General features: G+C 37.7%; 6 protein-coding genes and 2 pseudogenes across 7 annotated transcripts; 4 read left to right on the top strand and 4 right to left on the bottom strand.

Annotated features, from left to right (window-relative positions):
* Window positions 1-6,121: 6,121 nt before the first annotated feature.
* LOC143599145 (2-methylene-furan-3-one reductase-like) lies at window positions 6,122-8,558 on the bottom strand. Its single transcript, XM_077077173.1, has 5 exons — window positions 8,329-8,558; window positions 7,146-7,233; window positions 6,753-6,988; window positions 6,506-6,665; window positions 6,122-6,291 (listed from the first exon to the last, which is right to left on the bottom strand). Exons 1-5 carry the CDS (start codon window positions 8,500-8,502, stop codon window positions 6,122-6,124), a joined length of 828 nt encoding a protein of 275 aa, XP_076933288.1. The 5' UTR covers window positions 8,503-8,558.
* Window positions 8,559-13,983: 5,425 nt separating this feature from the next.
* LOC143599152 (2-methylene-furan-3-one reductase-like) lies at window positions 13,984-16,780 on the bottom strand (annotated as a pseudogene). Its single transcript, XR_013147244.1, has 4 exons — window positions 16,534-16,780; window positions 15,170-15,487; window positions 14,924-15,083; window positions 13,984-14,393 (listed from the first exon to the last, which is right to left on the bottom strand). The product of XR_013147244.1 is annotated as a 2-methylene-furan-3-one reductase-like (transcript).
* A 2,320-nt stretch (window positions 16,781-19,100) lies between these two features.
* LOC143599151 (secreted RxLR effector protein 161 pseudogene) lies at window positions 19,101-19,457 on the bottom strand (annotated as a pseudogene).
* A 6,898-nt stretch (window positions 19,458-26,355) lies between these two features.
* LOC143599146 (uncharacterized) lies at window positions 26,356-29,256 on the top strand. Its single transcript, XM_077077174.1, has 5 exons — window positions 26,356-27,058; window positions 27,089-27,243; window positions 28,062-28,241; window positions 28,391-28,482; window positions 28,559-29,256. The coding sequence occupies exons 1-5, from the start codon at window positions 26,476-26,478 to the stop codon at window positions 29,181-29,183; spliced, it is 1,635 nt and encodes a 544-aa protein (XP_076933289.1). The 5' UTR covers window positions 26,356-26,475; the 3' UTR covers window positions 29,184-29,256.
* Window positions 29,257-39,093: 9,837 nt separating this feature from the next.
* LOC143599147 (protection of telomeres protein 1b-like) lies at window positions 39,094-41,587 on the top strand. The gene is made up of 8 exons (XM_077077175.1): window positions 39,094-39,514; window positions 39,976-40,055; window positions 40,241-40,329; window positions 40,428-40,712; window positions 40,810-40,886; window positions 40,975-41,033; window positions 41,140-41,292; window positions 41,375-41,587. The coding sequence occupies exons 2-8, from the start codon at window positions 40,023-40,025 to the stop codon at window positions 41,585-41,587; spliced, it is 909 nt and encodes a 302-aa protein (XP_076933290.1). The 5' UTR covers window positions 39,094-39,514; window positions 39,976-40,022.
* Window positions 41,588-41,783: 196 nt separating this feature from the next.
* Window positions 41,784-44,203, bottom strand: LOC143599153 (equilibrative nucleotide transporter 1-like). The gene is made up of 2 exons (XM_077077178.1): window positions 43,666-44,203; window positions 41,784-42,618 (listed from the first exon to the last, which is right to left on the bottom strand). The coding sequence occupies exons 1-2, from the start codon at window positions 44,174-44,176 to the stop codon at window positions 41,888-41,890; spliced, it is 1,242 nt and encodes a 413-aa protein (XP_076933293.1). The 5' UTR covers window positions 44,177-44,203; the 3' UTR covers window positions 41,784-41,887.
* Window positions 44,204-48,299: 4,096 nt separating this feature from the next.
* On the top strand, window positions 48,300-50,870 carry LOC143599148 (putative serine/threonine-protein kinase PBL21). The gene is made up of 4 exons (XM_077077176.1): window positions 48,300-49,371; window positions 49,753-50,087; window positions 50,165-50,425; window positions 50,500-50,870. The coding sequence occupies exons 1-4, from the start codon at window positions 49,188-49,190 to the stop codon at window positions 50,728-50,730; spliced, it is 1,011 nt and encodes a 336-aa protein (XP_076933291.1). The 5' UTR covers window positions 48,300-49,187; the 3' UTR covers window positions 50,731-50,870.
* A 2,534-nt stretch (window positions 50,871-53,404) lies between these two features.
* Window positions 53,405-56,476, top strand: LOC143599154 (spermidine synthase 1-like). The gene is made up of 9 exons (XM_077077180.1): window positions 53,405-53,567; window positions 54,727-54,803; window positions 54,885-55,007; window positions 55,143-55,247; window positions 55,370-55,442; window positions 55,664-55,735; window positions 55,804-55,999; window positions 56,077-56,206; window positions 56,270-56,476. Exons 1-9 carry the CDS (start codon window positions 53,450-53,452, stop codon window positions 56,336-56,338), a joined length of 963 nt encoding a protein of 320 aa, XP_076933295.1. The 5' UTR covers window positions 53,405-53,449; the 3' UTR covers window positions 56,339-56,476.
* Window positions 56,477-71,080: the final 14,604 nt, after the last annotated feature.

A 71,080-nucleotide genomic window follows, 5' to 3' on the forward strand; every position in this document is an offset into this window, starting at 1 on the left:
CGGAATGGTTTGCGAAGATATCCCGGGTCCAATCTCCGGTTTACCGGTTTGCGGAGTCCGGGATGGTGATGCTGGGGATGAGCCGGGTATGGAAGGAGGCGTCTCAGGTTCCCATCCTTCTCGATTACGGTTTGAACTCTACTCCTTATGGTATGTCTTGTCTTTCTTGCTGATATGAGTTTGTCTTCTAACTGTTTCTTTTCTTTCAGAGGGAACAATTTGGAGTCGCTCCTGTACCCGCGGGAAGCTGACGATCCCGTGCGGGGTGGGTACTCGTGCTCTTGACGAGAACGAGTTGCCCATCCTGGAGCAAACAGCGGATCGGTTTGTGGAGGTCTATCCGCTGGGCCACGAGATCCTGAGCCACCGGCGGCCAGGTAAGGCGTTATTCTCTCCTCCACCCCTCAGTGCTGTACCCGCTGCTGGAATTCCTGACATCCTGTCTTCTTCTGAGGAATCCGCAGATGGTCCTCCGTTAGTGCGGAAGAAGAGGGCTGCTGGCGGGAAAGGGAAGGAGAAGGCGGCCTCCACAGCCGATCCAGTGCTCCTATCTGACACTGAGTCGAATAGTGAAGAGTTGGCGGGGAACCCCGGTGGTGAGAAGACCACTGTTCCGGAGGCTACGACTGTTACCTCCGGAGAACCAATGACGACGACGGTGACCGGCATCAAGAGACCGGCTCCATCGGGTTCGTCCCCGCCCGTCCGTACGTTCAAGCTCAAGAAAACCCGTAAGTACAACTCTTGGCTTTTATCTTCGTAGTTTAATATCATTTAACACTTATCTTCTTGTGCAGGCGTGGATGTTGACGCATTCCAGGGTGGAGCGCAGAGGAGTACCTCTCCGCCAATGACGGTAGGCTCGGTCAGCCTACCTGAGGCGACGACCCAGGCGCCTGCTGCCTGTTTCCGCTGGATCAGTTGCTCAGTCCCTTGAGCCGACTGTTCCAGCCGAGATGACGTCACCGCCGGTGGTAAGTGCGATTTTTACAGCCTCTTTCACCGAGCCGGCGGTTACGATCGCTGCGGATTCTGCGGCAGCGACTGCGGCGGCTGCCACCATGCCCCCGCCAGCGGGCACCGACGGCCGGCCCATCAGGTACGCATGGGAGTACTCGCCAATCTTTGCCACCTTCCCATCTGCCTGACCTTTTGGATGGGTTTCCTTTGGGTTCAGGTGATGGGTTCGGTGGCTATCGGCCTGTTATAGACCCTACAGGTGCGTAGGGTTCCTTTGGCCCTTTTTCACTTTTATTTTTTATCATCTTTCCTAACTGCTTTTTTGTTTTTTGCAGTGTCGGATTCCAATGAAGTGTATGTTCCGCGATGGAACATACGCCGAGGAACAACCCTTCGACCCCTGTGGAGTGCGTGGAATGGGCTCGCCACGCTGCTCCCCATGGTGCGTTGGGGGAAGCCATGGCTAGCTACCAGGAGGGTAGGCTAACCAATGAGCTTCGGGTTCTCCAGGCCGGATGCAGGCCGCGCGTCGAGCGCTTTGTCGTGAAAACGACAAGTTAAAAGCAGCTCGCGCCAAGGAAGTATCTCAAGCGCGGGCTCTTCGGGAGGAGAACCAAAAGTTGGCCGCAGCTGCTGCGGAGAAGGAGAAGGCCTTCAAGGCCCTCGAGGTTGAGGTTCAAGCGCGACTCGAGGCCCGCTCCAAGGCTGCCCAAGCTGTTAACGAACAGCTTCGGCTGGCTAAGGAGACTGCGAGGAACGCAACCGAGAGGGCCACCAAGGCTGAAGCCGTTGCTGAGCCTTTACGCGTGGAGAACGAGGAGCTCAAGGCCAAATTGGAGGCTCCAACGTGCTCATGATGCCTTGGCGATGGAGGATGCCAAGAAACTTCAAGAGATCCTGGACCAGAGGGGCGTGCTTGATCACACCGAGCGGAAGCTTAAGGGCGTTGAAGAGGCTGCTGCAAAGGAAGTGCTACTTGCCAACCTTAACAAAAGCGAAGCCCAACGCGCCGCACCCAAGCTCAAGCCGCCCTCCAAGAGCTCTGGTTGCCAAGGAATGGCTCTTTCGAGAAGCGTTGCCTCAGGTATGTTTGGCTTTACGTCTTCACGCTTTCCTTTGTACTTAGAAAAGGGGTTTTGACACTTGTACCTTTTCTTATGTAGGTTGTGCATCGGGTATTCTCAGAGACATCCTACGACGATGCTATGAGCGCAGCCCTCAACGCTTCTCACGAGGATGGGGAACGGGTCGGCTTCCTGCTTGGTCTAGGGTTTGTTGAGAAAGGCATCCCGCCATCCAACTTCCCTTTGTACAATGTTGATACTGAAGCCATATATGACCAAGCAGTAATCAATACGCCGCCTTCCCGCATCCAGTGGTGGAGAAGGTGAACCAAGTAGCTGCTGCTGATGATGGGTTAGCTATCCTTAAAGCCTTCCTCGAACCGCCCTGTTCTTCTGATGGAGCGGGTCCAAGTGGAAGCGGCCCTGAAGCTTGATCCTGAAGATCCCTTCCCATTGCTAGGATAGTCTTATACAGATGTATTTATTTTCTTTTCGTAGGCGGGTAGTTACCCGGCCATTCTTGTAATAATTCGTTTGTGAAATATTAATCTTTTTGCGTATAAGATTGTTATTTCCTTCTTTGGGTTTCTTGCTTTATAAACTTATGACTTGCATACTTAGTTTAAATTAGCAATTTTCCAAGTGTAGAATAAGTTAACCTGTTGAACGTGGTTGATAATGGGTTAAAGTTTTGCTTCCTCTTTCGTGATTGTGCGGGTAGAACCGTCACTTGCACTTAGTAGGATGACTAAACTTTAACCTTCATCTGACCTGCGTGTAGGTTTTCCTCATCTTTTGAGGATAAGTTAACCTTTGAACGTGGTTGATAATAGGTGTGAAGTTTTGCTTCCTCTTTCGTGATTGTGCGGGTAGTACCGTCACTTGCACTTAGTAGGATGGCAAAACTTTACCGTTATCTGACCTGCGTGTAGGTTTTCCTCATCTTTTGAGGATAAGTTAACCTTTGAACGTGGTTGATAATAGGTGTGAAGTTTTGCTTCCTCTTTCGTGATTGTGCGGGTGGAACCGTCACTTGCACTTAGTAGGATGGCAAAACTTTACCGTTATCTGACCTGCGTGTAGGTTTTCCTCATCCTTTTAAGAATTTTGTTTTGAACCGTTCGACGCGCGGTTGTCGATAGGTTAGTGTTCAGTTTCCTCTCATGATTCATGCGGATAGACCGGCACTTTCATTTAATGGGATAATTGAACTCTTCCCCTTCAACTGACCTGCGTGAAGGTTTGTCACGTTATTGGGTTTGTGCGGGTAGGACCGCCTTCCCACGCAACGACTTCACGTAATTATGCGGTGAAAGCCGGCATATTAGTGTTCAGAAAAGTAAAATCATCAGCTTCAATGTTCTAAAGAGAATCATTTCCATTAGAAGTGGCTCTTGGCCTTTTCTTTACAAATTGGAATTGATTTACATGCAAATTGTGTAAATGAGCTCCCTTCCATGTTGGGATGGGAGTGCCATCGAGCCGATACGCACCTGGTTCGGGATCTCGTTCTTTACGCAGCATGTAGTCTCGACATTGAAGCTGGAACTTTTATTCGTGTTTTCCCCAGCTGAGGTTCTACACGCACCCGCCTGCTCAGCCTTTATTGCGCCACGAGGTGCGCGAGCGTCCCATCTCTGACAAATGCTTCGACCATGTCTTTTACGTCTATGCATTCTTCAGTGTTGTGGCCTTTTGTCTTGTGAAAGTCACAGTATTTGTTCCGATCAGCATCATGACGATGTCGGATTATTGGAGGCTTTGGCCACGGGAGCTCTTCAGTAGCGAATATCTCAGTGACGCTCTTGGTGAGTGGCGTCCATCTGGAGTTCCGGTGCGGATGTACATTATCCCTTCCGCCCAATCGATGTTGCAAGCCGGATGAGGTGTCAAAGTTTACCCTTGACTGCCAAATGCCTAGCTTCCGCTTTTTATTTAATCGGGCGGTGAGGACGTTGTCTTCTCTCGTCTTCTGAGTGTAGAGGTTTGTGCTCTGGGGGAGATCTCTACTCAGTTGCTTCTCCGTTTCCGCATAGCGTTTTGCTGCTGTCATGATGGCATCCCATGTGGATGGCATGCCATCTTTACCCGTTAGGGTGCGGATGAGCTCTGGGTCATGCGCGCCCTGGATGAAGGCAGCGCGAACAAGATCTTCGCTGATATTGCCCAAACTTAGCTTCTTTGAGTTGAAGCGAGTGATGAAGTTTGGCAGAGATTCATCTTCTTCTCGTATGCATTTGAGGATTGTCCATTGCTCCTCGGTATACTTCCGTTGCTGGCTGAAGTGTTGGCTAAACTTCTGCTGGAAGTCTGCCCAGTCGTAGATGTGGTTGACCGGTAGACGATCAAACCAAGCTCTAGCAGCCACAACAAGCGTCATTTGGAACATGTAGCACCACGTGGGTTCCGTCCAATTGCTGACGGTTGCCCCCGCTATGAACCTGTTCAAATGATCGTCTGGATCAGATATACCGTCATATGTGCCTATGTTAGGCATTTGTTTGGCACTCTTTGGGGCGATTGCTTCCGCAATGTCCCTTGCAAACTTGGACGTTCCTGCATTTGCAATGTTTGGTCTGAACGTTTTGGAGAAGTCTCGTGGACTTCCCCCTGTGCTTTTTGGTTTGAAGGCTTGTCCAAAATGCCTTTTCGGTTGGGATTCCATTTCCTTACGCTTCCCTTTTGCCCTATGGCGAGGGTTCGCGTCGGAGTCGGATTCCTCCGAGTCATCCTCCCAGTATTCGAATTCGTCGGCCTGTTGTACGGAACGCAAGCGTTCGTTCAACTCGGCCTGGAATTCCTTTTGTCGTGCCTCCGCCCATGCCTTGACTTCATCGAGAGTTTGGCGGGGGAGTCTTCGTTTCTCAAACTGGGTATCAGTGGATCCCAGTAGCGGTCATTTACTGCACTTGCCCCAGCTTGAGTAACTGGGGTAGTGTTCGTAAAATTTACTTCACTTGCCCCGGCTTGGATAACCGGGGTAGTGTTTGTAAAAACTGTGTTGCCGGTATTTCCCCCAGTGGCTGGGGTTGTGGTTACCGGAATTTCTCTAACCATCTTTATAAAAGTTTGAAAAACTGGAGAAAAATGTAGTTCTAGCTTTATGCACGGAAGGCGCCAATGAAGAAACACTAACCGGACCCCGGACAGATTACTGGTAACCTGGGGGTTAGATAGATGTTTCCCATGAAGGGTTAGACCCTTGGAAGATGGTTCTTCTGATAACCTGCAAAACAGACACCGTGAGCTCGTCACTGAGAAGGGGGGGGTTCCTCCTTGTGACCACCCTCCGGCGTGAGAATTAGACTAGATTGCTCTTTAAATATAAAAGTATATTAAGAGATTGCTAGAGCAGATATCAGGTATAATATGATGATACAAGATAAGATTGAGATGGTCATACCATTTGTGGTATTTATAGCCGAAGGTAGGTTTCCAAGGAGGTATGGCCGGCTGCAACAGTGTTCCTGTTCCACCAACAGTAGCCTACGCACGTGTCCTGCTGGTAGTTGGTGGGTAGGTAGCGGCTGATAGCGACCAGGCCTGCTGTATACTATTCCTTTTCCACCAACTGACGGCTACGCACGTGGTATGGCAGTAGTTGGTGAGTAGGCAGCGGCTAATAGTGACATACAGTGCAGGAGCATGCTGCTCGCCATACTGTTGTCCATAAGCTGTCGTATCTTTAGTCAGATCTTTTTCCCATACCTCGTCAGGTACAGTACAGAAGATCTTCCCGTATCGTACGGACTGGCTTATTTGGGCGGGAGTATTCCCCCTCCCGCCCTTGTGCGGGATTGTTCCCGGCTTCGCTCATTCCTTCAGGTGACACTGAGTGATTGAGAGCTAAGTGCCTTGTGCGTGTAGCCTTGCTGCGCGGGTGGCCTTCCCTGATGGCTTGTATCCGAGGCTGCGGGGACAGGCGGAGTCCTTCACCATCCGGAGGCATTTCCTGCGGGACCAGCTTGCGTACTGCGCGTAAGGACGTCACGTCTCTGAGCATGGTTGGTCCTGCGGATCCAGTTGGTTTCTGCGCAGACGTCCCTCTTCAAGGTGAGTCTTGCGGGTTCAACTGGGCTCTGCTGGGACCTACCTCTTCAGTCAACTATCACTTTGATCTTTCCACTTTCAAGATAAGGGTTTAGTTTTGTCAAAATGGATCCATCAGATGTGAGAACAAAGCCGAACCCTGGTGGTGGAATTGGGCCGGTTATAGACACCGCGACACCAGTTTCATTAACTGCCTTCACTGCTTTCTCCGGTAGTCCTACAACATTGTATCATCCTTGTAAGTGAAGAAGCAAAAGTATGTTCTTAAAAAGTATGTTCTTAGGGTTGAAAAAATGGATTTAAATTTTAGAATATTGATAATAATCCCATTTTTTTCTAACATGTTTATTATAAACTAAAGCACAAGCCGAATATACCATAAGTAATAGAGTCAAAACTGTCGACGTGCCTAATAATATTCTTATTCTTACCAATTGCATCATACACGTCGTCATATTTATCTGGTAGATCTTCAAAATTTTCTTTTTTGTAGTCGATTGCTACATCGGCACCTAGACTCTTCAGCAACTCGATTTTTCCAGTACTAGATGTGGCTGCTACTTTCGAAGCACCATACACATGTTTTGCAAGCTGTATTAACAACTTATAGCTATGATTAGCAACCAACTTATGCATTACTCTTAATATAATATACACAATCTTAACGGATTAAAATACCAGAATTACGAAAGATCCAACTCCACCAGCACCATTCAACACAAGGATTGTTTTGCCTTCACTAAACTTGGCCCTTTCTAGACCTTCATAAGCGGACTCAACTGCGACAGGCAAAGCGGCAGCTTGTACAAAATCTAGATTCTTGGGTTTTAATGCTAATAATTTTTCTTTAACAGCTGTGTACTCAGCTAATGTTCCAAGTTGGTCGGGTCCATCAAGAGCCTTCTCATTTATATCTCCATGCACTTCATGAGCGGTCTCAATTGTGACAGGCAAAGTGGCAGCTTGTACAAAATCCAGATTCTTGGGTTTTAATGCTAATAGTTTTTCTTTAACAGCTGTGTACTCAGCTAATGTTCCAAGTTGGTTGGGTCCATCAAAAGCCATCTCATTATCCATATACTTCATCTCCTTCTTTTAGTGTTTTTACTTGGCTTCCAACCTTTACAACGACGCCCGAGACGTCGTGTCCTGGGGTTATCTGTCACAATAAATATATATTTAAGAGAACTACAAATGAAACTTAATCAAATTATATCTTCTAATTATGTCAGAGAACTAGTCAACTAGAGATAATTACAATTGATTAGAAAGTTCACCTAATAAAAAAAACAATTATCATAATTACAAAGGTTTCATAAATTTTTTTTTTTTTGAACGGCACAAAGGTTTCATAATTAACTGGTATCTTCTAATCATGGTAGATAATATATTATAACTAAGTTATTGATACTGATTATGTAATGCATAGATCCTGATCCTGATTCCAAGTCAAATTCAATGTACTTTGTAAATGCAATTTGGTTTTCATCATCATCATCATCATCATCATCATCATCATCATCATCATCATCATCATCATCAAAATAATAATAATGAAAATAATAATAATAATAATAATAATAATAATAATAATAATAATAATAATCAGCAATTGGCGATTGAAAGAATGGTTGTAAATGAAAAAGACATGAATAGATTTTAAATTGTCTATTTGACCATTTATTCATAAAATGTTCACACTAATGTCTATTTAATTTTCAGCTAATTTATTTTCACCTAGTGACTAAAAAAATGTGGGGGTCGATAAGATTAAGGATGAACACGGTAGAAAAAAGCTAGTCATATGGACATTATTTTGGTATTTTTCTTTTTCTCATATAAATCTTAGAAAAATTTAATGTTAATAATTCAAACTATTATCAAGTAGCCAATAATAAATTATACTCATAGGTTAACCAATGATAATTATAATTTTCACTTTTGTTGCCAAGAGTAATCTCGGTAACATAATCATCATAGATTATACACTTATTATCATTTGATTTATTCTTGATTTAACTTCTATGTTTCTCCATTTTGTTCATAACTATTATTATGGAAAAAATCAAGTGAAAAAATCAAATACAAGTTTGAGATGAAATTGTTCTTGTCAACAAAAGAGAAAGTTTAAACTATCATTGACAAAATGTGAGTATGAATTATTATCGGGCTATAAGCCGTAGTCAGGACTATTAAAATCCGATATTCTTTTTTCTTACGATATTTACAAGCAAATCGTCACTGGAAAGCTTACCGGCAAAGGCGCATCGATAAAGTGTCCAAGCCTTCTTTTGAAATCAACCGGGTTAAGAGCAGCAGCAACAACCTTAACCAAGACTTGTTCATCATTAATATCCGGAACCGCAACATCGGTAGCCAACTTTAGTACATCACCACTACCATATTCATGATATTGCCATGCCTTCATCTTCAAAGATAAAATTCAGAATACTTTTCTAGAAAAAAAAAGTAGTGGATGTAATGGATTTTGCATATGGTTTGTGATTGGCGAGTAGTATTTATAATGTGACAAAACTACTTCACTCCCCATAAATGAGTAGATTGACAAACAAGTCATATAAATAAGTAGTATTTATGTGGTTCAAGGAAAAGATACACAAGGGAATATACTAAGAAAGAGAAACTCATTTAAGAAAACACATATATCTCCGAATATCTTTTCCTCCTTTACAAATCCACCAACTAAATACTCTTCTATTAAAAAGGTTGATTAAAAAATAATTTTTTTTTTTTGTTAAACCAATTAGGGGTGTTCTTCGGGTTTTTCGGGTCGGGTTGTTCGGGTTTCAAAGTTTTAAATGTTGACCCGAAACCCAACCTAAATCTCTCACGGGTTTTTCGGGTTCGGGTAATTCGGGTTCGGGTTTTTTCGGGTTGGGTTAATCGGGTTTCGAGTATCCGAGAAAACAAAACAAAAAACAAAAATAAAATAAAAAAACTATAATGCTAAAATTAAAACAACAATTATTCTTTGCTCGTAAACAAATAATCAAATAAAAAACCAACATAACTTGATAAAGCAATCCAAAAGAAGAGTAAAATTAACGGGAACCATAATCGTCTTCAATCGGGCGTGATTTGGTTGCTATCAATAATAAACGGAAAACATAAATTAACAATAAACAATCGATCTTTAATAGTTGTAATGATAATAATCGATTAGGACCAAATTCTGATAATGTTAGTGGCTAAGACTAAGCCAATTATACCTAAGAATATATTTAATTTCAAAACTAAAAGTTTATTCGGGTTATTCGGGTTGACCCGAAACTTATAAATCAAACCCGAGAACCAACCCGAATTACTTCGGTTCGGGTTCGGGTTAGCCTTTTCTCGGGTTCGGGTTTTTCGGGTTGGGTTAGTTCGGGTTCGGGTACGTGTTTTTTCGGGTTGGTTTCGGGTTTCGGGTAAAAGTGACAGCCCTAAAACCAATACTATTCATATGAGAGCTTAGTTAGTTACCCCCCATTGTATACGTGGTAGTGACCTGGCGACACATTTCGTTAACTAACCCCTTCTACGATACTTAGATTCACGTTTACACAGTAAAAACCATTATTACATCTTTATATTTATAAGTTTAATTAAATGAATGGAGTTGCGGGCTGTGAAGTTAAAAGTGCATATGACAAAATATAAAATACAAAATTAGGTTTGTCTTTTTAGCAACGTTATGCAATTTGAAGAGCAATTGAATCTAAGATTGGTTGTTGGTGGTTTTAATGAGCTCGAACGAACAAGGTTTGTCTTTTTAGCAACGTTATGCAATTTGAAGAGCAATTGAATCTAAGATTGGTTGTTGGTGGTTTTAATGAGCTCGAACGAACAAGAACAAGATCACAGTGATTGACTCAGCACGGTCTATATTTATATATAATTATTGTACATAAAACAAGATAAAAAACTGAAGTTGAAAATAGACTATAGCTTTAATTAATATATCAAATAATCTTTAAAAACAATGTGACATGAAGTGGACAAGGACATTGACTACCAAATAATCTTAAAAACAGACATAAAGTGGGTAAACATGAACGTGCCGGAGCATTTGTATCATGTTCCTCGTTGCATTTATGTGAACCATACATACATCCTATATTAAAATCATATAAAACTCTAGAAGCCATGATTTCATCCGCACCTCATAACAAAAAATTATTTTGAATGTAAATAAGAATAATATTATGAAAAACTAAGTTAGAACCTAAAAGTTTATAAATATAAACATATAATGTACATAACTTAGTCCGCTTAAATACATTATAAGCATTAAATATAAATAATTAAGCTTGTAAGTAAGTAAGCAAAAAACAAAACAAAAAAACTAAGCTCAAATAAAAGTATTAATTTTCGATTGCTGGATTTAAAGGTTGAAGAAGTGAGGATTTAAAGCACATTTTTAACTTAAAACTGTATAAGTCCCATGAAATTTATAATTTAATAACATAAACAAAAAAAAATGGTATTCACCCCCAAACAGTCGTTCGCTTTCCCCAACCTGAACTCAAAGTCCATTGCTGCCTTCCGGCTTCTGCCCTCGACCCTCGTCGTCGATCGTCTGGCGTCCATTGTCGCCATCACCTAAAACTAAATAAACATATTCACTCGCCCGTCAGCTACTGCATTCAACCCCAATCCAAGCAACCTGAATTTTTGTCGTTTTTTTCCTTAAAATTTTCCTAAAAACTATACTTTAATATTTGATCATTTGCTTAATAGTTGACAAAATTTGATTATGTTAGTTATTATTTGCTTAATTATGTGGTTATTTTCATGATTATTTTGTAGATTTTGAATATCATTGTTGTCACGCTCCAACTTAAGGCATAAATGTTGGGGCGTGAGCTGATTGCTCACATCACTCAAAATACTATCATGAAATAATTAAATATGAAAATGTTTATTTAATTTAATTTAATATTCAAATAAATTCAAATAACAAAGTACAACTCATTACACAAAACAATAAATACAAATCTAAGTCTTGATTATATGTCTTCTAGCATAGCAATCCGAAATTCTTCAACAAGTCCTGATATCAATTCACACGATAATCTGCATATGCGTATAAAATAGAAATAGTTTTGTCAACAACACATATTGAGTAAGTAAAACACCAGTTAATTTGCATACAATATAATAATATATAAAAGAAAACACAAACTGTTCCTGTGAGATGACAATCAAGGCATATCACGTACACAATTCAAACATATAATAAAGAATGGGCGCAACCTTTGCCATGCGAATCGGGCATTGGTTACCAAAAATGAGTTGTCGGTGAAACCATTGTCATGTGATTGGACATCGGTCATTACGACGATCGTATGATCATACTAAAATATGTTGGACCTCTCCGAATACGTTCAAATAAGCAAATAAGCACATAGCAAGTTAGGCGTTAAACTGATATACACACAAAGATTAAACAGTTGCAACTGTGGATACTAGATAATATGTAAATATCGTAAATACATATATGTCCCCAAAAGGTTTAAAATAAGTAAAAAGGGGAGTGATTACTTACCTTAACGGATGAACAAAGGATTAAGTGATAAAGTGAGAAAATAAACAGTTAAACCTTTTCGGGATGCACCGACAAGGATTGCTAGTTAAATATAATAATATAAATTAATTATAAAAGATATAACACGAATAGTGGATTTAAGATTTCGATGTGAATTGAATTATGTTGTGATTATAGTGGTTATTGATTGATCGATTGATTTCTGTAGTGATTATTATTTCAAAGATTATTGATTATCATTTTAAAGAATTATTACCTTTATTATTTTATAGAATCACAATTACTTGATAAAAATCATATAGTTAGACTTGTAAATACATAATTTAAATAAATAATTTTAATACGTAATATACTTATAATTATTTGAATAAATAAAACAAAAATATATAAATATTTATATAAATAATTATAATATGTAAGTATACATATAATAATATTTATATAAATATTTAATTTGAAATGTAACAAATATATTTAATACGTTTCATTAAAATTGGATTGGTTATAGACTTTATATAAAACAAGTACATAAACCTTTATATATTATATAAATAATATATATACATAAAACACATTCATAAAAAGTTTGCAAGGAGAATTAACGACAAGAATACGTTAGTTTAGGAGTGTCGATGTTTATTATAAATTATAGTTTAATTGAAATTACAAAAAATAAATCAAGATTTAAAAATAAAAAGCCAAAACGGCCAGCCCTAACTCGAACCTGCGCTTGGTGGCCGGCTCTCAAGACTTGAACACAAACACACCACTAGTTGAGCTGGGGTGTTAGTTGAATAGTGTATGGAAACAAAATATTATATGCAATAACTGGTTTATCCCCAATTCCCTAAGAACCCTAGATTTACCAATTCGTCAATCCGTTAAATTATAGGTTAACTAATGTTAGGGTTATTGATTGATGACTAACAACAATCATAATACATATAATAATTACCAGAATCATTGCGAAATTGATAGCGAACGACGAGAAACCCAACCACGGCCGAAACACAATCAGTTGGTTGAATTGCAGTTTGTTGGGTGCATTTTGTATTTTTATCAAAGTTAAAATTAGTAAATAAAGAAAGGAAAAATATAATATAAATAACTGAATGTTTTAATGATTAAATTACCTGAAAACGAAAACGGGTCGGGTATTAGACATTGATAAAGTAAACGAAAAAAATCCGAGTTGTTACAATTGTAGTTTATATTAATGTGTGTATTTTTAGTTTAAGGTCAGCCATTTACTTATGTAATAGAATCAAACTTGTTTGCTGTGTTTAGTAATAGCTAGGTTTGATAAAACTAAAAACCACCACGTAATGATATTAAATTTCTATTATTATTTTCTAAAAACCAGACGTGACACGATTTGATTGGAAAAAAAAGTTACATACGCTTATAATGATAAATTTCCAGCCCTCAAAAATTTATAACCACATAAAAGGAATTTCTGGATCCGCCACTGATCTCTATCATTAAAACCTGTTGTGGTCACTTTTCTAATGTGGAAGAAAGAAAAATGAACCAAAGAGAGACAAAGAAAAGAAATCATTTTGCAAAAGAGAGCGCCTAAACAGAGGACGCGATAATGAGAGAAGAGAGAAACTATCGCTTGTGAAAAAGACATAAAGATGTTGGTCATCCTACTCCCTCGCCCAATGGTCTATACGTAACTAAAGATAAGAAACATTACAAAGTGATTCATTTCATTCTCATGATCAAACAAGAGTATGAAATGATAGTGAACAATTTCTTTTCTTGTTCATTCCACCTCATACCAAATAGACCCTAACAAAATAAGATCTAGTTATTTCATTTACAACCATAACAATCCTGTTTAGTTTGATTTAGTCATTTGATTGTAATCTAATTCGGTCTTTTGGGCCTTAGTAGGCTTAATGAAAATAAATAATTAGTTTCATTGTCCGGTCCAACACTTCATGTGGGCTAAGCTTATTATAACTTTTAAATAATTAGTTAAAAGTCGTCAAAAGAACTTGCAATGTTTTTCATAATAGACTATGGAAAAAGCACCTGACCAGGGCAGGGTCTCATTATTTTTACTTGTACATGGTCCTCAAGGTTTCATGTATTCTCAGAGACAACCTTGCATTTGATCACGGAGTTGGACCATTCTCAATTTGGTTTTGGCGCAAATGACATTTCTGTCTTTGTTGGCCTTCTGCGTCCATCTTAATTAGTGGTATGTTGTCCACAACAACAATGAATCCAAAATGCGAAATTAGACTCGCTATGTTGAACAACTAGTTTTTTTTTTAATCTTTCTTTCTTTCTATCTTAGTGGTTGCCATTACCCTTGAAAACAAACAAAAAAGCAAAGCTATAGCCCAAAGATTATAAAACACAAACCACATAGATCAAATATTATAACCAACACTCTTTGCACACCATATTATTATTCCCACTGTTTCAAAAAGCAAGCCATGCTATTTATTAATGGTGTTCGAATAAACCATACGTTGGAATCCGAAACAAACCTTAAGGAATCAGGTATATGACTACCTTCCCGGTAGCCCGGTGTGTCTCAAGGTAAGCATAAGCTTCCTTAACTTTGTCAAAAGGGAATGGACTTTTAGGGTCAACTATCACTTTGATCTTTCCATTCTCAAGATAAGGGTTTAGTTTTGTCAAAATGGAGCCATCAGATGTGAGAACAAAGCCGAACCCTGGTGGTGGAATTGGCCCGGTTATAGACACCGCGACACCAGTTTCGTTGACTGCCTTCACTGCTTTCTCCGGTAGTCCTACAACATTGTATCATCCTTGTAAGTGACGAAGCAAACATATTGACATATCTTTATAAATCCTAAAATATGTTGTTTTTGGTAATGGATTTTTTTTTCCTTGAAGATATTCTTAAAATTAAATAATTAGTGTTTTAAACATGATTTTATTTAAAGAGGTTGGCCCAAAACTATATTATTTTAGTGATCATCTAGAATTTCTTATAAGAAAGTTTATTTATTTTTTATTTAAAGATGCTTTCACACATGATTTGCCAGCCATAACAACCATGAGAGACATCAATGATTAAAATGGATTTGTATTTTAGAGTATTGGTAATAATCCCATTTTTTTTATTTAACTTGCTTATCATAAACTAAAGCACAAACCGAATATACCATGATACGTAAATTTTTTTTTTTATTTTTTTTGTAGTCTAATCTTTGTTCTTGTTTATTGATTTTCAGGATTACAATAAAGTGGCAGGCAAACGGGCAACAAGCTGCGCCGCAACTTGTCGACACGTCTGTTCGTCTAATAATATTCTTACCAATTGCATCATACACCACGTCATATTTATCTGGTAGATCTTCAAAATTCTCTTTCGTGTAGTCGATTGCTACATCGGCACCTAGACTCTTAAGCAACTCCAGTTTTCCAGTACTAGATGTGGCTGCTACTTTCGAAGCACCAAACACATGTTTTGCAAGCTGTATTAACAACTTATAGCTATGATTAGCAACCAACTTATGCATTCTGTTAATATAATATACACAGTCTTAACGAATTAAAATACCTGAATTACGAACGATCCAACTCCACCAGCACCATTCAACACAAGGATTGTTTTGCCTTCACTAAACTTAGCCCTTTCTAGACCTTCATAAGCGGTCTCAATTGCGAGAGGCAAAGCGGCAGCTTGTACAAAATCCAAATTCTTGGGCTTTAAGGCTAATAGTTTTTCTTCAACAGCTGTGTACTCAGCTAATGTTCCAAGTTGTTTGGACCATCAAGAGCCTTCTCATTTATATCTCCATATACTTCATCTCCTTCTTTAAGTGTTTTTACCTGACTTCCAACCTTCACAACGATGCCCGACACGTCGTATCCTGGAGTTATTTATCTGTCACAATAAAAAAAAATTAAAAGAACTACAAATGAAACGTAATCAAATCATATCTTCTAATTATGTCAGAGAACTAGTCAACTAGAGATAATTACAACTGATTAGAAAGTTCACCTAATAAAAAAACAATTATTATAATTACAAAGGTTTCGTAATTAATTGGCCGGTATCTTCTAATTATTGTAGATGATATAATATAACTAAGTTATTAATACTGATTATGTAATGCATAGATCCAGATTCTAAGTCAAATTCATTGTACTTTTGCAAATGCAATTTCGTTTCAAAATAAAATAATAAGAATTAGCAATTGGCAATTGAAAGAGTGGTTGGAAATGATAAAGACATCAATATTTAAATTGCCTATTTGACCATTTTAATTCTAAAATTTCCACACTAATGTCTATTTAATTATCAGCTAATGATTAGAAAGTGTGCGGTCGAAGAGATTAAGGATGACACTATAGAAAAAAGCTAGTAAAATGGAAATAATTTTGGTATTTTTCTTCTCTTAAAAAGTTTGGATGTTAATAATTCAAACTAGTATCTAGTAGTCGATAATAATTTATACTCATAGTTTAACCAATGATAATTATAATTTTCACTTTTGTTGCCAAGAGCAATCCCGGTAACATAATCATCATAGACTATACACTTATTATTATTTGATTTATTCTTGATTTAACTTCTATGTCTCTCCATTTTTGTTAATATTTATTATTATGGAGAAAATCGAGTGAAAATCAAATACAAATACAAATATATGATGAAATTGTTCTAGTCAACAAAAGAGAAAGCTTGAACTATTATTGGTAAAATGTAAGTATTTCATCATATATTTGTATGAACTATTATTGGTAAAATGTAAGTATTTCATCATATATTTGTATGAATTATTATTGGTAAAAGAGAAAGCTTGAACTATTATTGGTAAAATGTAAGTATGAATTATTATCGGGCTATAAGTCGTAGTTAAGACTATTAAAATCCAATATTTATTTTTCATACTATATTTACAAACAATCGTTACTATAAAGCTTACCGGCAAAGGCGAATCGATAGCTTTAAAGTATCCAAGCCTCCTTTTGAAATCAACCGGGTTAAGAGCAGCAGCAACAACCTTAACCAAGACTTGATCATCATTAATATCCGGAACCGCAACATCGGTAGCCAACTTTAGTACATCACCACTACCATATTCATGATATTGCCATGCCTTCATCTTCAAAGATAAAATTCAGAATACTTTTCTAGAAAAAAAAAGTAGTGGATGTAATGGATTTTGCAAATTTATAATGTGACAAGCTACTTCACCCCTCATAAAATGAGTAAATTGAAAAGAGGTCCTTGTATATTAATTTGGGAAATGACATAGTTTACCTTTTTGGTTAGTTATAGAATCTCCTATATTTGTGAATTATTTGATTTAATTTTGCTAATTTGTGTATTGGTTGATAATAATCACATCTTTAAAAAACTTTGTCAACGGTCTAACTTTTCGACTATTTTTCTCTTAATTGACCTCCGTTAAAAAACACTTAACGTCTTTAAGTATCTTTTTGAATTTCAAACCGATGTTTTAGGGTTTTTGATCGGAAGAATGATACGAGACGACTGATGTAAAAATTATCTTGAAATTGTGATTCAAACAACGAAACAATGTTTAAATTCAGTTGTTTGAATTTTCAATTAACAAAAATCAAGCAATTTAAATTACCGTTTCGAATGGTGATTAAATAAAGAAACAATGTTCTAATTTAGGTGTTTGAATTTCCAATTAACAATAATCAAATCATTTGAATCACCGTTTCAAGATAAGTTTTACATCAGTCGAATCGTATTTTTTTTAAGATCAATAGCCCTAAAACATCGGTTTGAAGTTCGGAAAAACACTTAACGAACTTAACTGTTTTTTAACGGAGGTCCGTTGAGAGAAAAATAGCCGGAAAGTTTGATCGTTAGCAAGGATTTTTTTAAGATGCAATTATTATTGGCGAATACACAAATTGTGATATTATTTATTTCCTATTTGTCATTTAATTTTAATTATTTTAAAAGTTAATATGACTATATGAGTGATTAAAACAAGTAACACCTTAGGCTATGCGTAGTGGAAGGCTACAAATTGGGCCGTTTTGCGCCGTGTGGCGCCCAGTCAGCAAGGGATGAGAATTTGTTTTTAGGGTGTAATGGTGTAAGGGCTACAATAGTAATATAATATAATATATATATATAAATATATATATATATATATATCTTACACAACATATATATAATAATATATATATGCAAACAACACAGACATGAGGGCGAGAAAAACTCCCCGCCCCCGCCCCCGCCCCCGCCCCTTTTCGCCCATTTATCGCCTGGAGAGGCGGTGTTCGCGCCCCTTCTCGCCCTATTTCGCCCAAACTCGAGCCCCCACTATACTCGACCTTATATGTTTTATAATTCTATTAGAATTTTATAGATCGAACAAAAAAGTAACAATAAACACACATGATGATTGATTGAAACTAAATCAACAATTGTGGGCTATGCCAAGCACAGGTGGTCCACTACAAAATTATTATCAAGTCTTTCTATATTACGTGTTATGGATGCAAGGGTGCCGTCACTTTTGTCCACATCATATTTTTTTATTTTAGAGGCCAAACCGCCAAACATGGTGTCAAATTTAATTATGCGCGGTTTAAATTTTTTATAGTTGGTTTTCTTAATATGGAATCAAAAGGGATTATACAAGAATACATATCTCCAAATATCTTTTCTTCCTATACAAATCCATCGATTAAATACTCAACTCACATTTATATTAAAAAGAATATTAAAAAATAATTGTTTTCTTTTTGTTAAATCAATACCACCTATATAAGAGCTAAGCTAGTTAACCCTCCTTCGCATATGTGGTAGTGACATGACGGCATATTTCGTTAACTAACCCCCTTCTATGATACTTAGATTCACGTTTATATAATAAAAACCATTATTACATCTTTATGTTTATATAGTTTAATAAAATGAATGGAGTTGTGGGTTGTGAAGTTATAACTGCATATTTGCATATTGTTGGAATATCAAGGATTGAACACAAGAACAACTGAGAACTCAAGGAATTTTTGATTACTTTGAATTGATCGTACAATGAAACTGTTCACCCATTAACATATAAATAGTAAAAGGAAGCCATAAAAAGCTCAACAACCTACTGACTACTTGGGTAGTGGGGACACCACTTAACACATTATTTCTTAACTACTATGATAGATAATAAAGGAAAACATGCAATCACGTGGGTGACGTGGACTTATTATAAACAGCTTCATGCACCTTGAGTTTAAACATGTGACAGTTGAGTCAAATTTCTTCATCCCCTCCTGAGTCAAGCTATCGCATTCCAAGAAGCCATCTGAAATAAACAAACGTTTCCATTGTCAGAGACTTGGTAAGTACGTCTGCAACTTGATCATGAGTTCCACAGAATTCCAAGGACACCACTTGCTCTTCTACCATTTCCTTAATGAAATGATACTTCAATTCAATATGCTTTGATCGGCTGTGATGAACATGATTTTTTGACAAACTGATAGCTGACTTGTTATCACAGTAGATGGTTCCTCAGACCCATATCTTCAAGAATACGACGCAACCAGATGGCTTGACATGTGGCACCTGCAGCAGTGATATACTCTGCTTCTGTGCTTGATAGAGCTACTGTGGGTTGTTTTTTTGAGCTCCAAGACACAACCCCACTTCCCACAGAGAATACATAAGCTGAAAGGCTTTTTCGGTCATCTATACAGCTGGCCCAATCACTGTCACTGTAGCCAATCAGTGATATATCATCTCCTTTTGAGTACCATATAACGTACCCAGTGGTTCCAGCAACATATTTGAGAATTCTTTGAGCTGCACCCATGTGAACCTTGGAGGGGTTATGCATAAATCTTGCTACCATGCTCACTGCATAGGCTCTGGTCTAGAGTGAGTAAGATAGATGAGTCCACCAACCATGCTTCTAAAGATCTCACCATTTGCTTTCTCTGCCCCGTCATTTACAGATAGTTTTTCATTGTAGTTCATAGGTGTGTGCTCAATTTTGTCAGCCGAAGAGCCAAACTTTCTTAGAAGGTTTTGAGCATAGGTCTTTTGGTGTAGTAGGATGCCATCATTGGTTTGCTCAACTTCGAGGCCAAGGAACAACTTAAGCAGGCCAAGGTCAGTCATGTCAAAGGTCTCCTCCATACCTTTCTTAAAATCTTTAATCAAAGTATCACACGAGGCACTGCAGATAATATCATCGACATAAAGGCAAACGTAGATGATGTTACCTGATTCGGTTTGCTTGACATAGAGTGTTGGTTCACTTGGGCTTCGATCGTATCCATGCTCTTCAAAGTACTTATCAATTTTTGAGTACCAAGCTCTAGGAGCTTGTTTTAAGCCATACAGAGCCTTGTGTAACCGATATACCATCTCCGGATGTTCCTTGGAAACAAATCCTTCTGGCTGATCAATATATATTTCCTCTGTGAGATCGCCATTGAGGAACGCTGAATTAACATCGAGCTGGTGAATCTTCCACCCCCTCTGAGCAGCAACCGAGATAACTAGTCGAATAGTTTCAAATCAGGCCACCGGTGCAAACGTTTCTTGAAAATCAACTCCAGGTTGCTGTGAATACCCTTTTGCTACTAACCGGGCCTTATGCTTCAAAACACTCCCATCAGTTCCAATCTTCGTTTTAAACAGCCACTTAACCCCAACTGTACTTCGCTCAGGAGGGAGAGTGACTAACTCCCATGTATGATTTTTGTTGATGACTTCAATCTCTTTGATCATTGCATTCACCCATGTTTTGGACTTGGCAGCTTGCGGATACGTTATGGGGTCGGAAGCACTTAGAGCAAATTGGCAAGTAAGGAGTTCATTATCACTCTCTGAGAGGCCTTCTCCACTGGTGTAATCCTGGAGCCAAAGTGGAGCTTTTATACTCCTCTTTGTATGAATGGTTTGAGTTAGTGAGAGATTGGAAGAGGGTGTTGCATGGATTTGTACGTGGGTAATATTTTGAGTGGGTATAGGTGAGTTAGGTGTAGAGTCTTGTCTAATAGTGGTTTGAGTGGGTATAGGTGAATTTGGTGTGGATTGGGATGATGGTACAAGGATACTGTTGGTGTTTGCATGAGAAGAGTTGTTTTCATTAGGACTAGGATTAGGTGTAGTCATTTCAATGGGAAATGGGTCAATGAATTGTTAAGTAGGGTCAGAGATAGTACTTGCCTTTTTTGTACTCCAATCCCATTTTGTTTCCTCCAAGACTTTCACATCTCTCTTCATACCAAACTTCTTTGTGGTTGGACAGTAGACCCGATAGATCCCATCAACATCATTTGAATACCCTATAAAAATAGCTTTTTCTGATCTGCTGTCTAATTTTCTTCTCTATTGGGAAGGAACTGTACCAAAGACAATAGACCCAAAAATTTCATATGGTCAACAGATGGTTTAATACCTGACCAAGCATGGAGAGGAGTTTGATTAACTAGAGCCTTGGTAGGGGACCTGTTCATCGTATAGACTGCAGTTGAGACTGCTTCAGCCCATAGATAATTTGGTAGCTCTTTTTCTCTAAGCATGCTCCTTGCAAGATTCATAATTGTCCGGTTTTTCCGTTCCACCACCCCGTTATGTTGAGGGGTGTATGGCACGGTAACTTCTCTTTTGATCCCAGCAAGTTCACAAAATTTATTAAATTCTTGTGAGCAAAATTCTCCGCCTCTGTCAGAACGAAGAACCTTGATGGTTTTGTTACATTCGTTTTCAATCATTGCCTTGAAAAGTTTAAATTTCTCAAAGGCCTCACTTTTCTTATTCAAGAAGTACACCCAACACATGCGTGTGAGGTCATCAACCAATAGGAGATAATACAAGTTGTTTCCCAAGCTAGGTGTTTGCATTGGTCCACACAAATCAGTGTGCACAAGTTCTAGTTTGGCCTTTGCACGCCATGAACTTGAGTTAAATGGTTTCCTAGCTTGCTTCCCAAGTAGACAAGCCTCACAATGTAGGCTAGACTTGATTTTGGGAAGACCCTTTACCATCTCTTTGTTATGTAACTGTTTCAAACTTTCAAAGTTTAAATGACCAAACCTGCGATGCCATGTTAGAGCTTCTACATCATGTGTTGGCTTGGTGCTTTCAATTGCAGTGAGCAGGTTCATAGCATTTACCACAAACATATTATTAGTAGCAACAGCAATCTCCATGACAGTACTCCCAGTAGCCTTATTCCTCACCGTGCACTTACCATCATCAAAGAAAAGCAAGTAACCTTTTCTCATAAGTTGCCCAACACTTAATAAGTTGTACTCCAACTTGGGTGCATAGTAGACATTTTCAAGTGTGTTGTACATATTATGGCCAACATGCATCTTGACGGTCCCCTTGCCTTCAACTGATAGCCTTTTTCGGTCACCGAGTTGCACACCGACCTTGAAACTTTCATCCAACATCATGAAGCTCGATCGTAACCCAGTCATGTGGTTTGAACATCCTGAATCAATGATCCATAGATGCGCCTTGTTGCTAGATTGCTCAGCTACCGTCATTAAGGCTAATTGATCATGTGGTTCTTCATGGAGAGTAAATAACAGGTGTGGTATTTCATCTTCTTGCACTTCAGGGTTTTCATCATTTTCGGCTAAGTTGACTTGCGGTTCTTCTACATTGTACCAGCAATCCTTTTTAAAGTGCCCATATTTCTTACACACATGACAGAGAGGTACTTTACTCCGATCAAAAGTGCCACGACCCCTGCCAGTTCCTCGTCCACGTGGAGTTCCACGACCCCGACCTCGACCACGAATGGCTTTGGCCTGATCATGGGCAACGTGGAGAGCCTGCTCATCAGGGAGTTCAATTTTTTTTTTTTTTTGTGTAGCATCAGTAGTGATACGACTGTTGAGTCGTTCCTCCTGGGACTGTAGGATCCCATAAGTTTTACCGGAGAGACCTTGGCTAGGTCATACACCACTTCGATGGAAGGTATGACATAGTCATATTTTTTGGAAAGGCTTCGCAATAATTTTTCAACGACTTTCTGATCTGTTAGCTCTTCACCGTACGATCGTTGGCGACCTACGTTATCCATAATGCGAGAAAAATAGTCACCCACAACCTCATCATCCTTCATTGCGAGATTCTCGAAATCTCGTCGGAGCCCTTGAAGTTTCACCGACTGAACTTGTGAATCTCCTTGAAACTCGACCCGCAGCGTATCCCAGGTATCCTTGGCCGACTCTGATGCAGCAATTCTAGAAAAAAGATGATCATGGACTCCCTGTTGAATGATTGACATAGCCATGGCATCTCTTTTCTTAGTTTCTCGACGATCAGGAGTGGTATCTGTGATGGCAGTGACACCAAGATAGACCACGTCCCATAATTCACAAGACTTGAGAATGGTCTTCATCCTAATGCTCCAATGTTCGTAGCCATCCCCTATAAACACAGGGATCGAAACAACAGACAGAGGGTTTGGGAGGGAACAGTTATCAGCCATAGTTTGGGACGAAAGGGTTTTTTTTTTTTGAATGGAAGTAACACGATTGATCGAGAGACGGTGCTGGCTCTGATACCAAAACTGTTGGAATATCAAGGATTGAACACAAGAACAATTGAGAACTCAAGGAATTTTTGATTACTTTGAATTGATCGTACAATGAAACTGTTCACCCATTAACATATAAATAGTAAAAGGAAGCCATAAAAAGCTCAACAACCTACTGACTACTTGGGTAGTGGGGACACCACTTAACACATTATTTCTTAACTACTATGATAGATAATAAAGGAAAACATGCAATCACGTGGGTGACGTGGACTTATTATAAACAGCTTCATGCACCTTGAGTTTAAACATGTGACAGTTGAGTCAAATTTCTTCACATATGACAATAAAATATATAGAAAAAGGTGTCTTTTTAGCAACTTTTTGCAATTTGAAGGACAATTGAATCTAAGATTGGTTGTTGCGTTGTTGGTTTTAACGAGTTCGAACGAACAAGAGCAAGATCACGGTGGTTGACTCACCACGGTCTATATTTTAATAAAATTACTTTACATAAAACAAGTTAAAAACAGAAGTTGAAAATAGACGATAGCTTCTTTTATTTATCGGGTTATTGAATAAAATCAAAGATGTATCATATGTATGTCAAAACTACGCATTTTATGAAGCAGTTCTAAATGTTAATTAAAAATGTAAAAACAGAAAGAAAAAATATATATATGAGAGGGTTAAAGAGTATATTGAAAAATAGTTGATGAACTAGATTTGTCGTTAAGTCAAAGTTTCAAGAAATTGTGAAAATAGTGAAGTCCGTGGAGTATTGGACGTTGACTACCAAAAACATTTAAAAACAGAAAATGACAGAAAGTGGGTAAACATGAACGTACCCAAATATTGGTATCATGTTCATCGTTGCATTGATGTGAACGGATACATCCATTCTATATTAAAATCATGTAAAACTCTAGAAGCCATCAGTCCGCATAAATACATATATAAGCATTTAATATAAATAAAATTAAGCTTGTAAGTAAAAAAAAAATAATAATAATAATAATAATAATAATAATAAAACTAATAAAAGTATTAATTTTCGATTGCTAGATTTGAAGGTTGAAGAAGTGAGGACTTAAAGCATATTTTTAACTTAAAGTGTATAACTTTCATGAATTTTATAACCTAATAACATAAACAAAAAAATGGTATTTAAAACCAAACAGTCGTTCACTTTCCCCAACCTGAACTCAAAGTCCATTGTCGCCTTCCGACTACCGCCCGTAAGGGGGTGTCTGGGATTGCTTATTTTCACCAACTTATAACTTATAAACTTTTTAAGAAGTAATAAAGTGTTTGGGATTGCTTATATTGTGAGATGAAAAGTTCTATAAGTTACACTTTGTATCTTATTAACTTAATGAAAAGTTATAAGGAAGTAAAATAAGAAATCTCAAACATCCCCCTAAAACATGTGGTGGTCACTTATCTATGTGGAAGAAAGAAAAATGAACAAAAGAGAGACAAATAAATCCTTTTTACAAAAGAGAGCGTGTAAACAGAGGATGTGATAATGAGAGATGAGAGAACCTATCGCTTGTGAAAAAGACATAAAGATGTTGGCCATCCTACTCCCTCACCCAATGGTCTATAGGTAACCAAATAGAAGAGACATTACACAGTTATTCATTTTATTCTCATGAGGTAATCAAATAAGATCATGTAATGGTAGTGAATAATTTCTTTTCTTGTTTATTCCATTACCTCATATCAAATAGACCCTAACAAAATAAGAAATAAACTCAAATAAGATCATGTAATGGTAGTGAATAATTTCTTTTTTTGTTTTTTTTTTTTTGTCTCTTAAAAACAAAAATATATATATATATATATATATATATTAGTTTCACTTCATTATAGTAAAAAAAAAAAATTTACAACCATAACAATCCTGTTTAGTTTGATTTAGTCATTTGATTGTAAATTTGTAATCTAATTCGGTCTTTTGGGCCTTAGCAGGCTTAAAGAAAATACATAATTAGTCTCATGGTCCGGTCCAACACTTCATGTGGGCTAAGCTTATTATAACTTTTAAATTTAAAGCTTTAGGTGGGGCAAAGTTTTATCTAAAAGTGATATAAATTAAAGATACCATCTAAAATTATTCATTTCATATAAAATAGTGATGTTTTCCTTAAGAAAAACAATTAAATAATAACTTAAATTCAGAAGGGTGTATATTACTGCGTCACACTTATCACTCAGTCTTTTATAATTAATTACAAAGAGAGAAAATACCATCTCTTTTCTCTACCTTCTAAGGTCAAATGTGATAGAATAATAAATAGACTAGAAAGACACAAACCCTTAAGAGAAACCCAGATAGAGTGTGTTGGGGTGAAAGAAGAAAGAAATGATCACTGCGAAAAAGACAAAAGATATGATTTATCATACAGACAGTCTCGACATGATGACGCTTGTCTCGCCCCTTGTCACCAATCTAAGTGTTACTAGGTAGAGAAGAGATCGGTACCATATCCTTACCGATACCAAAAGTACCCGTACCAAGTATTGTACTAAATTTGTTGGTACGGTACGGATATTTATTTACTATGCCCGTTTTGTATTGCTTTTTTTTTTCTTTTCAAACCTCTAATGATCTTGGCACTTGTGCCCGTACAAATAACATATAAACTAAATTGTTAAGGATACCAAATTGACACATGTGACATTCAATAAACCATAATACGGAAAATAAAACATAATAACACCAAACCAAAAATAAAACCTATTTTTATGGAAGCTCCCATTAAAACATCCGCATTCTTCAAGAGTATCAAATACTAAAATACATGTATCAGTACTCGTAAGTATCGAATACCAAAATTCTAAAATTTTTATAAATACACGTACCAAATAAGCTAAATTGATATGAATATACGTATTCAGAAAAGATTATGTTTTTCTTCCTTTTATTTTACTAGGGGCATTTGTTTTTCAAAATGTTTTGTCATAAATCTGAAAATCAAAAGAAAAAGGAATCATATTAAATGCCTTTTAAAGCTCCAAAATGTACTCAAATCAGAATAAAAATAATTAAATTTCCCAAAACAATTTACTCTCTAAAGTCATTAAATACCATTTTATGAACATAGCCGCCTTCTCAACGGCACAAAAATATGACCGTTGGCCATCTATATTCATTCCATAACGTTCACAAAATTAATTTCATTTTTAAATTCACTGACCGTTATCATCATAAACCCTATATTCCACACAAACCCATTTCCTCAATTCACTCACCAATCAAAACCCTAATCTTTTCTTGACCCAATTCGCCAATTGAATCGAGGTGTATGATCAAAACCCTAGTTTTTTCTTGATTTTTTTCGCTGTTGAATTACTCGATATGGCGGCATTGGCACCCGGGATCTTGTTAAAGCTTCTGAATTGTATGAATTCAGGAGTGAAACCCACAAGTGAACACAGGAGTTCACTTTTACAAGTAACCGATATCGTCCCAGCTGAACTCGACGAAAAGGATCTCTGGCCGAAACACGGGTTTTACATCAAAGTATCCGACTCGTCTCACTCGATCTATGTCAGTTTACCTTTTGAACAAGATGATCTTGTTCTCAGCAACAAAATGCAGCTCGGTCAGTTTATATATGTCGATAATCTAGAACCCGGGTCACCCGTTCCCATAGCGAAAGGCGCAAAACCCCTCCCGGGCCGACACCCGTTTATTGGCACGCCCGAACCGTTAATGGGTTTGAGAGAAAAAGGGGAAAAGTGTGAAAAAAAGACGATTTTTAACTCGAATACGAAATGTTCGGCTCCGAGGAGGGGGTCTTGGGGAACCGGGCAAGACGGGGCGTGTGCGTCGCCGATGGTGTTGAAACCGTGTCCGTTGGATTTTGATCATTGTACGCCTGTGAAGTCGCGGTCGGTGATGAGGGGGGCGAATATTGGTATGTCGCCGATGGTGAGGAGTCGGGTGGGTGACAAGGATGGGGTTAGAGGGTCTGCGGGTGGAGCGTTGTTGTCGAAGATGATGGAGAGTCCTGTGACGAGAAAGAGCTGTGCGGTTAATGGGTCGGTGATGAAGTATTCGAGGAGTAAGAGTACGATTTGTGACCGGGATGCGAAGGTGTTAAGAAGTCCTTTAAATATAACTGTAGGTACATTGTTCTCTTTGATATTGTTGTTAATAAATAATAATGTTGAATTGACATAATCTATAAGCTGAAACTATGTGATATATTCCTGATTTAAGAACTTACAACTGTAGTTTAATAATGTAAATTAGGTGGTGCAAATGAACCAAACTGTTAGCGAGCTACTCGAGCTTGGATCGATAAAAAGCTCGAAACGAGCTCATTTAGGCTTATCGATCCTTAACGAGCATTATGCATTTTTAACTTTTATATCTTTTGGACTTCTATGCATGAATTTCACACTGCACAGCCGAGCTTGAGCCGGACTTTGGCTCGTTTAAGGTACTACACGAGCTTGAGCAAAGCTGAAACTCGTTTAACGTTTTTCTCAAAATATATAAAAAATGTATATAAATTAATTAATAAATAAGGAACTAGTAGAGGCCGGGCCCAAGCTTAAAAAAACAACTCACTAGCCGAGCTTGAGCTTTGGCTTGAGCCGGGCTTTGGCTTGTTTGACCGTTTACTAAATGAGCTTGAACGAGCTTAAGCTCGTTTAAGGTTTTTTTTTTTCTAAAAATATATAGAACGTATATAAATTAATTAATAAGTAATGAATAATGAGTCAAGCCCGAGCCGAGCTTGAAAAAACAACTAGGCTCAAGCTCTGCTTGTTTCAAGCTACTTTTTTAAAGCTCAAGCTTGGCTCGCTTGTTTACACCATAGTGAATATGTTTATATAGTACTTACTACTACTTAGACGTGAAATTTCTGCAAATTATTTTAAGAGTGATAAAATTTAGTTGATCATGAATATATTGCAATTATGTTATTGCAGGAAAAGAAAAGCACAACACCGCCTCCAAATTTAAGGAACGCGCGAGTGTCGTCCTCTCCAACTGTTGGTTCGGAGACAAAGAGTTATTCAAATTCACAGATGGCTTCACAACAAGATTCTCCATATGGGGACAATGCCTCATCATTTAATTTACCAGGAAAACTTGGCCTTTTGGGAAAGGTATACCTTCAACAGCTCATCCATTCGGTTTTCGTGTTAATCAAATTTTATAGGTGTTAAATATGAGAAACTGTTAGAATTATGATATAAATAAAAATAAATAAATTTATATTAAGTTTTAAGTGATTTTTTTAACAATATCACTTCAGGAAGCCATCCAGCAACGCGAAACCGCTCAGAAAATCGCTCTTCAAGCACTTAGAGAGGCTTCTGCTACAGAAACTCTTGTCCGGTCTCTCAAGTATGAATAACTTTTTAGTTTTCTTATGTCAACGTTTTTTATTTTGTTAATAAGTCTAACATCAAATTTTAAACAGGAATCTATCCGGTTTGAGCAAATCAGCAAAACCCGAAAGTCCAACCGACTGTTTCGACCAGTTTCTTGACTTCCATAGTCAAATCACGCAAGCAGTCGCCGAAATGACATCCATTAAAGCCGCAACAGCTCAAACTCCTCCTGAAAACACGCAACATGATATCACGAACAACAACAACAACAACAACAACAATAATAATAATTTAGATTCAAACAATGCTTCCAAAAGACGAGCCGCTCTATACAAGTCAATCGCAGCGTTTCCCGAAAGAAACGATCAAAAGTCAAGGAGTTTAATGAAGCAAATGAGACCACCAACGAATCAAAAGGCGAAAGCGTTTGACAATGATGAGAATAAGAATCCTTGTTGCAGTTTAAGCAATACGATAACATTGGGAATGCAGATAGAAACCGAAGCTGGGAATTGGTTTATGGAGTTTTTGGAGAAGGCATTGGAAAAGGGTATGAAGAAAACTATGGAAAAGGATAAAAAAGTTCCGCAGTCACTTATATTGAAGGTGATTAATTGGGTTGAAGTTGAACAATGTGATTCGAGTAAGAGACCGGTGCATCCGAAAGCAACGCAAATTGCTAGGAAATTGAGGATTAAAATGAAGAATCCTTGAGTGATGATTAATGTGTGAGATGATGATTCATGAGTGAAAAATTAAGTGTGTCAAATAATATTGTTTGATCATGTTTTTATATCTTGTAAGAGACCGGTGCATCCGAAAGCAACGCAAATTGCTAGGAAATTGAGGATTAAAATGAAGAATCCTTGAGTGATGATTAATGTGTGAGATGATGATTCATGAGTGATGATTAATGTGTGAGATGATGATTCATGAGTGAAAAATTAAGTGTGTCAAATAATATTGTTTGATCATGTTTTTAGATATCTTGTACTGCTGCTCTTGGTTTATATGAGTATATGACACATTCATTTCATAAATGGGATTTTTTTTGGGTGTCATGTTTTGTGCATTCTTAGATTACCCGCCCGTAATGCATTGGGCACGTAGACAGCTCACCCTTTTACTATCACGCTGTGGTTTAACTAATATTAAATAATAAAAAAAAGAAAAAAAATAATTAAACTAGTGTGTGTTTGCATGTGATTGGTGGAGAGAAGTGGACTCCACTGATGAAAATAACGCCCTTTGGTGATGGTGGTTTGGCGAATGCATGAGCTTTAAAAACGGCTGTGTGATAGCAAGAAGTCTTACAAAACAGTTCAAGAAGTGTGGACAAATTAGAACACAACTTAGATGATTTATTCTCAAATTACATTTTGAACTTTTATTATTATTATTGGGTATAAAAACTTTTTTAGTTTATAAAAATGCGTTTGTAAAAAGAGGCTGAACTTAAACTTTAGAAAAAAGAGCTTGAAACGAGCCAAACTCGTAAGTCAAAAGGAGTTGAGCTCGGTTTACTAGGAGTGTAAGCGAACTAAGCTGCTCGCGAGTTACTTGAGCTCGATTGAGTGTCTAAAGCCAAGCTCGAGCCTAAAAGTAAGTTCGTTTAATAAATGAGTCAGAACCCGAGCTTCACTTATCGAGCTCAAGCCAGCTCGTAAACCTATACAAGTACGTTATTTACATTTCTTTTATAATATATATATATACTAAGGTTAGAGCTAATGTAAAAAACATAGAATTAATTAATATATATAATGTTATAAAAATAACTAAATAATATATATTATGTCCATAATAGTATAATTAAAAAATATATCTAAAAATAATTATAAACATATAAAAAATCAATTAACAAATAAAAAACAAGCCGAACCAAGCTGAGTTCAAGCTTGAAAAAAATACTCACGTGTGAAGCTCAAGCTTTAGAAATGAAGCTCAAAACAAACCGAACTTAATCTCTGTGTAATTAAATGAGCCAAACTCGAGCCTAGCCAAGCCCGCGCTCAGCTCGGCTCGTTTGCATCCTAGCGGTTTACACGTGATTAATAGATATTAAAAAATGAAAAAAACTATTAATCAAAAGGCGTGACTAGTGACTAGTGACTAGTGAGTGAAAACTGAAAAGTTATAGTCATTATCATTTGAGTAGTTGTTTCAGAACACAGTGATATTACTATTATTATTATTACACTGCTCCATAATAATACAGGGGATTTGGGAGATCCATTTAGAAATTAGTCATAATAACGCAACCATTCATTGGCTTAGGGTTTGTAAACAAACAAATACAATGTCTTCTTCTTCGAAAGGCCATTTTGTTGGTATTGCAGATGCCATGAACAATAATAGAATCAACCAAAGAGTTAACCTCATCGGTGTCGTCACTGAGATCGGTTTACCCAAACAGACCAGAGGCACCGGTAAGTAATTGAAGACAATAAGATTCAAGTCTAAACCTTTATTTATTGTATTGATTGATAAGTTGTTGTGATACTTGATTACAAATAACCCCTATATATAACCATACAATTACTTGTTATACAAGAATAGGAGGAAAACTAACTCAATAACCCCCTAAGTTTGTAAGTACGACAACTAGGTCCCCGCACTTACGCAAGATTACACTAACAATCACCCCCCTAATCTTGTGACACCGACGAAGCTTCGCATCTCGTTAAACTTCAACCGTGGCAACGCTTTCGTAAGGATGTCTGCTCTTTGTAAATCTCCACTGACATGCTCCACCTTGATTTGTTCTCTCTCGATGCACTCCCGAATGAAATGGTAACGTGTGTTGATGTGCTTGCTTCTCCCGTGAAAAACAGGATTCTTCATTAAGGAAATAGCCGATGAATTATCCACCTTCAACGTCACGATTTCCTCCTTTTCTCCGGTCATCTCTGACAACAAACTGTAAGGCCCAGTCACCGGTAACCCTACTTTCGTGTTGGATTTACTCATAAACACAGTTCTAAATATCAGAGTTAATTAAAAACTTTACGCGGAATATAAAACTTTCATAAAACATTACATATCAATTCATAATCATGTCTTAAAACATTCCTCTTGTCTTTCAAAATCAAAACATAACTTATAAAACATATCAGATCTTCAGATGCCAGGCTTTAGTCTTCTGCCATGTGTCCTCCACTCAAGCCAGCTGTCTCATCCTACTCACCTGCGTGCATACTAAAAGTCAGCTACGCTGAGTGAGTTCTAGTTAATCATACAATACCATACAATACCTTATTACATACATACGTGCTTAACCTCATAACTTTCTTTCATACACACATAAGTACTCATACCTTCATTCTTACTTACATACTTTCTTTCTTACTTACATACTTTCTTTACATTCATAATCATACGTTTTAAAGAGCCTTTCGCCCTATAACCTCACAGATATTATAAGGGTCTGGTCCCTAACATCACAGATATTATAAGGGTCTGGTCCCTAACATCACAGATATTATGAGGGTCTGGTCCCTATCCTCACAGATATTGTAAGGGTCTGGTCCCTAACATCACAGATATTATAAGGGTCTGGTCCCTAACATCACAGATATTATAAGGGTCTGGTCCCTTGTTTTCGAATATTAGTAGGGTTCGATTCCCTCTTCGTTACCATACAACCATACATCATACCTCGAGTATTATTAGGGCTCGGTACCCTTTTCGTAACCATACAACCATACAACCGTCATTTCCTTATTTTATTAACTTTATTACGTTCATTCACATAAACATACATATCATACTTACCATATTTATAACGTTACAACCTGACAGTACGTGCAATATCCGAAGATCGTTCACGTACCATCAAGCATTCATTCATACATATCACATATATCACATATGGCATACACTTATCACTTAGGATAAATGTATTAACAACACATCAAGTATGCACACAGCCCCGAAAACATAACAAGGAATGGGGCTAGAAACTCACCTGGATCCTGTTACGCTCGCCGTTGATCGTAATTCCTTTCTTTAACTGGGCTCGGCTAACTGTATAATATTTACACATATCAATTAACTACTACTACTCGTTTTGTATTTCTATCTATATATGACCCACAACGAACGGGGGTCCGGGGGGCAGCGGGGTTCTAGGGGCGGCAGCCCCTAGCGGGGTCCAAGGGGCAGAGCCCCTGGCTGGGGTTAAGCTGCCAGGTCAGCTTGGAAAAATTTTATTTTCGATAACTGCCATAACACATTTTCCATTAGGTTTTTAATTTATTTTCTAAACGAACTTCACTTCAGGCGAAGTTAAACCTCGGGCGAACTTGGCTTCAGGCGAAGTTAAACCTTAGGCGAACTTGGCTTCAGGCGAAGTTAAACCTTAGGCGAACTTGGCTTCAGGCGAAGTTAAACCTTAGGCGAAGTTACGCTTGAAGGCGAAGTTACACTTGAAGGCGAAGTTCATCAGGCGAACTTAATCTTGCAGGCGAAGTTATCGCGCTGCAGATCTGTTTGCCCATAAATCCTTCGTTTCTTAGCCAAATAACTCGATTTTGGTACCCACGGAATCGTATGATCGGCGCCTACAAATCCCAACCATCAAATCGGCCTAAAATCGACGTTTTAGGGGTCCGATTTGGGCAGTTTGGGTTTCGGGTCCGGTTAACCCATCCAATCCTAACCATTTTCAGTAATATTAGCTTTGGTGGATTTGTTCTTACCTTACCAACTCAGATCTATCAACAAAATCTCGGGTCTCGGCTTCGAATCTTGATCGGTTAGAATGTGTGTGTTTTGAGTGTGTGAAGAAAGAAGGTGGAAATGAAAGATTGGGTTTGGGATGGGATATTTATATCCCTCTAAGTCCACGGACCCGAGGCCCATTCTCATTTAACCCATCTTACGCAATCTAAGCCCAACTCCCTCCTTACTCGACATTAAATAATTAACAACGTGAAATCACTAAACATAACTTTCTTTATTTATAATTAAAATTTTAGGATGTTACACAAACCCCGAAGCCATAAGGCTTGACATGCAGCCGATATAGCTGCCATAAATTCAGCCTCACATGATGATAACGCCACCGTTCCTTGTTTCTGAGAAACCCATGATATCGGTGATGTACCATAGTAGAAAATCAAACCTGAGGTGCTCCGACCATCATCCATATCCACCGCATGACTACTATCACTATACCCGTGAAACATACTGTGTCCGCCTCTCGAGTAAGTAATACCAAAGTCTAGTGAACCTCTTAGATATCGGAGAATATATTTAACCGCTTAAGCATGAGCTTGAGTTGGTGTTTGCATGAACCGACTTGCATAACCAACCGAGTAGCTCAAATCGGCTCTCATATGAGTTAAATACCGCAAGCTTCCGATTATCTTTCTATAACCCGTCGGATCTACCTTCGTATTGACATCTTCCTTTGACAATTTTAAGCCTGGTTCCATAGGAAATTGAGTCGAGTTGCACTCCCAAAGACTTGCTTCTTTAAGGATCTTCGTTGCATAACCACTTTGCTTTAACGTTATCCCACAATCGCTTTGCTCCACTTCGATCCCGAGATAGTAATGCAACAAGCCGAGGTCACTCATCTCGAACCTTGACTCCATTTGTCTTTTGAAATTTGCAATTTCTTTCACACTTGTACCCGTGACTATCAAATCATCAACGTAAACTCCAACGAGTAGTAGCCTTTGACCGGAACACCGTTTGTAAACCGATTGTTCTTGTTTACATCGAGTGAAACCGAGTCCGTTAACGACCCGTCTAGTTTAGTATTCCACGCCCATGGAGATTGGCGTAGACCGTATAACGCTTTAGCCAACTTGTACACTTTTCTTTCTTCACCTTTCTTAATGAACCCATCCGGTTGAAATACGTGCACCCCTTCTTTCAAATCACCATGAAGAAACGCGGATTTTACATCCAAGTGATGAACTTCCCAACCTCGGTTTGCTGCTAACGCGAGTAAAAGTCGAACGGTTTCGATTCTCGCCACTGGTGCGAACACCTCTTCGAAATCGATCCCATATTTATGAACATACCCCTTAGCTACGAGTCGGGCCTTGTACTTGGTTATTTTCCCGGCTTCATCTCTTTTGATTTTATAGACCCACTTTAAACCTATCGGTTTTACTTTGGGTGGTGCTTCGACTAACCGTCATGTCTTATTTCTTTCAATCGACTCGATCTCCGCTTCCATTGCTTTTCTCAAATGTTTTTCATTATTCGCTTCTCGAAAATTTACCGGTTCATCATCGAATAATAATAGTAGATTTACCTCTTCGGTTGTCGGGTCTTGCTAGGCGCGTGTCGATATACCTTCAACCAGAAAGTCGCTAAATTTCTTTGGTAAAACCGTCTTTCGAGTAGTTCGACGCGGCTGAATAACTTGTAACGGTTCTTCGTTTAGGCTAGTGTTCGGCCTAGTCGGGCTTGCAGGTGAGCCGCCACCTTTTGAACTTGATGAATCATTTCCGTTTCTGATACGAACCAACTCACCGCTATCATGTCGGTCTACGGACCCGGTGTCAAATCCGGATGTCACCTGCTCCGATTCGGGTTCAATATCACACCTAACAATAAACTCGGTCCATTCAGGACCCTTTTCGGCCTCTTGTTTTTCAAGATCAACCCACGCGTACCTTTTACACTCGTCAAACTTGGCATCCCGCGTAACGTGTACTCGCCTTTTGATCGGATCAAACATACGGTAGGCTTTTGTTCCAGGTTGAGTACCTAAGTGAATCATCACCATGCTTCGATCGTCCAATTTCTTTTGACCGGTACCAAGGACTTTTACATACCCCGTGCATCCGAACACTTTAACGTGTGAAAGGTTCGGTTTTCTTCCTTTAAAACGCTCGTACGGAGTCGAATCCCTTCAAGATTTTGTTGGTGACCGGTTTATTAAATAAACCGAGTGATGAACCGCTTCTCCCCATAGGTCTTGTGGTAGTGACATCGCCTTTAACAAACTTCGAGTCGTACCAAGTATGGTTCGGTTTCTTCTTTCAACCACTCTGTTTTGATGTGGGGTGTACGGGGCCGTAAACTGATGTGCCACACCTATACTTGACAAGTAATCTTCCAACACATGGGATGTAAACTCACCCCCATTGTCGGTTCGTATGGTTTTGAATTTCTTGCCCGGTTCGTTTTCCACATTTTTCACGAAATCTATGAGTAAGCCCGCAACTTGGTCTTTTGTCTTTATCGTGAAAACCCACATGTAGCGGGTGTAGTCGTCAACAACAAGCAAAAAGTATCGGTTGCCACCGTGTGTCTCGTGAGAAATCGCGCCACAAACATCGGCATAAACGAGCTCGAGCGGTACCTTTGCACGATAATTAGATTCATTCGGGATATCCAATCTTGTTTGTTTGCCTAGCATACATGCATCACAAATTTGCATCGGGTGTTCGATTCTTGGCACTCCATCCGCGAGTTTCGAGAGACCCCGAAGGGCATCGAAATTCAAATGCCCCAATCGAGCATGCCATATCCATGCAACATTATGCAAATTGACTTGTAAGCAGACCAGAGAAACAACCTTTAAATTAAATTTAAAAACCCGGTTAAAGGAACGAGGTACCTTGATTAGAAGTCTTCCATCTTGTTCGAATATCCATAAGATACCGTCTTGGATCCCGATCTTGCATCCTCCTTCGTCTAATTGCCCGAGACTTATAATATTATTTTTGAGAGATGGAATAAAGTAAACGTCACTCAATGCTCGTTGTTCTCCCCTTTGACCTTCAACTACTATCGTGCCCCGACTTTCGATTTCAACACACGAACCATCACCGAAACTTACTTTACCGGTCTTGCTACGATCGATGTTGGAAAACCATTCCGGATTTCCCGTCATACCGTTGCTCGCCCCGTTATCAAGAATCCATGTGTTTTTATCACATGGGGTTGAAGCGTATTGCTTCGGATCAACCCGGTCTTCTTTTAGAAAAACGACATCTTCCTTACTCCGAGCTACCGTCATCATGTTTAGAACCGGTCCGCCATCTTGAGCGAGGTTACTTTGATCGTCCGTCTCCTTGTTTCGGTTAGGACATGACGTGGCAAAGTGTCATAGTTCATCACACCGATAACATTTAATCTTTGACCGATCCTTCTTCACCCGGGGTTCTTTCTTTTCCCGATCCACAACCTTACCCTTTTCCTTGTTCTTTTGACTTGATTCGGTTCCCATCTTGCCTTTCCTATGACGCCTTTCTTGATTGCTTTTAGCTTTCCATTCTTTATATGTATATAGGAGTTGTTCTTGCTTACCGGACACGGGTTTGTCTTCATCTCCAGATCGTTCCTCAAACGCTTTTAGGCGTCCAACGGCTTCATGGAACGTCATGGTCTTTATATCTGCAAACTGTTCAATAGTAGCAACAATCGCTATATACCTCTTTCTCGGAACGGACTTTAAAAGCTTTCTCACAAGGGTCTTTTCTTCAAATGGTTCTCCAAGATTGCTTGCTTTGGAAGCTATTTGGTTAATCTTGGTCGAGAAGTCATCAATCGTGTCAGTTTCTTTCATCTTGAGTACATCGAACTCATGTTGAAGAGACTCAATACGTGCTTCTCGAACCCTATCAACCCCAAAGAAACGAGTCTTTAGTGCATCCCAAATCTCTTTAGCGGTAGAAAGGTGAGCCACTTGCATCACCAAAGCTTCCGGCATGCCTTGATAAAGATACACAATCGCCAACCCATCTATCTTCGGGTCAACCACCGTTCCCGTTCTTGGTTCGATAGCCTCCAACAACCCTTGAACCTTGAAGATAGCCTTGATTTTTACCGTCCAAATCGTGTAATTGGTGGACGTAAGAATCGGAAACTGAATCGAGAGGGAACTCGGTTCTTTGGGAAAACCGACTTGATTACTTGGCCCTACGACTTGATTATTTGGTTGATCACCCATCTTTTCTTGTTCGTTGGTACTTTAAACCAAACCTTGATTAACAGAACTAAAACTTGGCGGTGACTTAAAAAAAACCAAACAAAAGAAAATCTTGTTTGCTTTTCTATAAACTTTCGTGTCCACCCAAATAAGTCAAACCCTTCTGACTTTTGTGTGTTTTGTATTAAATCACAATCTCCAATTTAAAAGAATTTGTAAACTTGACTTTTGTTACCTTTTCTTTCCGCCGACCAACAACTCTTGTATTCCAAGGAATAAAGTAACAACTTCGAAACAATTTCAATAACCTGAGCGCGAATTCTGAGGTTGCCTCCAATTAACTACTTCTTGGTTCTTGAATCAACTTAACCCGCCATACAAACCTTCAATCAAGATTTGATTGACTATGTTAGGACTTATCTTGATTAGGAAACCCTTAGCGATGATGAAGATGATCGACTAAACTCAGACTCTTCTCTCCGGTTGCCGCTCTTGATCTTCGATCGATCTTAGAACCCGTCGCAGAGGTCTTGCAACCAGATGTGATTGCCTTCCTCGCCGGACTCACCTTCGATCGGAGATGCCTTGCGCCGCCGAAGCTTCTTGATCGATATTTAGGCTCTGATGCCAATTGAAGACAATAAGATTCAAGTCTAAACCTTTATTTATTGTATTGATTGATAAGCTGTTATGATACTTATTTATAACCATACAATTACTTGTTAGACAAGAATAGGAGGAAAACTAACTCAATAACCCCTAGGTTTGTAAGTACGACAACTAGGTCCCCGCACTTACGCAAGATTACACTAACAGTAATAAGTAAACGAATCCAACGTTTGGTGAACTGTTCGTCTGGAAGTTCGTTTATGTTAGTTAATGTTTTTTGGTTTTTACTTAAAAAGGTTTTTGTATTTTTCTTATTGGATATTAACTATCAAACAAAAATATATGTGAGTATATTTTTAAGGTAAATTAACATATGAATATGAATGTTGAAAAATGATAACACAAACTTGGTAGCCGGACCGGACAATTGACACTAACTGTTCGCCAAATTCATATTAAAAAAATAATACAAATTCACTCGATTTTTAAAAAAATAGTTTTTTTAAAAAAAAACACCTTTCAATGTTAATTGTTGGGTTAAAAGTAATTTTGAAAAAAATGGACCACAAATATCAAAAGTTTATGGAACATAAAACCGGATTGCTGAAAAAAGCGGTATTTTAGAAAAAACCGGGCTCAAAATACCGGTTTGGTGTGCGAAATTCGGTCTAACCAGTTCAACCGGCCTGTTTGAACCGGTTTTTGAACACTGAAGCAAATATAAAAACATATGTATGAGTATTGTGTGATTAATTTATATGTAAATTAACTTATGTATATGAATATATATGTTAAATAAACACCAACACAAACTTGGTAAATTTGGTAGCCGGATCGAACCGAACCGTTGACATTAACTGTTCTCGGTTAGCTAAATCAAATAAAACATTGTTTATGTTGAGTTGTGTTCATGAGCCGTTCACAAAAAGCTCATTTTGTTAACGAACAAACACGAATAATTTCGGTAATTTAGGTGTTTGTGAACCGTTCTGAACACCGCCTTGTTCGGTTTGGTTCGTTTACTGCCCTACATGTGTTAATTCTTGATTGTCATTATAATTTTATCGTTTTTCGTCGTAAATTTGTAATTGCTTTGTTATTGTGTAGATTGTTTCTGCACATTAAGGATCGTGGATGAAACAAGCCCGACAACCGGAATCTCAATCAACTTTTTTTATGAAACTTTTGAAAAGCTACCGCAAGTTGCGTCAGCCGGTGATATCATTCAGATATTCGGTGCTGCGGTACTGCTTTATGATTATATAATGCAATGCTGGTTGTATTGAGCTGCTAAGTATGTAGCTAACTGGTTCATTTTATTGGCAGATCAGAAGCTATGTGTTAGGGGTCGATGCCGGGACTAATGCTGTTGTTGACAAAAAGTATTCTGCTTTTGGATTATATGAAGGAAAAGATGGTTCTAATTTGGTACCTTATCAAGTTTCGTCTAAGTTTCGTGTTAAAAAGCAAGACGATATCTTTATAGAGGGCTTGAGAAAGTGGGCTGTTAGTCGCCCACCCGACCCAGATATTGCTGGTAAGCGTTATAAACAAAAATAAATAAATAAATTAATTAATTAATTAATACAACCGAAGTTTAATAATGTAAACAAGCTGAGCTGAGCCCGAGCTTGACTAGGCTTGAGCTCGGATTTTTTTGACCTAAGAGAGGTCGAGCTCGACTCGTTTATTATTTATCATTTAATTTATATACGTTTTTATTTATTTTTATATATTTTGAGAAAAACCTTAAACAAGCCAAAGCTCAACTCGAGCTCGGTTGTGTAGTGTAAATTAATACATACAAGTCCAAAAGGTCAAACTTAAAAATAGTCAAGGCTCGATAACTAAACGAGCTTTATTCGAGGCTCAAGTTTGAAAAAGCTCAGCTCGTTTCTAGTAGCGGCGAGCAGCTCGCCTCGTTTGCACCCCTTAGGTTAGTAAACCTTGTGGCTTGTGTCATTCATTATTTCTTACGAATATATATGCAATTCACAGCGTCAGGTGATTGCTTTTTGCTGAAAGACATTGACGAAGAACGGATCATGGAAGGACAGACACTCAACTTGATTTGTAAGGTAACTCAAGAGACGGAATACTCTCTTCAGTGCTATGAATTGTGTGTGTTCTTTAATAATATGGTTACTCTCATATAAGGTTAGAGTAAGTTAAGGTTATATGAAAGGATTATCTATTATTTCTTATGTTTGTCGTTCTAAAGATTGTTTCTTGAAGTCATTTAATTTCGTTACATGATTTGCAGGTTCTTCATGTATGTGAAGTCAAACAAGGTGAGTGGATGCTTTTCGTATGGGACGGAACTGATGCTATGCCTTTGAGTATTAATACAAAGTGAGTGTCGGTTCATCTTTCATGGTCAAACACGCATGCTGACTTGTACATAAATAGTGATGTTCAGGTCCAAGAATAAATTTTTTTCTTGTATATAGGATTGAAGACGAGTATGAAAACTCTATACCGCTTCTGTTAGAACCGTCTCCTTTATCAAGAGATGTTTTGTGTAAATTCTCAACTGTTGGAAACGTTCTACGGATGATATCTAACCGCCATCAGAAGCTTAGACTTCAGTCACTAAAGGCGGTAGTTGATAAATGGGTTCAGTTTAAGAATATTAGTTTCGAAGTCCAGGGTGGTCTTTGGTATGGAATTCTGTTGCCAACATCGAAGTTCAGTTACTTGTCCAATGAAGATGACCTTGTATTGCAGCGCCTAAGGTTCAGCTAACATACATATGTCCAGCCTCTTGTAAATCATTTTGACTGAAAAATAGTAAAATAAATTCATGTATGTTATTGTTATCGTGTGATTTAGGACATATGAAGAACGTGCGAGAGGGAATTCGAAGCGAATGCCATTGTCATGCATCCCTTCGCCTTCTGACATAATATGTTCAACTCTAAATCCTAAACATAAACCTTATTTGTTCTATACTGATAATAATAATAATACACTGTTTTATGTTTATTATATATGCAGATACTGACCATAACGATGCGCCTCTTGTTACTCTGATGGATGTCCTGTGCCATCCCGAGGTATTGGTATAACCATAACAAATTTTGGAAACTCTGAGCCTTTTTTTTGAATAGTGGAATAAATGAAAATATTAAACACGTGTGTGTGTGTGTGTGAAAATTACAGGTAATTGGTAAATTCAAGTGTGTGGTTCGGGTAGTGGCAACAATGCCAGGTCATCCAAGCGAGTTTCGTGCTTCATGTGGCACATACAGGCTTAGGCTTACTCTTGAAGATCCTACTGCCAGAATTCATGCATATTTATATGCAGAAGATGGGGTATGTTTATTTACAACACAAGTTTAATTTTTTTGTCATTGTATTGCAAAATGCAGTGTGTGATATATAATTTTAATATTAGGTGAAGTTTTTTGGAGGCGATCCATCGATTGATGCGTTGATAAAAATGCATAAGGCGTTGCTTGGGATTGAAGAAACCAATAGTGAAAAACCAAGAAATCCACCGTGGGTAGAGTTGTGCTTAAATTCTTACAACATTGACGAGAAAGACGTTTGGGCTAGTAGAAGATACCGAATCTTTGATACCACATTCATGGTGACTGTGACGGTGTAAGTTGTTGTCGTTGTATCTTAACTAGTATGCATATTGATATCCAAAGTCTCATGGATTTGTATTAGTGTTTGTTTTGGTATTATGTCTTCTGTAATGTGATACTGTGCCTTTTAATCTAATTAGTATGTGCATAATGATGTCAGAATCTCATGTATTTGTATCTGTTCATAGTTTATAGCATATAATATTATGTATGTACCAAAAGATGCATCATTTATTCACATGAACTGAAAAATTACTTCACACATTTAACTGTTAAGAATGTCTACAGTTAACCAAATACACAGTTTACAACAATAATCAAATGACCCAAAACCAACTAACAACCGAACCAATCGCCAACCCAACAACCAAGAACAGCACAAGCACGATCCCAGCCAACTCCGAGTGCTGAAGTGGAACGGTTTTAGGAGCCACCATCATCAAACAGCTAGTCAAGTAGCCGTTCGTGAGTCCCAAAAGACAAGTCACAATGGTAACCGGGATCTCGGTTCTTAGAAACACAGGACCATGTAAACAAGCCAAGTAAACCGGGAAAAACAGAAGTCGTGCAAACGATGCACCGATAGCCACCTTAGAATTCTCAATAACATAAACGGAGGTCAAACTTTTTCCAACTAAGTCAAACACGTTGTAACTTGCAATAAGGATGATCGGATACCAGTCTTGAAGAATTTGAGAATGCACGTCTTCTGTAATATAACCAGGGAAAATGGCTAACGTGACGACGTATATCATAACAGTACCAAGACCGTACCATTTAACTGTCCCGACAACGTCCCATAACGTAGATTTCCCTAGAGCATCATAAAGAACACCTTTTTCTTCTTTTTCATTGTTCACAGCTTCGATTTTTAAATCATTGTAATGTTTGATAACCGGGAGTCTGTGAGCTATATTATGTAACACGATGCATATGATCATCACAACTATGCTGACAATGAAGTAAAGATTAGCGCTTTTTCTTAGCCCAATTTCGTCTTGTGAGTATACTGCTTTGGTAAAGATTCTTAGAAGTGATATCAAGACTCCTGTAATTAACCAGAAACCGGTCAACGATCTAAACACAATTTATGGGGAATTTAATTTCTAGAATTTAAAGCTCGTTTAGTTATCAAGCCCAAGCTCAAGCCTTGTATGGGAAGCTCGTTTAGGCTTGTCGAATCTTTTACCTCTTTTGGACTTTTATGTATAATGTATTAATTTAACACTGCATAGTCAAGCTCGAGCCTAACTTTAAGGTTTTCACAAAATATATAAAAATAACTAAATAATATGTAAACTAATTAATGAATTATAAACAAGCCAAGCCCAAGCTTGAAAAAACAGCTCAGGAGCCGAACACGAGCTTTAGAGCAAAGCTCAAGCTCTCGTAAGTCAAAACACGAGCCGGCCTTTGGCTCGTTTAAGGCACTGAACGCGCTCTAGCCTCGCTTAAGGTTTTTTCTCAAAATATATAAGATTATTAAAAATGCATATAAATTAATTCATAAATAATAAACGAGCAAACCCCAAGCTTGAAAAAAACAACTCATGAACCAAGCCCGAGCTTCAGAATAAGATCTTAAAACGAGCCGAACTAAGCTAGAGCTCTCGTAAGTCAACTCGGGTTCTGCTTGTCTCGTTTACACCAAACTAATATAACTCGCCATTCGGTGATCAAATTGTATGTATAATCCCCGGTTCAATTAGATCAACCAAAATCCCGAATTACCCAAAGTATATAAAAATAATTAAAAAAAATGTATATAAATTAATTAATAAATAATAAAAAAAGATGAGCAGAGCCCGAGCTTCAAAAAAACAAATCACGGGCCAAGCTTGATCTTTAAAATAAGTGCTTGAAATGAGCCGACCTAAGCTCGAGCTCCCCTAACTCCGTAAGTCAACCGACCGATCTCAGGTTCCGCTCGGCTCGTTTACACCCCTAACTAAACCCAAATATAATTCGCCATTTGGTGATCAAATTGTATGTAATATACATTATCCCCAATTCAATTATAGATCAAAGCAACCAAAACCTCCAATTACCCAATACTAAAAATCATAAATTTAAACTCTTGATGAGATCAAATTACCCGAAGCCGCAGTACCGGCAACAACCGCCTGCATATACCTCTCGGGCATTTCACCGGCAGCCCCAATAACCCCACCTTGAACCAACGCATCCGCCACACCGGACAAACCCACGGCAGCCACCGTCACATAAAACCCACCGTACAGTCCAACTTCACCTTTGATGTAAGCAACATCCATTACAGGCACCACAAGCAATGAAACGACAAAGAGACACAGACCCACGTTGATTCTGACAAAGGCGTTGGATTTGTGAGAGTAGAAGACGATGAAGAGGAGTGAGACGAGGCCGATGAGCATGTAGACGACGGCGAAGAGGCGGTCGACGGAGGCGGAGGGGTAGAGGTAGGAGAAGTAGTCGACGGCGGTGATGAAGGCGTTCCAGGGGATTAAGTAGCCGGCGCCGAGGATGAAGTAGGTTATGTAGGCTAAGTGGTAGGAGTCTTGTGAGGTTTTGGAGGTGGGTTTTGGGAGGAGGATGACGGTCTCGTCGGAGGAAGTGGTGGTGGTCATGATCGCCGGAGATTGGTGGGTTGAGTAAGCAGATGGGTGTTGGTTATTATTATTATTACTTTTTTTATTGTGAATGATAAATGCACGTTTGCCAACCGGGATCACGTTTTTCATATCTCATTGGATATTATTATTAACGAGTTGATCTGGATTCGAGTTTGGCTTGTTTTGACTTACGTTCGAGTTTGGCTTGTTTTGACTTATGGTTACGAGAATTTAATTTTAAGTTTGGCTTATTTCAAGCTTTTCTTTTTCCGTCAGGAGAGAGATTCTCATTTTGACTCGTGATTTTGCTTAATTCCAAGTTAGTTAGTCCCAATTTAATTGTGGTGACGAGAGTTATGTGTCGGGCGAGGAGATTCATCTACCGATGACAGGATGACATGTGATGTACAAACTTAATGTGGAAAATGAGTTTAAGGGCAAAACTCATTGTGAAGATGAGTTTGGATGTTTACGTGTTATTTTTTTATTGGTTTTTGAAACTAATCGTTGACTCTTGAATTTAAACGTGACGATGAAGTTGGGATGTGCCATTTTGGAAGTTACATGTTTAGACTCTCACTCCTAAAATGGGTCGTTTTAAGAACTTCTTTTTTTTTCCTTTAAACTTTTTATTCAATTTACTAATTTTTTATAGTTCTCATTTGTTTTCATTAAACTTAACTTGTATGCTATTTATATTCTAACTTTAATTCCTAATAATACTAAACACACAATTAATATAGATATAGCTCTAACTCTAGCAATTATCTTCTATATAAATGAACTATTTAAATTCAACCACTAATCTTTATCTTTTCTTTTTCTTTGTATATTTTTATTCAACTTATTTCTTGTACTTTTTGATTATGTTATTTATGGACGTGTAAATATTATCGCAATCCCTCCTTTTGTATCAACAATGATCTTACAATTATACATGATCTTCAATATATTCTAACAGACATGTATATAATTTTTATTTCTTTGTTCCTTTTTCGTTAATGTTAATCATGGATCAAACCTACAAAAAATCAAAATATAAAGCAATTAATCATCTTGCTCAACATTTTTCGTACGCAAAACACTAAAATTTGTGGCATATTATTATTACACGTTACAAACTCATCCACTTGTTAACATTATTGCCAATTTACATTGACTTTTCGACATACTTATATGGATATTCTTGTTTCATTTATTTAATTTAACCTTTACCATGAAACACGTGTATTTAAATATGGTTTTACAAATTTGTGAAACAATAAAAGATTTCATAATTAAAAATATTATTGAAATTTTCAATAAACATGAGCATATGCACAAAACATCATCCTTTCATGTTTCATGTGTCGTCATCAATGATTCAATGTCATTTAACATGTTGAAGATTAGTGTTGTATAAATCAATACTTTTAGATTATTTGCCATTTTACAATCGACTGATCTGTTAGTATCTAACGATTTCTACAACCATGTTAGAAGACAGGTTAGAAATCAAGCATAAGTGGAGGGATCTTTCTTTTAGCGTACTCGTAAATGGTTAGCATTCCAAGACAAGAAACCATTAAGTATACCGGAAGAAAAGGAGGTCACAAAGTATATAATACTTGATCTTATTAAAATATTATTTAGTAAATTGTAATATATTATGCTCTAATCGGCACATCTAAATTGTTAATACTTTTTTTATTTGTAGATTAATGGTTAGCTTTTAGTATTATAAAAATGATTGTGATCTTCTAGTTGGTCCATATCCATCGTATAAATGATAATATACTCTTAATAACATTAAAATAATATATTCAGAAAATAATGACATATATATATATATATATATATAATATATTTTTTATTTCCAGTTTTTTACCATGTTATCTATTTAAATTTTCATGACTCTTAAATCATTTCTTTTTTACAAGCTAATATATGCTCATGTTATACTTCAGCCTAACCCGCAAACTCAACCCGTTTATATTATTGAAAACACATTTACACGTAAATTTTTGAATTTGCTACTTTTTAAGATCTACATATAAGGAATGATATTTTGGTAATTTAAAGATGTAAAATTGTTACACATCTATGTTTCTTGTTTCTTTAGTTATTTTAAAAGTTCAATTATAGATAACAGAACCTCTTAAACACATAAGATACACTAGATGAAATAAAACCGGGATGATAAATCATATTTGAATTTAATCTTAATACAAAATAATAAATAGACTTCAAATGGGCTGCCCATAAATTAAGTAAAGACTTCTTATGGTTAGCCCATTCAAAAGGGCTGCCCAATTCCAACTTAAACCGGTTCTGACTTTTGTTAAACCAAAACATAGCCGATTCCAAACCGAACCAGTTTGGGGAAAAACCGAAATTTGTACACCTATAGCTTGATGCTTAAATCCATGAAGCACTTAACCAAAGATTGCATGGAAGTATACCATAACTATACTAATATATATGGGTAGACAAGTATGTTGTCGCTGAACTGAAATTGTTTTATACTGTTGTTATCTTTATCCCAACATTCCTCACGTAAATTTCTGGATCTGTCACTCAATATCAAATGCAAGCAAATCTTGTTGGTAAACTTATGGTTCTACTAAAGGTTGCTACATATAGGTTGTAATTAGTTTGCTTACAAATTAAATGTCCTAGTACAAGTGTACAACAATCCAAACAATTTCTGGCTAGCCTAAATTTAGCATAAGTTAAGTTGAAATATGCTTCAATCAATCAATCAATCAAGCGCTGTATATTCCACTGCATAGCATGTTATCGGTAGGGTCAGGGGAGGGTAGGATGTAGGCAAGTCTTTCCTCTATCCGTGAGAATAGAGATGCTGCTTCCAGAGGGACCCTCGGCTCATAAAGCTACATACAGGTAAACAGAGTAAACATACATCCTACAAGCAAAGACACTTAGCAATACATAGAGTAGCACCCTACCAAAATACCAAGGAATCTGTAAATAAGATTTTGGCATAAGAATCACAAGACAACATCAAACAAAATATATACATAAACAACAAGGAGTCAAGCTAGTCAAAGTAGACCTTAAATACAAAGCTAAGCTAAATTGAAATATGCTTGAGGAGAAAAAAACAATATCATTGTATCCCTTTAATTTGTTCTCATATAATTTGTCCCACACACAGGTTCATCTTAATATATTTTGATTTAAAAATTAAAAAAATCTTTTTTTTTTTGTTTTATAAAAATACCGTCATTTTCATGTATGTAAAGTATGATAAATAATTGACTTGTTTTATTGTGACTACCAACTATTCAACTTAGCTGAAATTCCTTTTTAGCATTCTCTAAAACAAACACAAGGACGCAGGTTTTCTGACGCCTGTAAACAAACCGAGCGAATATGAACAAGTGCATGTTTATGTTTGTTCATTTAATTTTAAACGGACGTGGACATGAACACTTAATCGGATAAATATTTGAGTTCATGTTCGTTCTTTTAAAAAATGAGCATGTTTGTGTTCATGTTTGTTTGTTCATTTAAAATCTTAAACGAACAGTTCCAAACATAAACGAACGTATATAAATATAATTATACAAACACAAATGAACATATTTGACATGTAAATGAACATAAACGAGCATAACGAACTTCTCGCTAAATGCACATTGTTTCAACTATTATATCAAACACGCTCTTTAAAGAAGTAAGACGCACATTCTGTTTTAAGAAACATAAACATGTATCAAACACGAATCATCACTTTTACTTTATATCGATTCTAACTTCACTGTAGTTTTATTTTCTTCATATTTAGTTCATATTAAACTGTCACTGTTAGTGTTCCTACATAAACAAATTCAATTTTTTACCAACTTGTATCTTAACAAAGGATATTGAGACCTTTTCATACTGAAATGGCCGGCAATTGTCTTTAAAGTTTTGACACATCAACTCTACATTAAATATTACATACTTTGATAATAAAATATAAATCCAACCAAATATAATCTAACAGTCTGTACATTTGTGTAGTTTCTTATGTATATATACCTTCTAACCTCATCGAATATTACAAAAATATTACCATAAAAATCAAATTTTCATAAATATATATCCTGTCCAAAATATAAAATTTGCAGTTCATCAAACATTTCTTCATATTCATACTCAAATGTTTCGTATAATATTCGTGTTCATGTTCATGTTCGTGTCAAGTGTTTTGGCTGCAAATTCAACGAATGAATGTGTTCTCGATATACAATCATCTTCAAGTTGCGAAAGCGGGAATTGGGATGGATTTCTTGGCTATGGATGTTGTGAATCAGTCTTTGAAGAATATCTATTGGCATTAGCAAAACATTCGAACCAAACCAGACCGATTTTCTTGAATTCAAGTCAACAAAAGAGTTGTCGGTCATCGTTAGAAGGTAGCAACGGAAGAAATCTTTTGAGCTGCGGTGTTGAAAAGCTAGCAGCCGGTTCTGGCAGCTGCTCGGACTTTTCATTGACCGATGTTGATAATAAGCTAGAAAGCTCGTTAACCGGTCTTGAACAAGATTGTGAGCTTGTGGAGTCAAGAAATGGTTGTGGTTCTTGTTTCCAAAGGTGGTTAAAGATTGGTGGTTTGAGTAAGAATAGTAGTGTGGAAGAAATTGAAATTTGTAGATTTGCGGTTCTTGTTTCGTTGGTGAATAGAAAGATTTCACATGTGAAATGGGCTCGAGCGGTTTATCAGTGTCTTGGTCGGAATCAAAGTGTTCAATCCCAGACTGCTGAAGATGGTCATCATGAACGCAAGAAAAAAATGAGCATAGGTGAGTTAACTTGATTACATATGTTATATGTAAGTGTTGATGTGTTATAACTTATAGGATTTTGGATTTTAATAATCTCAACTTTGACTTACTGGTCAGGATTAATATTATTTAAGAAATGTTTTAGACAGTCCCAACTTTCAACGTATTTTTCATGTCATCAAAAAGCTAACAACGGGTTACTTTCAGGAATATGGATTCTGATCGGAGGTCTAGCAGGAATAACGATCATAATCATGACAACGTTGTGGATTTTCTTTCGAAAATCGGTCAAAGGAAAGTCAAAGGGCTGCAAAGACGGTATATGTGCGTTGGATTCACCGTTCCCGAAAGAATTAACTACTAAGCTAACGGTTAAGGACATTTACGCGGCTACTAATGATCTCAAAGTATCAAACTTTATCGGTGAAGGAAACGCGGGTAAGAATATAATAATATTAGAGAATATATTATTATAGTTTTATTATTATAGTGTTACCATAATTAGGAGACTGTACTTATCTTATTGTACTCCTATATAGGAGTACAATAAGATAAGTACAGTCTCCTAATTAGGAGTACAATAAGATAAGTACAGTCTCCTAATTATGGGGTTTTCATTATTGTACTCCTATATCAATCAATCAATTGATATAAGAGTACAGTAAGATAAATACAGTCTTCTATAGGAGTACAGTAAGATAAATACTGTACTCCTATATATAGTTGATTAATAATACATTACACTTTACAGGGTTTTCATTATTCTATAGATAAGTGTTTTCCTAACATTATAGAATACAATGGTTTTGATGTGTTTAGGGAAAGTGTATAAAGGCGTACTATCGAACGGGCAGAATGTTGCGATCAAGCACATTGTGAATGATGGTGAAAAGGAAACATTTGTTAGGGAGATCACAAGTTTGTCTCACGTAAAACATCCGAATCTTGTTAGATTGTTGGATCATTGTGAAGGTGAAGGCGAATGTTTTCTTGTTTACGAGCTTTGTCATTGGGGAAACCTTTCGGAATGGTTGTTTAGTAAAGATAAAGTTATAACATGGATACAACGTCTTCAAATCGCTATAGATTGTGCTCGGGGACTATGGTTTCTTCATACATACCCTGGAGGATGCATAGTTCATCGCGATATAAAGGTAGTTTATAAGTTTAACCCGTTTTAGTGTTGGTTTTTGAACATCTATCGTGTTTTTGACGCTTATAATATTGGCAGCCGACGAATATTCTTCTAAATATGAACTTTCAAGCAAAGCTAGCTGACTTTGGACTATCAAAGATTATCGACACGGGTCTATCTCATGTTAGCTCGGAAGTGAGAGGAACGTTCGGGTATGTTGACCCTGAGTATCAAAAGAACAGTCGGGTCAACCCGTCTGGTGACGTTTATAGCTTTGGAATCGTGCTTTTACAGCTTCTTTCGGGTCAACGAGTGATAAATATAGACTTACAAAGACCAATGCCTATTGGAAAAATGGTATAAGTTTTACCTCATTCAAGTTTATAAGTATTATTGTTAACTAACCCCCCCCCCCCCCTAATAATGATTAGGCGAGGACATTAACGAAGGGTGGGAGTATGACAGAGTTTGCGGATCCAAAACTTAAAGGGGATTACCCGTTGAAGGCGTTTGAGTTTGTGATCAATCTAGCTATTGCGTGTATCGGGACTAAGCAACAAAGGCCGTTGATGGAACAAGTGGTTGCAGGACTCGAAAAGGCTCTCGACATGTCTATACGAGACGGATCTCTAACACCAAAGGCTTCATTAAACATGGTCTAGTCTCTATATTAAGAAAAAGATTGTATACTAATACTGTAACAAAATACTTATGCTATGTTGCTATCCACATCTATCATAAATACAGTAGTGGATTGTTTTCTAAAGCTTATGTTGTTAATATATGCATACGGATAATTGAATATAAATGTTTTTTTTCTATGATCAACGTATGTACACGAATACAAATGAACATAAATTACCAAACATAACCAAGTATATGTACATACACACATAATTTAACGAGCCCCTTTTATGTTTTTATTTATATACATATAACTACTCATGCATTTATTAAAAAAAAGGCGAACGTAAATAAACAAACAAACATAAATGGATTTTTATGAACATAAATGAACAAACAAAGCGTATGTTCATGTTCGTTAGTTAAATTTAGGCACCAAGAAATCATCTTTGGTTCCTGAACTTTAGATCACCACCAACCGCCTCTTGAGATCTTTCATATCACTCTTATACTTTTCATATTAACCGGTCTAGTTCTTTAAGTTGGAATTGCACCAAGTTTTACAAGGAGTTCCAGTATAAAGCACGTCGAGAGTTTCTTTTCGAAAATATAACGACGAAAACTGCAAATTTTATACGATTCTAACAAAGTAAAAAATGACTGTTCATCTCGTTCATATAACTTTATCTAAACAAATTAAAACATATTATATTAAATGATCTGGTTATCTCAGTCATGTTCATTCGTTATGTTTGTTCGTTTATATATTCTAAACGAATGTAAATAAACATGGGTGATGAGTCGTGTGATAGACATTGCTAATAAGTAATGAATAATTTTAAAAAGTCATGTAAACAACACAAAATGAATGATAGACAACATAAACAAACATAAACAAGCACGTGTTATTTATGTATAACACATTTTTATACAAGACACATAAAATGTTGTTTTAGGTACAAACAATAGAGTTTAAAACATATCTTTTATATTTAAAAACCAAACCATAACAACATTTTAAAATATATAGCAAATCTGTAATGATTACTAGAAACAAAAAATATGTTAAGTATTTAAAAAAAGGTAGAAAAAGAAGAGTTAAAGATGATTATATGATTTTGACACACGCTTATTCATAATTATTAGATTATTAAAGAAAAAAAGTAACTTTAAATAAATGATGACTACTTTAATTGGCGTGAGAATATGAAACCTTTACAAGTCTTCAATTAGGAGAAAATTATAATGTGATTATGGCTTTAGTTTATTATGCCCCCCTAAACTACACCCTAATTCTAATTGCAACCCAACAAGTGTTGATTCTTAACTTACACACATACATAATATTACTACTTGTTACACACATGCATATTTATTATATTTATTTAACCACTAAAGAGAAAATACTATTTAATTCGGGTTTCTTGGTTTAACCCGAACTGAATTCAGTAAACCCAAAATCGAATATACAATTCAAATTTAAATGATTATGATTTAATTTGTTATAAACCGTTTATTAACATATTTCCAAAAACATATAGTCATGATATCATTTCAATTTTATACATTTGTGATCAAACATGATATTAGGTGTGCAAACGCGCCAAGCCGCTCATGAACTTGAGAGCCCGGTTTGAAAAAAGCTTGAAACGGCAAATCTTGAGCTACATATAAAGCTTTTATGGGCAGCTCGTATATGATCAAGTAGTCTTAACCAGCCTTGTGTATTTTAAGCTCAGATTAATAAAAAGCTCGAAACGAGGAGTTAGATCATCAAATTAAGCTCGTTTAGTTATCAAGCTCGAGCCTTGTATGAGAGGCTCGTCAAGACTTAACAAGCGTTGTATATTTTTAAGTTTTTACCTCTGTTATGTTTTTATGTATTAAATTTATATTTGCACAACCAAGCTTATGCTCATTTACGATATTGCAAGAGCTCGACATGAGCTTATGCTCATTTAACGTTTATATTGGAGCAACTATAATGGGGCAGAAAGCCCAATATATGAATCCATGTTGAAGAGACATACATTTTGGTCACAAATCTCCTTGTGGATGTGGAGTTTGTTTACAAAGTCTGCATAAGAGCAACCACAACATGCACCACTCCCTGAGTTCCGGGTGAGGTGGCCCTACAGCAGACAACAACATAACAAACTCCACCATTGCAAAGCCAAGTCTGCCATGGAATGTCTGTTGCTGCAAACTTGCAGCAGACTGCTGATGTGGCAACCCCCTCTCTCATACTCAAACACACACACACACACACATAAACACATTTAATATATTTTAATGAGGTTTGTTGTTGTGAAATAAAATAAGATTTTTTAGAAAAATTTGGAATTGATATGACGGTTTGCTTGAGTTTTGTTGTTATAGATGCTATAAGCAAACTAGAAACAAACTGATGATGTGGTCGTTTCTCTCACATAAACAAACACACATAATATATACACAACTTTAATATTTTTTTAATGAGGTTTGTGTAGGTTTTTAAGAAAACTTTGGAATCTGCCGTGGAATGACAAGACGGTTTTTTTAGGTTTGTTGTTGTGGATGCTCTCGTAATGCAAGTTTGAGGCTAGTGGAATATAAAGGAGCATATTGTAGTAAGAAGATAATAGTGGTAATGAAGTGTAAATTAATAATTGAAAAAAAAATCGTGTATATATCGATATGCTTGTTTTTGTTGTTCACACACTTTCAATTTTGAGGTGTTGGTCCCCAGGATTTAACAAACACAGAGACAGACGTAAAATGGCTGAACAAACCACCGGCGCCGCCGTGAAGAGGCCGAGAGAAGAGGACGACAACGGTGGTGATATGCCGTCAATTATTTCTGGATGGTTTTCAGAAATTAGCCCAATGTGGCCTGGTAACACTATTCTTCTTAATTCATTATCATTTTATATTAATTTGATCTTCAATTGGGATTTAAAGGTGCTTAATTTAGCTCATGGGTTGATTCTTTATAGGGGTTTATTTGGTTATTTGAAAAAAAAATCATTCTTTTAATGAGGGTTTGTTGATTCTTGGTTTTTTGGTTAAGCTACACAATGTAATTTTATTATTTTTATTCATTTGATGTTGAATTGGGAGTTAATAGTGACTACCCTTTTCATTGTTAGATCATTTGAGGATGTAAAGGTGGTTAATTTACTTCATGGGTTGATTCTTTATAGGGGTTTATTTGGTTAATTTGAAAAAAAAAATCATTTTTTAATGAGGGTTTGTTGATTCTTGGTTAAGCACTTAAGCTACAAAATATAATTTTATTATTTTTATATTCATTTAATGTTGAATTGGGAGTTAATAGTGAGTACGCTTTCCATTTTTAGATCATTTGAGGATGTAAAGGTGGTTAATTTACTTCATGGGTTGATTCTTTATAGGGGTTTATTTGGTTAATTTGAAAAAAAAATCATTTTTTAATGAGGGTTTGTTGATTCTTGGTTTTTGGGTTAAGGTATTTTTTGAAAGGGATGTTATATTCGGACACCTGCCCCATTTCCTAGACACTAGCTTGTGAAGGCATATATGACTCGTATAGGTATAGAGGTGTCATACCTACTATGTTAGTTACGCCTATACAAGGATACAAGGTGCATAGGCCTATGAGTTGTATGGACGCCAGTTATTGTATAAAAATAAAAAAAATAAGGTTATGTTTTTTTTAGACTTTTGTTTTGAAATCCTATTAAAAAGTTATAATTTTTAATTATAAAACTTAAAAATAAGTGTTATACGATTCATATAGGGCTAAATGGCTCGTGTAGGTGCCTATATGACCTGTATCCGACTCTTATAGATTAGACGCGGTGTCTGGTTTGTATAGTGCATAACCATTACATATCTCCCCAAAATTTAAGTTCAAAAGCATTCTCATTTGATACTCATAAGTCAAAAGGTGGACAATAATAATGAAATATGGGATTGTACCTTTTCCTTTATGGCTGTTTGACTTTTTTCTTTTTAGATTTTAATATTATGGTATGAATCCAGTAGTTATAATGTACAAACTAATGATATTGCAGGAGAAGCACACTCTTTGAAGGTGGAAAAAGTGTTGTTTGAAGGCAAGTCTGATTACCAGAAAGTTATGGTATTTCAGGTATTTAATTTATCATTCTTTTTTTCGCTCTTTTTTTTTCATTCGTCATTTTAGTATAAATGATGTGGATTTTTGTTTCAGTCTGCAACGTATGGGAAAGTTCTTGTTTTGGATGGCGTAATTCAACTTACCGAGAGAGATGAATGCGCGTATCAAGAAATGATTACTCATCTTCCTCTTTGTTCAATCCCAAACCCTAAAAAGGTTCGGTTTTTTTGTTTACAACTATTTACTTGAATCTTTAATGGATAATAACGTCACGTTAATCATGCGTGTTTGTTTGTAACCGTCAACGAATTCAAAAGTTTCAAACTTGACTGTCTTTATGATAATTTGTAGGTCTTGGTTGTTGGAGGAGGAGACGGTGGTGTATTGCGTGAAGTAGCTCGTCATTCTTCTGTTGAACACATAGATATTTGTGAGATCGATAAGATGGTCGTTGATGTGAGTAATCATGATTTAAAAAAAAAAAATTAATTTCATTATGTTCAAAATTTTTGATAACTTAATATGACACACCGTTCAAAATAGACGACTAATGTAAAATACTTCTTCCCAATTTTCAGGTGTCTAAAGAGTTTTTTCCTGGTGTAGCTGTCGGTTTTGAAGATCCGCGCGTCAAACTTCACATAGGCGATGGTTTATACAATACTTAACCTTTTGTTATTATTCTCATATTTAATACCTTTTCTAAAAGTTTTGTGTTTATTATTATTATTATTATTAATTATTGTAGGAATTATTATTATTATTATTTAATAATAATATTATTATTATTATCATTATTATTATGTAATATTATTAATTCTTGTAGGAATTGTTATTATTATTATTATTATTATTATTATTAATTCTTTTAGGAGTTGCATTCTTGAAGGCTGCTCCTGAAGGAAGCTACGATGCGGTTATAGTTGATTCTTCTGACCCCGTTGGTATGCACACTCGGGCCCACCTGCTCTATGTAACTAATTCAATACGCTGACATGACAACTATCTTCAGGTCCCGCACAAGAACTTTTTGAGAAGCCGTTTTTTGAGTCGGTTGCTAAAGCGCTTCGACCCGGTGGTGTTATGTGCACGCAGGCCGAGAGCATATGGCTTCATATGCACATAATTGAAGATATTGTTGCAAATTGTCACCAGGTGTTTAAAGGGTCTGTTAATTACGCGTGGACAACCGTTCCTACATATCCTAGGTAATCTTGTGCTACATACGTTTTTGAAACGAAGTCATATTTTAATTAAAAATTTGTGTGTCATAATACGAATGCAGTGGTGTTATTGGGTTCATGTTGTGTTCGACTGAGGGACCCGAGGTTGATTTCAAGAACCCGATCAACCCAATAGACGAAAATGGCAACAGAGGCAAATCTATAGGGCCATTGAAGTTCTACAACAAAGAGGTAATAATCTTAATAAAGTTTCGTTTTTTTGGATGTTTTATTGATTATTTTTGCATTTTATAGATCCACACGGCTGCTTTCAGTCTGCCTTCTTTCGCAAAGAAGTTGATCGAAGCAAAAAGCGCAAAGTGACGGCGAAGAGACCTAGAATGAATAGGTGTTGTTGGATTTCCAAATAATAAATTAAGGGTTTTGTTTTTGTATGAAGTTTATTATATTTGGTAGTAGTATTTAATGGACTTTTGGGTTCATGAGTAGTATAACTTTGCTTTGGTTCATCTTTTGAAGATTTGATTGAGTTATATTGGGCCGGAATCGGTACTTGGGCTACCGGCCTGCACTTCACAGCCCAAAAGTTAACCTGAACGTAGTGATTACATCGAAACAATAAAACCAAATGGAACCAATTTCAAATCAATTTAAATCCAAACACGTTTTATCCTTCATGGAGTTGTTTCTAATGCGAGCTAGTTTTCGTCGGTTTGGTGTGTACTATATTAACTCAATATAGAACGATTTCAAAATCGATCCGGTTTGACCGAAAATCCGGTTTTATGCACCTATATATATGAACATTAAATGGTATATTACAATTTTGTTACTATTTAATGGATCAAACTATCAAAGTACCATTTATAAATTATAAGAGGATGTGTGGGGCCGTTTGATGACATCTTCGGTCCATGTTAGTTATTGGGCTGGCTCATTTTATTCTGTTGTATTTTATTACTTTGTTTTTGATTGACCACTTAACCTTGCATATTTGCATTTGTAATGGTTTAAAACTTTGAATCCACACCTTATAAAAGTGGTAAAAACCAGTGGCGGATCCAGGAATTTTTTTTAGGTGGTTCCCTCTTAATTTATAAGGTGGTTCCTACGCGTCTTCTATATATCCGTACACTATTATTTCGAAACTCGGGTGGTTCCGGGGAACCACCCGTTTGTATGCTGGATCCGCCCCTGGTAAAAACCATACTATAATAGATTACAGGTTATGTTTTATAACTTGTTTTTTAATTCATAGGTTTATTAGAGCATTTACAACAACTCCTCCTCCGTAAATATATAACTTTGAGTGCATTTTCTATAAGTTATGGAGTAGTTGTGAATGGAGCATAGTAAATCTATAAACTTATAATAATTTTTAAAAGTGGTTGTAACTGAAAGAGAAAAAATGTAACGATAAAGATATAAAAAAATATTATTTAATTAAAAATAAAAGAAAAATAGTGATTTTTAGTATAATTATAGAGATGAAGTTAGAGGATCTATTGAGAATGCTGTTTTATAGACTACTATAGATTCTAGAGCAATCATAAATAGTTATTTTTTGTTTTAATAAATGGCAATATTATAAGAGAATAACGGGGTGGATTGAAAGTCACAAAAACCCGAACATACAAGAAACATAAAGATCTACCAAACAAATTAACAATAAATTGTTAATGATCTTTATTTGAACACAATAATTTTGTTTTCCCGTACGAAGAGTGTGAGGTCACTAGGGACGTGACACGTATTTTGGGCGAGGGTATACATGTGTGTATAATTACGTACCATCATATGTGTAAGTTACACTCGGTTGCATATAATAACTACACACTCTTATTAATAGCAATATAAATGAATAAATGATTACCCGAAATAGATGTATAATTATAAAACATGATATTAACGTTTATTTAAACTGGTTATTACTATAAAAACACTATATAAATGATAAAATTATTAATTTATAGTATAATTTCTTTTTAATAAAATTACATTTATAAGTTATTTGATTTTGAAAAGCTTGGTATAACTAGACACAACAAAAAAACGAGAGGAAAAAAAACGAAGGGTATCCATTTTTTTTCTTTTCAACCGTTTTAATCTATCATTATCTACGATTTTGCCCGTGTCTATATATAATTTTAACTATCCATTTGATCCATGCTATGTATATATACTAAGGTACACATTATTGTTAAGAAGGTATATATGTATATAATTTTACAAGGACAATGATTTGTATGTACCAAAACAAGGAACCCTTGAACAAAATAAAATGTTTATAAGCATTTTTAAAAAACACAAATTCTGTGGCAGTGTTTGTTGAAGTTTATATAGTTAGATTGAAGACAATTAGCATCTTGGGATGAGGATGACCATACCACCATGTGCCATCCTTACTGTAAAGAGATGATTACAACAACTAAATGTAAAAAAAGTTAGGGCTTTGAAATGACACGTTTGTTGGTGACATTATAATTCAATTACTAAATTATTATTATTTTTATTATTTTCTTTTCACAAATCATGGTTGGTTGTTAGGGAGAATGTTCCTTCAACATAACCCCATTCATGTTTGTTTGGGATAATTTTAAATAACTAAAAGGAATGTTGTGAGAATCATTTCCTTAAATTATTGTAAGTTTCACTTACTATAAACGTGTTCATATAACAATTTTCTTAAACCCTTTTATGAAATATAAAATGATACACCTTACATGCACATTATAAAACTTTAGCGATGGCCTTAATTTATAGGAATCAAGGACGTTCACTATTGGTTGACATAAAATTTGTTTCTAAACCTTAACGTTTCAAAATATATTAACAAATCAAAACAGTTAAGCTGGTTAGATCGGTCATGCCACTTAAATGATTCGATTTGATCATGTTTAATTTTAATTTCAAAATCGTTAATTTTTATTAGTTTTTTTTAAATTATAGCGGAGCTTTATGAATATTATGCATAGGCATAACTGCGCATTAAATAATTTCAAAAATAAAAATAAAGGTAAACACTTTTCGGTTCCAATATCCAAATGTTGATTGTATCGTAAAACAAGAATTTTTGAACAATAAATTGTGAATTAAATTATATAAACTGAATTGGCCGACTTCAACTGGAGGGCCTAACTAGACTTGGTACACTACATGCTAAGAACATAATGAACGTTAGTCTCATCGCAGTAGTGGGCCTCCTGCAATCGTGCAATCAGCCTCCAACATGAGAATCAATGGGAGGCTCTACAAGAATTGTAGTAAAGAGTGTAACGAGTTAGAATTGAATGAATGTTAACTTTAGAGACTACCATGAATTAATGATAGCAACTTTGGCTGCCATATGCATTCTATTTTGGGGATGTACTAACTATCTCGGAGGCAGGCTCATCCCTTGAAAGCGGTGATCTTACATACTTTGGTGAACCTTTGTACTTTTGTAGGGCTTCACTTTGGTATTCAAATGCTTGTTTGTTTGCCATAGTTGGTGATCTTCTCTCAATTGAAAAGAGATATCCACTTCGTTTGATGTTCAAATCCTTCTTATCGTTTTCTTGAATGAGACCGTGTATGCTCAAATGGGGCTCCATTTTGCTATATATGTGTTGTTGATCATTAGGGTGTGTAATGAGCCTTTGATGGTGCGCATATTTATGATTTTGGGACTACTCCTGTCATCAAACATCAACAATCATCCTCACATTCATACATGTGCATTCAAAAGTCATTAAACCAATGGATATATGTTCATGACAACTCATATAATCTTCTAATTATGTTACATATATGAATAAGTGTATACAATTTTTATAGTTTCAGACTTAGAATGTTAAAATTCATAACAAGAAATATGTCATAAAATCCTTAAACTTAAGTTATCCATCTATGTTAAGCATGTAATGTCAATCAGCCTATCCTCTCTTTAAATTCAAAGCATCTTTCTACTTTAACATGTGAGTTGAATATGAAAATTGAAATTTAAAAATAAACATTAAAAAGTTGTATAAATACTTGGTTTGTAGTTTCTTTTACAACTAAATTCTTTTAAATGTTGTTGTGTACATGAGTAATATGACTTGAACGTAAATCTTCCACTATCATACAATCAAATAAAGGTGTTTAAAGGCTTTGCATTTGTCGATTGATCACCACCCGTTAATTGGTTTCAATCAAGTATGTATAGCTTTGAGAAAAACCGCGTAGATGATGTAATCTATTCATTATGAAAGTCTGAGAAAGAAAGAAGTGGCCGTCACTTTAAATTAAATGATTTGATATTTAATGTCAAAATCAAAAAGTTAAAACCCCACATATCTTAGTGTGTACAGAGGTTAGATGCCCATTACATCTCTCTCTCTCTCTCTATATATATAGATATATATTATTTATATTATAATATTGTACATGAGTCTATGATTGTCACCACTAGTTCAATCATTTTCATTTCTTAAAATCCTGTTACTTTATTTTGTTTTAATCTAATCACTTTCTCTTAATTTAATCTTATATGTTTTCATTCAAACATTCTCTAATCATTAATTACCAACACAAGATTTGTTCCCCATCACTTAACCACTTTCTTCATTGTTCTTAATGTACAAGACAACATCTAATTATCCACCAATTATTTTGATTAGATTAATATATAAAGAAATAATTAACTCACTTTTCAAAACCAAAATTAAATAAATTTTCAAAGTTACAACTTTTGAAATTTTTAAACAAGTAATTGTTACAATTGTATTATCAAATTAGATGCTTATTAAAAGTTTACTATATTATTTTCTAGTCTTATTTTAGTATAGATGTTTGCAAAATCGTTTTCACTTGAAACTTAATGATTTTGATTGAAAGATAGGTTTTTGCTATCAATGGAAAAAAGTTTCACTGGACAAGAAAGGCTGACGACTTCTGTTTCCTTCGTATTTTATTATTTTATTTTTCTATTTTGGTTTTTTTGAATGCAAGCAAAGATAACTTTTCTTTTTCCTCTCTACAAATTAGATCCAAGATTGTGACGTGTTATATATACCTTCACGTGACTAGGGTACTTAAGTAGGGGTGTAAATGGGTCGAGCTAAACTCAGCTCGAGCTCGACTAGGCTCGGGCTCGGCTAGTTTAACTTTTACATAGCCCCAGCTTGAGTTCGACTCATGAATAGTTTTTTAAACTCAAGCTCGACTCGTTTACTATTTCTTAATCATTATTTTTATATAGTTACTCCCTCCGTCCCATTATAAGTGTTCAAGTTTGACTTTTCAAGTCTTTCTTTTGCAACTTTGACCGTAAATATTTTTTTTCGTGTCATATAATATTTGATGAAAATTATATCAATGTAAAATACATTTAAAACTCAATCCATTCATATATTTTACATCAAGTATTATACAACACAAACAAAAATATTGTCGGTCAAAGTTAAACAAGAAAGACTTGAAAAATCAACTATGACACTAATAATGGGACGTAGGGAGTATTTTTATGACATTGTATAGATTAATTAATAATGATTAAAGATATACTAATATATATATTAAAATTTATTTTAATGGCAAGCTCGTTTAGGCTCACAAGCAGGTTCAAGCTCGATAAATAAAGCTCAGGCTTGTTTATTAAATGATCTCACTTTTAGGCTCAAGCTCGGTCTCATGTTCGTTTAAGCTCGCCTCAATCGAGCTTTTTTACGAGCCGGTCTCGAGTAGCTCACGAGCAGCTTCGCTTGTTTATACACATAGGGTTAAGTTATCATACACAATCTCCTAAATCTAAAAAGGCACAATACTAGATACAATGGATCACAAAATATGACATAACACAAAGTAATATAACATAATATCGAGGAGAAAAGACACAATGACGAATATAAAAGAACGAAACGATAAATAAAAAGACATAATAATTTAAACAAAAATTTTAAAATCTACAAGCTAGAAATCGAAAAACAAAATTCTAATATCTAATATAGTAGAGTTCGAGGACAGGATTCCAATGCTGCTAGTTTGAATTCAGTCGGATATTGTATCAAATGAACATCCATATATTGAATACAATAGGTTTGAAAAAGTACGAAGAAGTCGGTGAAGCTACGCATTTGATTTTTATTTAAAGCATGAAATAAATATGAGCATATAGAGAATCAAGATGCTAAAATATGAGTATATGTACTTAACAGTTGTCTCACATGTTAATCATTTTTGTCATCATAAGAAACAGAAGATTCATGATAAAAAGCATAACATGCGAATAAATAGTTAAATACTAAATACAACGATCGTATATTCATAACCTAAATAGTAATAATAGTATGCATAGGAATACAACTCTTAAATTAAATTGTTAGTTTTTTAGTTTGTGATTGTGTATGCATATCAATAAACAATTTCAAAATGATGGAGGTAATTAACCTTTTTATTTCTTTTTATCACGCTATAATCTATAGACACCTAACTACTAACAACAAACAATGTAATAAATACAATATTAAAAAGGATACAGTACCAAACAAATGATTTATAATTAATATACCATATGATCAATGACCTATGTAAATTAGTATTTAGTAGCTAGCCGGATAAGCAGTTTGATGATGTTGATATGAATGGTATCCAGCTATATAGTGAGAAGGAAAAAAAGGTTACTTAACAATTGAAGCTTCAATGTTTGTTGCTTTGTTAGTCTTGGACAACCATGCATTGCCTCTTTTTTCCACCAAAATGCAGTTTGAAAATTCATGACCACTTATAAAGGAAACCAAAAAGAGAAAAATATATGGATGGACTTTATGCCATTCACATTCATCTACCCTACAGTTTGAGGGTTTCTTGATACTTATGATTATATATGTATATTTATATACAGTACTCCCATCATTGTATGAAACTTATGACTTATATTGTATTGGTGATCCTGTTCATTCACTAAAGTGCTAAATGCCTAAATCATGCGTAATGCCATGATCTCAAACATTTATACAAGATCGATCCATGGCGGTCTATCATCTTATAAAATAACTAGTAAATCTTAATAAAAAAAATCATCATGCATGGCGAGCTACAACTTAAGTAAACCATGTTGAAATATCGTCTGTTTTAACCTCAATGGAGGAACTCACGGTTTATTATTATCTTCATGTAACTAATTGCTCGTCCAAATAAAACACGTCTTGGTAGAAAATGTTTCCACCCTTATACTTTATAAGGAAGGCGTTGTTCTCCTATGCAACTGATGTAGGACTTACATGTCCACTCGTCTTTGGGGACCTAACGGTCTCGCTGGCACACCGGCCCTGACTCTGATACCATTTGTAACAACCCGGGTAAGTAGTGTCAAGATGCCCACTTTGCGCTGATGGATTGCCATTTGAAGAACTCACGGTTTTGTTTTCACCAACAACGAATTACTTGTCCAAACAAAACACGTCTTGATATTTAAGGGAAATCATTGTTCTTCTCAACTAATATGGAACTTACATGAACACTATTGAAGAAACACTAAGTGAACCCTGGATAGATTATAAATAATCTGGGGTTTAAGTAATATTTCCCACGGATGAGGTCTAGCTGAGAAGGCTGTTCTTCAGGAGACCTGCAAAACAAACACCGTAAGCTCGTCACTGAGAAGGGGGGGTTCCTCCTTGTGACCACCCTCCGGCGTGAGAATCAGACTAGATTGCTCTGAATATAAGTGTATATTAAGAGATTGCTAGATAACTGGATAGCAGATGATCTTACCATTCCAAGATGTTGGAGTATTTATAGCCGAAGGTAGGTTTCCAAGCAGGTACAGCCGGCTGAATAGTATTCCTGTTCTACCAACAGTGGATTATGCACAGGCCATACTGGTTGGTGGATAAGTTACGGCCAACAGTAACAAAGTCGGCTGCACTATTCCACCAACTGTAGATTATGCACGTCCCACCTACTGTGGATTATACGCAGGCCATGCTGGTTGGTGAATAGGTTACGGCCAACAGTAACACTATTCTACCAACTGTAGGCTACGTACGCCCGTCAGTAAGAGTTGGTGAGTAGGCAGCGGCTAATAGTGACAAACAGTACTAGAGGGTGCTCCTCCTCGTACTGTTGTCGGTGAGCTGTCACCCTGTGATTGGCTCATGGGTTGTTCTGGTCAGATCGTCTGTCCTATCCATACCTTGGTAGGTATAATACAAAAGATCTTTCAGAATCATACGGACTGGCTCATTTTGGCGGGATTGTTCCCGCCTTGCTCATTCCTTCATGTGACTACTGAAGTAGCTATCGCCTTGTGCGTGTAGCCCTGCTGTCTGCGGGTAGCCTTCCCTGATGGCTTGTATCCGCAACTGCGGGAACAGGCGGGGTACTTCACCATTGGGAGGCTTTCCATGCGTGTACAGCTTGCGTACTGCGCGTAAGATTCTATGAGCATGGTGGGTCCTGCGGGAGCAGAAGGCCTTTGCGCAGACGTCCCTATTCAAGGTGAGTCTTGCGGGACCAACTGGTCTCTGCTGGGACCTACCTCTTCAAGTCCCCCCAGTCCAATGTTCTTCTCATGAATGTTTAATAAAGTGAGGTGAACTTTTGGACTTTAAGCAAGGGGTTTTGAAAAGGGTTTTTAGTTTTTAGGTTCTCCGTGGGGATTCTTCCCGCGGGTTTCCTAATGTCACTTGCAAAAATTCCCGATTTTTTTGCTTGATCTTTGGGTATGATGCGGGTAGGTATGTAACCTTCTCGCAAGTCAGGAGCGTTGAGTCTCACTTGTATGGATTCTCCTTGAGGTTTTAGTGGTTTTGAACATAGTGATCAATTATGTTTAAACCACCAATTTCATCCTGGAGCCTCAAACAATGTAGTTCTCGACGTTCCCGCTATGCGGGGATGTTATTTCCGTTTCCGCAAGCATTGCCCAGAAGATCCTTCTTGGTTTCAATTCCCTGCGGAGCGCTAGGTATGTGAAGGGTTTTGCCTTAACACTGTACCCGCGCTTGTCTTACGGTTACTTTACTTTCAAGGTACCCCTGGCGTCAATTCCCTGCGGGTGCTAGGTATGTGAAGGGTTTTGTCTTAACACTGTACCCGCATCCGTCTTATGGTTACTTGGTTGCCAAGGTAAGGGGTATTTTCCCGCTTACTTTTGAATCTTTTTGAATTTTGAATTTTGAAATTCGAAAGGTTGGTGAGGATAAGAACAGTCCAAACATCTGAAACGTCGTGCGACGGTTTCTTCTGACTGTGTCAGGACGTGCAGGAAGTTATGGTGACGTGACAGTACATGGTCATTCCAGACGCTTTTTCAGGCGCGTGGGCGCGATTTTCCGGGCGCGTGGCCGCGTAATTACTGGCACGCGTCCTTTTTACAGCTGTTGCCAGCTTGCTTTTTGCCACGCGTCATAGTTTCATTGCACCCTCGATTTCTCTCTCCTCCGCATTAAATTCACCGCATTAACTGCGATTAGTATATAAAGGGGGAGAGGGTCCTTTTTTATTTCACACCTTCACCCTTCTCTTCTTCTTCTTAGCGATTTCCGGCAAATACTCCCCTTTTCAGGCAAGCATTTTCCCGAAATCGCTTTCTTTCTGCAAGTTGTCTTCACATGATCTCGAGTCTACCACCGATGACAGGAGTACTGCTGGCGAGTGCCAGTGTGCTCTGCCCGGCGATCAGTACCGGTATGTTGTTAGGAAGTTCATGCTCGATCCTCTCGAGCCTGAGTTTCCTGAACCCCATCAGACCGTGTACGATGCCCCCAGTGGCAAGATCGGGGTATATGCTGCATTCTTTGTTTATGGGAACCTTAGGTTCCCATTGACAAAGTTTGTTTACCGTGTCCTCGAAAGGCACGGTGTTCATCTGACCGAGCTGCACCCAATGGCGATCGCGAAGATTCGCCACTTCGAGTGGGTGTGCCGGATATTGGGTGTTGAGCCCTACGTGGACCGCCTGATGACCTTCTATACTTGGAGGTGCATCAAGGGGTGGTACACCCTGACAACCCGAATCAAGGGTTTGAAGATTTGCGCGACCGAGCGCAGTCTCCGATCGTGGAAGCGGGAGTTCTTCTACATTTCTGCTCGCGCCGTCCCCATTGCCATGAAGTTTAAAAATGGCCAAGCCATTCCGAGCCACCACGCTACAAACTACCAGGAGGCGGAATGGTTTGCAAAGATATCCCGGGTCCAATCTCCGGTTTACCTGTTTGCGGAGTCCGGGATGGTGATGTTGGGGATGAGCCGGGTATGGAAGGAGGCGTCTCAGGTTCCCATCCTTCTCGAATACGGTTTGAACTCTACTCCTTATGGTATGTCTTGTCTTTCTTGCTTATATAAGTTTGTCTTATAACTGTTTCTTTTCTTTCAGAGTGGAACAATTTGGAGTCGCTCCTGTACCCGCGGGAAGCTAACGATCCCGTGCGGGTGGGTACTCGTGCTCTTGACGAGAATGAGTTGCCCATCCTGGAGCAAACAACGGATCGGTTTGTGGAGGTCTATCCGCTGGGCCACGAGATCCTGAGCCACCGGCGGCCAGGTAAGGCGTTATTCTCTCCTCCCCCCCTCAGTGCTGTACCCGCTGCTGGAATTCCTGACCTGTCTTCTTCTGAGGAATCCGCAGATGGTCCTCCGTTAGTGCGGAAGAAGAGGGCTGCCGGCGGGAAAGGGAAGGAGAAGGCGGCCTCCACAGCCGATCCAGTGCTCCTATCTGACACTGAGTCAGATAGTGAAGAGGTGGCGGGGAACCCCGGTGGTGAGAAGACCACTGTTCCGGAGGCTACGACTGTTACCTCCGGAGAACCAATGACGACGACGGTGACCGGCATCAAGAGACCGGCTCCATCGGGTTCGTCCCCGCCCGTCCGTACGTTCAAGCTCAAGAAAACCCGTAAGTACAACTCTTGGCTTTTATCTTCGTAATTTAATCTTCCGTCTTTTAACACTTTTCTTCTTTACGCAGGTGTGGATGTTGGCGCATTCCAGGGTGAGGGGCCGAGTACTACCTCTCCGCCAATGACGGTAGGCTTGGTCAGCCTACCTGAGGCGTCGACCCAGGCGCCTGCGCCTGCTTCCGCTGGTTCAGTTGCTCATTCTGAGCCGACTGTTCCAGCCGAGATGACGTCACCGCCGGCTGTGAGTGCAATTTTTACAGCATCCTTCACAGAGCCGGCGGTTACTTTTGCCGCAGATTCTGCGGCAGCGACCGCGGCGGCAACCACGGCTGCTGCTACTACGCCCCCGGCAACGATGGCCGGTCCCTCAGGTACGCGTGGGGCTTCTCGCATCTTTCCGCCACCTTCCCATCTGCCTGACCTCTTGGATGGATTTCCATTGGATTCAGGTGATGGGTTCGGCGGCTATCGGCCTGTAATTGACCCTACAGGTGCGTAGGGTTCCTTTGGCCCTTTTTCACTTATATATTTTATCATCTTTTCCTAACTGCTTTTTGTTTTCTGCAGTTTCGGATTCCAATGAAGTGTATGTTCCGCGATGGAACATACGCCGAGGAACAACCCTTCGTACCCCTGTGGAGTGCGTGGAATGGGCTCGCCACGCTGCTCCCCATGGTGCGTTGGGGGAAGCCATGGCTAGCTACCAGGAGGGTAGGCTAACCAATGAGCTTCGGGTTCTCCAAGCCCGAATGCAGCCGCGCGTCGAGCTGCTTTGTCGTGAAAACGACAAGTTAAAAGCAGCTCGCGCCAAGGAAATATCTCAAGCGCGGGCTCTTCGGGAGGAGAACCAAAAGTTGGCCGCAGCTGCTGCGGAGAAGGAGAAGGCCTTCAAGGCCCTCGAGGTTGAGGTTCAAGCGCGACTCGAGGCCCGCTCCAAGGCTGCCCAAGCTGTTAACGAACAGCTTCGGCTGGCTAAGGAGACTGCGAGGAACGCAACCGAGAGGGCTACCAAGGCTGAAGCCGTTGCTGAGCCCTTACGCGTGGAGAACGAGGAACTCAAGGCCAAATTGGAGGCTCTCCAACGTGCTCATGATGCCTTGGCGATGGAGGATGCCAAGAAACTTCAAGAGATCCTGGACCAGAGGGGCGTGCTTGATCACACCGAGCGGAAGCTTAAGGGCGTTGAAGAGGCTGCCGCAAAGGAAGTGCTACTTGCCAAACTAAACAAAAGCGAAGCCGAACGCGCCTGCACCCAAGCTCAAGCCGCCCTTAAAGAAGCTCTGGTTGGCAAGGAATGGCTTCTTCGAGAAGCGTTGTCTCAGGTAAGTCTTATCTTCATGTCTTCACGCTTATCTTTGTAATTAGGGTGTTGACACTTGTATATTTTTTTATGTAGGTTGTGCATCGGGTCTTCTCAGAGACATCTTACGATGATGCAATGAGCGCAGCCCTCAACGCATCTCACGAGGATGGGGAACGGGTCGGTTTCCTGCTTGGTCTAGGGTTTGTTGAGAAAGGCGTCCCGCCATCCAACTTCCCTTTGTACAACGTAGATACCGAAGCCATATATGACCAAGCAGTAAATCAATACGCCGCCTTCCCGCATCCGGTGGTGGAGAAGGTGAACCAAGTAGCTGCTGCTGATGATGGGTTAGCTATCCTTAAAGCTTTCCTTGAACCGCCTCGTTCCTCTGATGGAGCGGGTCCAAGTGGAAGCGGCCCTGAAGCTTGATCCCAAAGATCCCTTCCCATTGCTAGGATAGTCTTGTACGGATGTATTTATTTTTCTTTTCGTAGGCGGGTAGTTACCCGGCCATTCTTGTAATAATTTATTTGTGAAATATAAATCTTTTTGCGTATAAGATTGTTATTTCTTTCTTTGGGTTCCTTGCTTTATAAACTTATGACTTGCATACTTAGTTTAAATTAGCAATTTTCCAAGTGTTTAGAATAAGTTAACCTGTTGAACGTGGTTAATGGGTTAAAGTTTTGCTTCCTCTTTCGTGATTGTGCGGGTAGAACCGTCACTTGCACTTAGTAGGATGGTTAAACTTTAACCTTCATCTGACCTGCGTGTAGGTTTTCCTCATCTTTTGAGGATAAGTTAACCTTTGAACGTGGTTGATAATATGTGTGAAATTTTGCTTCCTCTTCCGTGATTGTGCGGGTAGTACCGTCACTTGCACTTAGTAGGATGGCAAAACTTTACCCTTATCTGACCTGCGTGTAGGTTTTCCTTATCTTTTTTTTTTTTTTTTTTTTAGGATAACCTTTGAACGTGGTAGATGATAGGTTGAAGTTTTGCTTCCTTGTTTGTGATTGTGCGGGTAAGACCGTCACTTGCACTTACAAGGATGGCTAAACTTTACTTACATCATACCTGCGTGTAGGTTTCCCTTATTTTTAACGTTGTGTTTATGCGGGTTTTGCCGCCTTCCACACGTAACGACTTACTTCTCCCCGTTTATGCGGTAAATACCGGCACCAGTGGGAAGTTCATAAGGATAAAGGCAAACACATTATGAAAGGAGAATCATTTCCATTAGAAGTGGCTCTAGGCCTTTACAAGTTTTGGAATTGATCTACATATAACATTTGCGTAATTGAGCTCCATTCCATGTTCTTGGGATGGGAGTGCCATCGAGCCTTTCGAGCCGGTATGCGCCCTTTCCCAGGACTTCTTTGATAATGTATGGCCCTTCCCAAACCGGGGCCAGCTTTCCCGGGCGCTCTTGGTTTGAAGCCTCGTTGTTACGCAGTATGTAGTCTCCTATTTTGAAGTTGCAGAGTTTTACCCGCGTGTTGTAGTACTTTTGCATTTGTCGTTTGTAGTTCTCTTCACGCACTGCGGCTAAGTCTCTGCGTTCCTCGGTTAGCATAAGATCCAACCGTCTCTCCGCATCATTGTCTTCTGGCTGAATCAAGACCCTTGGCGAGGGTAGACCAATTTCGACCGGGACCATGGCTTCAGTGCCATAAGTGAGGCTGAACTGGGTTTCTCCCGTACTGGCCTTCTTCAGCGTTCTGTTTGCCCAAAGGACGTGCGGAAGCTCGTCCACCCAGCCGGATCTGTGTTTTAAGAGTCTTTTCTTTATGCCATCGACGATGCTCTTGTTTGCTCTTTCCACCTCACCATTACCTTGCGGGTGTGCCACTGAGGTAAAGGTGTGGGTAATTTGAAGTTCTTTTAGCCACTGTTGTAGCTTCTTGTCAGCAAAGTTGGTGCCGTTATCGCTCACCAAATTCTGTGGAAGTCCAAAACGACAAATAATAAATTCCCAAATAAATTTTTTGATATGCTTCGCGGTTGTTTGGGCTAAAGGTTTTGCTTCTATCCACTTGGTGAAGTAGTCGATGGCTACCACTAGGAACTGAACATTTCCTGCTGCTGTAGGAAATGGGCCTGTCACATCGATGGCCCACTTCTGAAATGGCCATGAAGAAGTGACTGGAACCTGTTCATTCTTCGGGCGGTGCGTGTTGGGTGCGTAAAGTTGGCAAGACTTGCATTTTCTGATGTATGCCAGTGCATCCGTATGCATCCCCGGCCAAAAGTATCCCGCGTTGTTTAGCTTGGCTACAACAGCGCGAGGACCTGCGTGTACTCCACAGATGCCTTCGTGTACTTCCCTTAGGAGGTAGTCGGCATCTTGGTTGTCCACGCATCTCAAGAGTGGGCCAAGAAAGTTACGTCTGTAAAGGATGTCGTTGACGAGCTGATAATTCAGTGCTTTACAGCGTAGTTTTCTTGCCTGTGTTTTTGACTCCGGTAGTGTTCCTGCTGCAAGGTAATTTATTATTGGTGTCATCCACGTTTCTGTACCGGTTTGGATGACACAAATTTCCTTGTGCGGGACTGATGGTGCTTCGAGGAGTTCAATGCGGATGTCCTTTCCCAAGTGGGTGAAGGCTAGTGACGCAAGCTTGCTTAACGCATCCGCAGATTTGTTTTCGCTGCGCTTGACATGTATGACTTTACAATCACTAAAATCACGCATAAGGGTTTTTGCCTGGGCGAGGTACAGGGCCATTGTGTCGTTCACAGCCGTGTACTTCCCATTTATTTGGTTGGCCACCAGCATGGAATCCACGTGGGCTTCCAAGTTTTTCACTCCCATTTTACGCGCAATTCTCAAACCGGCCAAGAATGCTTCATATTCGGCTTCGTTATTCGTACTTGGAAAATCTAACCGAATAGCGTAAGTATATTCTTGGCCTGCTGGGTTGGTTAATTTTAACCCTG

The sequence above is a fragment of the Bidens hawaiensis genome, unplaced genomic scaffold (genome assembly GCF_021521415.1).
Source record: "Bidens hawaiensis isolate Kalapana, Puna unplaced genomic scaffold, B.hawaiensis_p1.1 tig00051564_1, whole genome shotgun sequence".
Taxonomy (NCBI): Eukaryota; Viridiplantae; Streptophyta; class Magnoliopsida; order Asterales; family Asteraceae; genus Bidens; species Bidens hawaiensis.

Coding starts and splice junctions, on each gene's coding strand:
- LOC143599145 (XM_077077173.1), bottom strand. CDS start 8,502: ATGAAGGCATGGCAATATCATGAATATGGTAGTGGTGATGTACTAAAG. Junction 7,234..8,328: donor TTATCGATGCGCCTTTGCCG/GTAAGCTTTCCA, acceptor TTATTGTGACAG/ATAACCCCAGGACACGACGT. Junction 6,292..6,505: donor CGACGTGTATGATGCAATTG/GTAAGAATAAGA, acceptor ACAATGTTGTAG/GACTACCGGAGAAAGCAGTG.
- LOC143599146 (XM_077077174.1), top strand. CDS start 26,476: ATGGCGGCATTGGCACCCGGGATCTTGTTAAAGCTTCTGAATTGTATG. Junction 27,244..28,061: donor GAAGTCCTTTAAATATAACT/GTAGGTACATTG, acceptor ATGTTATTGCAG/GAAAAGAAAAGCACAACACC. Junction 28,242..28,390: donor AACTTGGCCTTTTGGGAAAG/GTATACCTTCAA, acceptor ATATCACTTCAG/GAAGCCATCCAGCAACGCGA.
- LOC143599147 (XM_077077175.1), top strand. CDS start 40,023: ATGGAAGGACAGACACTCAACTTGATTTGTAAG. Junction 40,056..40,240: donor CACTCAACTTGATTTGTAAG/GTAACTCAAGAG, acceptor CATGATTTGCAG/GTTCTTCATGTATGTGAAGT. Junction 40,887..40,974: donor TTCGCCTTCTGACATAATAT/GTTCAACTCTAA, acceptor TTATATATGCAG/ATACTGACCATAACGATGCG.
- LOC143599153 (XM_077077178.1), bottom strand. CDS start 44,176: ATGACCACCACCACTTCCTCCGACGAGACCGTCATCCTCCTCCCAAAA. Junction 42,619..43,665: donor TGCCGGTACTGCGGCTTCGG/GTAATTTGATCT, acceptor GGTTAATTACAG/GAGTCTTGATATCACTTCTA.
- LOC143599148 (XM_077077176.1), top strand. CDS start 49,188: ATGACAACGTTGTGGATTTTCTTTCGAAAATCGGTCAAAGGAAAGTCA. Junction 50,088..50,164: donor TAGTTCATCGCGATATAAAG/GTAGTTTATAAG, acceptor TAATATTGGCAG/CCGACGAATATTCTTCTAAA. Junction 50,426..50,499: donor CAATGCCTATTGGAAAAATG/GTATAAGTTTTA, acceptor AATAATGATTAG/GCGAGGACATTAACGAAGGG.
- LOC143599154 (XM_077077180.1), top strand. CDS start 53,450: ATGGCTGAACAAACCACCGGCGCCGCCGTGAAGAGGCCGAGAGAAGAG. Junction 53,568..54,726: donor AATTAGCCCAATGTGGCCTG/GTAACACTATTC, acceptor ATGATATTGCAG/GAGAAGCACACTCTTTGAAG. Junction 55,443..55,663: donor CAAACTTCACATAGGCGATG/GTTTATACAATA, acceptor TAATTCTTTTAG/GAGTTGCATTCTTGAAGGCT.